Genomic DNA, 72,089 nt, shown 5'->3' on the forward strand with positions numbered 1-72,089 from the left:
CCCACCATGGGGAACATTACCGTATCAGCCTCCCCGAACAGGTGCTGGAAATTGGCGACTAGGGACTTTTCACAGTAACTATATTGAAGCCTACTTGTGAGAATAAGCGATTATTATTATTATCTTCCCTGCATCCACGCTGTCTAGTCCTGTTAGAATTTTATAAGTCTCTATGACCTTACTAATCAACCTGCTGCTTACTTCCCATCACACCAGCCTACATGGCTAAGACTACCATGCCAAGGAATAACAGCTGAGGCCCTGTGGCAGCAGGAATGGGACCAACATATCAACATTAAAAAACACTTTGTCATTGCAGATCCCACAACCTGCCTGCCCGGCTTCAACCTGCTGTGCCAAAATTGGGTGGTCCTCAACTGATTCTGCACCGACCAAAGCCTTTGTGCAGCAAATTGGAACGGTGGGGCTTGTGGTGATGTGCATCACTGTAAATACATGTAAGCTAGACACTAGAGGGAGCACCAGAAACATCACACACACACACACACTCAACCAATAGATAAGTTAGATGGGAGGCGACCAATGGACATTCACGATACACAAGGAGGTGACACGACCACAGGGGGGCATTACACCAACCCATACATAAAGGACACCACACACATGATCAGCCCCTTCGGCCAGTGGAGACAGTCAGTGAGGAGAGGCACAGGGTTGATTCATTAGCACACCCACCACGTGGAAGACAGCAGCTGGTTAGTCAGTTTAGGTAGCTACAATAGGATTAGCAGTAGTGTCGAACTCAAGTTATAAAAGTGTACATAGTGTAAATAAATGAGTTGAAGTTATTTACACGTCTCGACCTTCCTTGACAAATGCAACATAAGGAAGCCGCTTATGTTACAAAGGAAACATAACAAAACATGGTACCAGGAGTGAACTGCTTAAATCCAGATAGCCATACCTCAGCGTACAGTGACAACCGGCAATACCCAGGCAAGATGTACGAGCTCCTGGTTCCGCAGCCACTCCAGTGCCACGGCGATCTCCGCGAAAACTGGCAGCGATACCGGCAAACGTTTGAATTCTTCCTGGTGGCAGCCGAACTTAAAGACCTGGCCAATGATGAAAAAATAGAGTTTCCCCTCACCATCGCTGGAGCAAGAGCAGAAGTTCTCCAAGGGGCAAAACAGGTACGACTTCCAGGCAGTCCTGGACAAATTTGCCAAATACTGTGAGGAAAACACACTCCAATCGGCAAGGAAAGGTAAGAAAAGCGCCAGTACTCACCTCGAGGCCGAAATCCCAGACCAGAGAGCGATTTGTTGGGTCGAGGTCGGCGGCCATCTTGCTAAAGGGATTACACTAGCGCAGTTGCGCGAGAAGTGCGCAGAACCGGAAGGTTCGTTTGCGCATGCGCGAGACGCCGTGCATGCGCAATCAAGAAAACGGCCATCGGTAAAGGAACGGTGATCTGCGCATGTGCAATCGCTTCCTACGTGCTACGTCACACGCGTCATGACGTCAGAGGCCCCAGACCGCACCAATTTAAAGGGGAAACGTCCCAAATCCAATTTAAAGGGGAAACATCCCAAATCAAAGAAAAAATCTTTTAAAGCTGTAAAACAACCTTCCTTCACCTGGAATGACAGCACAATGCCTCAAATTGAACCAGGAAATGAATTTAACCTCCGAAGAACCCTGCAACAAGCAGTTACCTACGCACAAACCGATGATTCCGACCTTGAATACTTCGATACCGATCTTTACATTTTTTCTGGACCTCGCGAGCCCAATGACAGCTCCATGGTCCTAGACGACTATGACCCGGATGAACCTTTCGTGTTGCACATTGGCGACCCCCGCATTGAATCCGACGCAGATGCGGATTCATTTTTCGGATTTGAGGATCTTCAACCCAGCAGATATGACGTCCCAACTCATCAGTGCAGGATGATGCTGCAGCCTGAAATTAAGAGACAGAAAGTGGTACAAGCCTACAGAGAGCGGCCTGCTGCCACACAGAGCATGGTCCACGCCCCGCTCAGGGTTCCCGACTCTACGAAAGAAGACATGCAAGACTCCACACCGCAGTCCTTGCAGGAACAAGACGTGACTCCAGTGTCACAAGACTCCACAGCAAGCTCGTGGACAGACTCCACAATTGCAGAAACGCATGACTCCGATGCGCAGTCCTTGCAGGAACAAGACCATGAGGGTCTAGCAACCTCCTCTGACCAACTAGCGGCAGACGATGCAAGTCTGCCATGCTCACGTAAACAGCAAGAAGGCTATAACAGTCTACCACGCTCCAATGCACAGCAGGACGACCATGACGGTCTATCATGCCACAATGAAGGGCACAGCACTGATGACTGTTCAAGCCCAAATGAAGACAAGCCAAAGGAATCGCCTCTTCCAAGCCCGAAGAAAAAAAGATTATGCGCTGACCTTCAGGATCATTCTAGCCGAAGAGATATTAATATTGCTGCACAGTCACAGAAGGATGCTGAGGACTTGCTAAAGAAATTGCTTGTATGTCTAACTTGCAAGGAGCAGACTGAAAATTGCCATTGCTTTAGTACGGATCGAAAAAATGGACAAGACATTGATCCTCATTTAATTGAAATAACACAACCTGAATCATATCTACAGCAGGGACAACTGTCTCCTTTCAACACAAAACTGCAAAGTCCCAACTACAGACACCAGCAGTTAGTCAGTAATGACTCTTCAACCCCTGATGGGAATATTAATCGCATTGAACCTCTGCACACTCCACTGATAAATGAGCAGAACATTGGAGCAAGAATCCTGAGGACACCGACATCGAGTAGCCAGATAAAGCACTTAAAACCCGCAGCAGTTTCAAGTGAACCAATTGTGCTTTCCAGTGATGGTGAAGATGCAGATAAGGTCGACCCGATTATCCATTGTACCACATTAACTCCAGAGATTAAGCATTTATGTCTGGGGAGTAGAATGTGGGCAATTGAGAACAGTAAAAGAGAGACTGTGACTGTGCCAATCCCAGCAAAATCAGAGCCAGAGACTATGAAGGCATGTACATTAGAAAAGGATGCATATAAAGTAACTGAGAAGAAAATTGAAACGGACTGTTCTTTGGAAACTAGTACAATGACGAAAGAAACATTGGATCTAACATTTGATGCCCTACATATGGGAGAAATTGAGGGAAATGAACAAGGTTCTGTAATGTCTGGGGGAAGATTTAAAATTCCAAAGAAGAAAAGCCCAAATGAAGGACAACGGCAAGACAATGACAGTCCACCCACATTGTTTGCACCACCAGATGAAAATTCTGACAATTTACCCAACCCTAGTGAACAGCAAGCAGCTACTGAGGATCTACCCACGGTATGTGAAACGAGTGACGACAGCATCCCACTTCCTATGCAAAAGGTGCAAAGTGACAGACCTCAGCTAGTGCGTACAGAGGCACTCGACGATCACTGTGAGACCCCTGGTGACTCCGGTGACACCACACTACTTCCACCCTCAATTGCTCGAACCTCTCCACTAGTCAATGCATTCCTGCATGTTCCGACTCCAGACGTGCAGCTTCAAGAAATCTCAGCTGACTCCAGTGAACCTGCTAAGACTCCGGACGGGGAGCATCAACAAAAAACAGACCAGACGCCAGATGGGGAGCAACCAAATGCCGACTCTGATTCACGTAAGCCAGACTTTACTCCAGACAGGCAGTGTCGCAACCTCAGTGATGGCACGTTCAAGGTGACAGCAGATGCCACAACGACAGGAGATGAATCACGTGACAATCACACTGGCTCAGCAATAACAAGCAGCAGCTACAGTCCAAGAGGAATACACCAATTTTCACCACAGCTATGTCCACACATTTGTTCCACACCAACAGTGCGGCCAATGACAGCTCATGCTGGACAAACCCAGTATTCAAGCCTGCAGCAGCCAGCAGTCTATGCAGCATATTCTCAAACAGGCCAGCACTACGGATTGCCCACTAATGGAATCAAGACCGAAGGAGGACTACCGCCAGTGCAATCTGCACTACAGACTGGATGCCTTAGTTACTGCCCAGGATTTGCTGCACCACAGCCTGTCCAGACAGCATATTCCTATCAGATGCAAGGCTCTAGTTTCACACCATCACCAGACATTGATGCGAGCAGCAATTCTGTCTCCAAATCGACATGCTTCAACGCTTCTCAGCAGAATCACCCAGCACAGCATGTGGCCAGAACCAGTATGCACAGTCTTATCCGACTTCAACATCTGGCACATCCATGACCTTGAATGATACTGTTGATGGTACCTCTTCAATGTCAACGACCTATCAACTACAAGATGCCATCCGACAGCACCACCACAAACATAAAAAGAAAAAAAGAAAAAGACTCCAAAGCGGACAGCGATTCAACCACTTCTTGGTTCCGGTTGATGGCGTTCATAACCAAGAGAGACATTTGACCATGATGATTGATGGTTTATGGACTCACATGAATGATTTGGACTTATTGTTTAATCACCATTCCCATGACTTGTATATACCTTACCTTCTCTACCTGTTCTTTGTTCAGTTTTTCTTAAAGTGTACAGAAAATATGAAGATATAAAAAGGGGAGGATGTGGTGATGTGCATCACTGTAAGTACATGTTAACTAGACAGACACTAGAGGGAGCACCAGAAACATCACACACACACACTCGACCAATAGATAAGTTAGATGGGAGGCGACCAATGGACATTCACGATACACAAGGAGGTGACACGACCACAGGGGGGCATTACACCAACCCATACATAAAGGACACCACACACATGATCAGCCCCTTCGGCCAGTGGAGACAGTCAGTGAGGAGAGGCACAGGGTTGATTCATTATCACACCCACCACGTGGAAGACAGCAGCTGGTTAGTCAGTTTAGGTAGCTACAATAGGATTAGCAGTAGTGTCGAACTCAAGTTATAAAAGTGTACATAGTGTAAATAAATGAGTTGAAGTTATTTACACGTCTCGACCTTCCTTTACAAATGCAACGCAAGGAAGCCGCTTATGTTACAAAGGAAACATAACAAAACAGGGCTTTGCAGGGAACCCAGACTGCAGCTATGGTGCACCTCAGTCAATGACTCACATCATTGAAGACTGCCACCTGACAAAATCCAGCAGAGGGCTCAGAGAGCTCCATTTAGCCACTGTGGAAGCCATTGCCTGGCTAGGTGATTACTGCACATGCTAAAAGAAAGTGCAATGTGGATGCCATTTATTGCATCCCGGGGAAGGGAGCAAATCTCTAAAACTAGGACTTTGTCTCTGGTGCCTTGCTATGGTACCAAAACTTGTGAATTGGGGTGCACTGCTGCAAACTGCTTCAAATTATCTGATGTGCTCTCATATTGCCCCTGGCTAATGTTTGGTAAATTTGAGTTCCTCAGAGACATTCTGATAAGACCTGTGCTGCTCTATATTCTTTGTGGGAGGAGGTGGGTGGGGTAAATTCTTGGTGGGCTGCACTTTCCTTAAACATGTGCCTATCTCCTTAGTTCTATGGTATAAGGAGCATTTTTATCTGTTTCAAAGAAACAAAAATTGAGCAGGTTCTGCAGTGATGTACAATTCACAATTCAAAATGTCTAAATGGAGAAGAAAAAATCCAAAACCTGGGACTTGGCTCCTCCCTCTGCAACTGGATCCTCGACTTCCTGACCCATAGATCACAATCCGCAAGGATAAACAACAACACCTCCTCCACGATAGTCCTCAATACTGGGGCTCCGCAAGTCTGCGTACTTAGACCCCTACTGTATTCCCTATACACACATGAATGTGTGGCAAAATATGGCTCCAACTCTATCTACAAGTTTGTTGACGATATGACGGTAGTGGGTCGGATCTCAAACAACGATGAATCTGAGTACAAGAGGGAGATAGAGAACCTAGTGGCATGGTGCAACGACAATTACCCCGATATTCAGCAGGTAAATAACTTTTTTAAACCTTTTGTTTGGACCAAGGCTGTAATGAGGCCAAGAGCTGAGTGGCCCTTGTGGAACCCAAAATGAGTGCCAATGAGCAAACTATTGCTGAGCAGATGACACTTCATGGTCTCCACTACCAAGACTACCTTTTTAATTTGAAATTTATTAACTGAATTTAAATTCCACTAGCTGCAGTGATGGGATTCAGACCCATGTCCCCAGAGTGTTAGTCCGGGCCTTTAATGATTGGTGACATTACCACTACGCCACCGCCTATCCATTTGTCAGCTTGAACATTGAATGTTCAGGAGTATGAATAGGATTTGAGTGGGCAGGAAGAGATAGAAAATAAACAAATGAGCTGAATTAGTGAGGTGAGACTGATTGGTGGGCCAACTGACGGGTGTGTTCATGGACATCTTCAACCTCTTCCTACTCTGTTTCGTGGTTCCCACCTGCTTCAAGAAGACCACCATCAAACCGGTGCCAAAGAAGAACCACGCAGCGTGTCTCAATGACTACCATCCGGTAGCCTTGACATCTATCATTATAAAATGCTTCGCGAGATTTGTCATGAGACGCATCACTCCATACTCCCAGAATGTCTTGATCCACTTCAATTTGCATACCGCCACAACCGATCCACAGCAGACGCTATCTCCCTGGCCCTACGCTCATCCCTGGAGCATCTCGACAACAAAGACTTCTACATTAGGTTCCTATTCATTGACTACAGCTCCCCACCTTCAACACCATAATCCCAGCCAACTCTTATCAAAAATCCAAAACCTAGGATTTGGCTCCTCCCTCTGCAACGGATCCTTGACTTCCTGACCCATATAGCACAATCAGTAAGGATAAACAACAACACCTCCTCCACGATAGTCTTCAATACCGGGGCCCTGCAAATCTGCGTACTTAGCCACCTACTATATTCCCTATACACACATGACTGTGTGGCAAAATTTGGCTCCAACTCCAATACAAGTTTGCTGATGACACGACCGTAGTGGGTGGGATCTCAAACAACGATGAGTCAGAGTACAGGAGGGAGATAGCGAACCTAGTGGCATGGTGCAATGACAACAATCTCTCCCTCAACATCAGCAAAACTAAGGAGCTAGTCATTGACTTCAGGAAGCAAAGGACCGTACACACCTTTGTCTTCATCAATGGTGCTGGGGTGGAGATGGTCAACAGCTTAAAATTCCTAGGTGTGCACAAACAATCTGTCCTGGTGCCTTCGTCTCTCTGATTGCACAACAGCGAATTTTGCTGGAGTGGCGGTCGGCATTGCGACGGGCATGGTTGGGTGACCTGATCCGACTTCCTGCAGTTAGAGAAGATAAAGTATGAATTAAGGGGCTTAGCAGGGGAGTTTGAGAAAAGGTGGGGGATGTTTGTGACCGTGTTTGAGGAGCTGTTCATTGCAGGGGGGTGTGGGGTGGGTGGTGGGGCGAGGAGGGGGAGGGAGATAAAGGGAAACATATCTGTACAGACTGTATAGTTGTTTGTTGAGAAGTGTGTTTCCCGGGGTGTTTATTTGCTGTAACCTGCTTTGATACATGTTTGTAATAAAATACATTAAAAAAAACAATCTGTCCTGGTCCACCCACGTCAAGGCTACGATCAAGAAAGCACAACAGCGCTTATACTTCCAAAGGAAATAAGGCAAGTCCACATTGCCTCTCACCAATTTTTACAGATGCACCATAGAAAACATTCTATCTGGGTGCATCACAGCCTGGTATGGCAACTGCTCAGCCCAAGACCATAAGAAACTACAGAGAGTCGTGAACACCGCCCAGTCCATTGTGCGAAACCGCCTCCCATCCATTGACTCTGTCTACAACACCCGCTGTCTTGGAAAAGCGGGCAGCATGATCAAAGATACCTCCCATCTGGATTATTCTCTTTTTCAACCTCTTCCATCGTGCAGGAGTTACAAAAGTCTAACAGATTCAAAAACAGCATCTTCCCCGCTGTTACCAGACTCCTAAATTACCCTCTTATGAATTGAACTGATCTCTCCACACATCTTGTGATCTGCCTGGACTTTACTCAGAACAATCCTTTTCACTGTACCTCGGTACACATGACAATAAAACCCAAATCCAAATCCAAATTGCCCTTGATGTCAAGGCAGCATTTGACCAAGTGTAGCATATTGGAGCCCGAGCAAAACTGGAGTCAATGGTGTCATGATATTCAAACACACACATCATGATAGACACACCAACAGACAAATCAGAACACACAACACCACAACCAATCACAGAAAGATATAAAAGCACAAACACGACACCTGGTGGTCAGTATTAGCTGGAGAGGAGGACCAGGACAGACCTGCTACACGACACACTCAGGGAGACAGCACGTGCAGAGTATCCAGAACGAACTGTAGATAAGAGTTAAAATAAAATAGAGTTGTACCACATACAACTGTGTTGGCTCATCTGTGCACCAGAGAACCCAACACCACATGGTACAGGAGTGGATCGATACCTGCCGGCATACCTCAGTGTACACAGACAACCAGCAGTGCCCAGGCAAAATGATAGAGCTCCCGGTTCCGCAGCCGCTCCAGTGCCAATGCGATCTCCGCGAAAACTGGCGGCGATTCCGGCAAGTGTTTGAATTGTTCCTGGTGGCAGCTGAACTCCAAGACCTGGATGATAGCGAAAAAATTGAATTTCTCCTCACCATCGCCGGTGCAAGGGCAAGAGAAATATTCACAAGGTTCAGGTTCTTCAGGAGGCAGCAAAGGTACGATTACCAGGCAGTCCTGGACAAATTCTCCAAGTACTGTGAAGAAAACGCAATCCAATCGGCAAGTAAAGGTAAGAAAAGCGGCAGTACTCACCTCGTGGCCGGGATCCCGGAGCCCGAATTCCCAGAGGCCGAAATCCCGGGCCTTGCTAAATCTTGCTAAAGGTATCACGCTAGCACAGTTGCGCGAGCAGTGCGCAGAACCGGAAGTTTTGTTTGCGCATGCGCGAGATGCTGCGCATGCGCAGTCAAGAAAACGGCCATCGGTAAAGGAACAGCGATCTGAGCATGCGCAGTCGCTTCCTACGTGCTACATACCGATCGTCAGGATGTCAGAGGCCCCAGACCGCACCAATTTAAAGGGGAAACGTCCCAAATCCAATTTAAAAGGGAAACGTCCCAAGTCAAAAAAACAAAAATCTGTTAAAGCTGTAAAACAACCTTCCCTCACCTGGAATGACAGCACATTGCCGCAAATTGACCCAGGAGATGAATTTGACCTCCGAAGAACCCTCCGACAAGCAGTTACCTGCGCACAAGCCGATGATTCCGACCTCGAATACTTCGATGATGATCTTTAGAATGTTTCCGGACCTCGCGAGCCCAATGATAGCTCCGTGGTCCTATACGACTATGACTCGGACGAACCTTTCGTGTTGCACATTGGCGGCCCCCACATTGAATCCGACGCAGATGCGGATTCATTTTTCAGATTTCAGGATCTTCAACCCAGCAGATATGACGTCCCAACTTATCAGTACCGGATGATGCTGCAGCCTGACATTAACAGACAGGGAGTGGTGCAAGCACACGGAGAGCGCCCTGCTGCCACACAGAGCGTGGTCCACGTCCCGCTCAACGTTCCCGACTCTATGAAAGAAGACATGCAAGACTCCAGAGCGCAGTCCTCGCATGAACCAGAAGTGACTCCAGTGTTACAAGCCTCCACAGAGAGCTCGTGGACAGCCTCCACGATAGAAGCAACGCAAGACTCCAGAGCGCAGTCCTTGCATGAACAAGAAGTGACTCCAGAGTCACAAGCCTCCACTGAGAGCTCGTGGACAGCCTCCACGATAGAAGCAACGCAAGACTCCAGAGCGCAGTCCTTGCACGAACAAGAAGTGACTCCAGTGTCACAAGCCTCCACAGAGAGCTCGTGGACAGCCTCCACGATAGAAGCAACGCAAGACTCCAATGTGCGGTCCTTGCAGGAACAAGACCATGATGGTCTAGCAACCTCTCCTGACCAACCCGCGGCAGACGATGCAAGTCTGCCATGCTCACGTGAACAGCAAGAAGGCTATAACAGCCTACCATGCTCCACTATACAGCAGCATGACCATGACGGTCTCTCATGCTACAATGAAGGGCACAGCGCTGAAGACTGTTCCAGCCCAACTGAAGACAAGCCAAAGGAATCGCCTCTTCCAAGACCGAAGAAAAAAGGTTTATGCGCTGACCTTCAGGATCATTATAGCCGAACAGAGATTAATAATGCTGCACGGTCACAGAAGGATGCTGAGGATTTGCTAAAGAAATTAATTGAATGTTTAACTTGCAAGGAGCAGACTGAGAATTGCCAGTGTTTTAGTACGGATCGAAAAAATGGACAAGACATTGATCCTCAGGTAATGGAAATAACACAACCTGAATCATATCTACAGCAGGGACAAATGTCTCCCTTCAACACAACGCCGCAAAGTCCCAACTTCGGAGACCAGCAGTTAGTCAGTAATGACTCTTCAAACCTTGAGGGGAACATTAATTGCATTGAACCTATACACACTCCACTGATAAATGAGCAGAACATTGGAGCAAGAATCCTGAGGACACCGACATCGAGTAGCCAGATAACGAATTTAGAACCCGCAGCAGTTTCAAGTGAACCAAGTGTGCTTTCCACTAATGGTGAAGATGCAGATAAGGTCGACCCGATTATCCATTGTACCACACTAACCCCAGTGATTAAGCAGTTATGTATGGGGAGTATAATGTGGGCAATTGAGAACAGTAAAAGAGAGACTGTGACCATGCCAGTCCCAGCAAAATCAGACCCAGAGACCATGAAGGCATGTACATTAGACAAAAATACATATGAGGTACCTGAGAAGAAAAGTGAAACGGAATGTTCTTTGGAAAATAGTACAATGTCGATAGAAACGTTGGATCCTATATTCGAGACCATACATATGGGAGAATTTGGGGGTAATAAACAAGGTTCTGCAATGTCTGGGGGAAGATTTAAAATTCCAAAGAAGAAAAGCCCAAATGAAGGACAACGGCAAGACAATGACAGCCCACCGACATGGTGTGCATCACCAGATGAAAATTCTGACAATTTACCCAACCCTAGTGAACAGCAAGCTGCTAATGAGGATCTATCCACGGGATGTGAGACGAGTGACGACAGCATCCCACTTCCCATGCAAAAGGTGCAAGGTGACAGACCTCGCCTAGTGCGTATCAAGGCACTCGACGATCACGGTGGGACCACTGACGACTGCGGTGGCAGCGCACCGCTTCCACCCTCGATGGCTCGAGCCTCTCCACTGGTCGGTGCATTCCTGCATGTTCCGGCTCCAGAAGTGCAGCTTCAGGGAATCTCGGCTGCCTCCAGTGAACCTGTTGGGACTCCGGACGGGGAGCATCGACGGAAGGCAGACCGGACTCCGGATGGGGAGCAGCCAAGCGCCGACTCTGATTCGCGCACCCCAGACCTTGCTCCGGACGGGCGGTGTCGCGGCCTCGGTGATGGCATGCTCAGGGTGACGGCGGATGCCACGGCGACAGGGAATGGATCGCGTGGCAGTCCCACTGGGTCGGCAGTGGCGACCAGCACCGGCAGTCCAAGACGGACACACCAATTTGCGCCATCGCCAGACGTTGATGCAAGCAACAATTCTCTCTCCAAGGCGACATGCTTCGACGTTTCTCTGCGGAGTCGCCCTTCCGGCACAGCAGGTGGCCGGAACCAGCGTGCACGGTCTCGGCCAACTTCCACATCTGGCACAGTCATCGCCTTGCATGATATTAGTGATGGTGCTTCTTCGATGGCAACGACCCATCGGCTACAAGATGCCGTCCACCACAAACATAAAAAGAAAAAAGATTCCACCTTGTTCCTGGCATGCAGGGCGGATGGATTGGTGCGTAGGCGCAATCAGCGAGCTTTGCGCCGCCTTCCACGCTCGCAACTGAACCGTACGCACACGCCGGATCCTCCACTGGTTCCCAAGGATGACTTCGTGGAGATGCCATGGATCATGCCCCTTCCATCGCCACCAGAACCAAACCACAGCCAAGGCAACACTAACAAAGATGTTGAATGTTATATTTGCACGAATGAAAAACCAAGCACTGCACGAAGTACAACAAATGGAAAAGTAGAGACTTCGGCAGCAGCATCACCTCCAACAGTCCAAGGTGAACCAGTGTGAACCCAAATCTCCACAGCTGAACCGGCTTGAGGACCAGCCTATTCTTGAGGCGGTCACCCATTAGACTGGACTTATAACGCTGTTCATACGTTCAAAAAGTCAAACACTTCTGTATTATAACCTGTTGTTGTTTATCGTTCCAGATATCGTCTGACCGGACCACTGTTCAAGTTTTTTTTTTTTTCTCGCATTCATGTTTTGTTATGGTACAACCTTGTTAGTGTGACGCACCCGACATCGCCCCATGTAAATAGTTACGTCAATAACACACGCTGTACACAACACACAGACACACTCTTAGATGCACTCACGACACGATTATATTTATAACCACGTAGGCACATATCTTTGTAAAAAGGGGGGATGTCATGATATTCAAACACACACATCATGATAGACACACCAACAGACAAATCAGAACACACAACACCACAACCAATCACAGAAAGATATAAAAGCACAAACACGACACCTGGTGGTCAGTATTAGCTGGAGAGGAGGACCAGGACAGACCTGCTACACGACACACTCAGGGAGACAGCACGTGCAGAGTATCCAGAACGAACTGTAGATAAGAGTTAAAATAAAATAGAGTTGTACCACATACAACTGTGTTGGCTCATCTGTGCACCAGAGAACCCAACACCACAAATGGGAATCAGGTAGAAAACTGTCCACTGGTTGGAATCATACCTAGCACCAAAAGAAGATGGTTGTGGTAGTTGGAGATCAATCATCTCAATCCCAGAATATCATTGCAGAGTTCCTCAAGATAGTGTCCTAGGACCAACCATTTTCTTTTGTGTAAAAGTTTTTTAAAATTCCCCTCATTTTCCACATTTTCATCAAATACACCACAGAAGATAACCAACAATAACAAATACAGTATCAATCCCCCAACCAGCATCCCTTTCAACATACAAACTCAAATGTCACCCATAAATTCCAAATATAACAAAACAAAAAGACCAAAAGAGAATCAACGATCATCCCATAAACAATGTGCTCAACCCCCTCAATAGCACCCCCATTTCCCCCCCTAATGTCCGATGGCATCCAATTCTTGAAAGTGCATGATTAACAATGTCCATGAATTGTAGAACACTTCCATCCTCTCCCTCAGCTCAAACTTCACCATCTCGAGCCTCAGAAATTCCAGCAGGTCCCCCCGCCATGGCGAGGCACAGGGCGGAGAAGCTGACCTCCACCTCAGCAGGACCCGCCTCCAGGCAATCAGCGAGGAAACACCTGCCCCGCAACCGCCTGCAGCCTGGGCTTGCCCAACACCCTGAAAATGGCTTCTAGGGACATTCAAGGCTATGGGCCGTGCTGGCAAATGAGATTAAGTAAGAGGGTCCGGTGTTTTTCATGCGTCGGTGCAGACGTGATGGGTCGAAGGGCCTCTTCTCTGCTGTATTATTTTGTGATTCTATGAATAAAAATTCTAGCCTTGCCAGTGATGCCCATGTCCCGTGAAAGAATAAAAAAACATATTTTTCTCAATTTTTCTATTGAGCTACTATCCTTTCTCTCTCATATACAGGTCCCGGACCCCTTATCTGGTGTTGCAGAAATTGGAAGAACCCGAAAACCAGCTCCTGCCTTCCCCCAGACCCAAACCTTAAATCCAGAAAATTACTGTATCTGGTACACATCCGGTCCCGGGCTTCCAGACAACTGTGCCTGGAACCTATATTGCTAGCCAAATTTTTAATGCATCTCTGGTACAATTTAGAAAAATCTTTGCATTTTTTTATTTTGCTTAATTTTTGCAGGATCTAATTCGGGGCACAATGTACTGGCTGCGTCACCCCCCCCGCTCAGGTGAACGGGGATGCGACACAGCCAGTTAATTCTCAGGAGAGGCCTCTTCCAGGATTTACCGGGCTCACCATTCCCTTGCCAGATATAATGGGATCTCGCATGGGCGAGATCAGCATTTGGCAACTCAACATATTGTAGTGAGTAGCTAGTCTCACTCTAATATGCAGCCACCTGATCTACCCGGCTGGGGCTCTGGGGAGTCTGGGGGCTGCTTGGGAGGGGTTTAGAGATCGGGATGCCAGTTAAAAATCGCCACTGACAGCTTCTGGCGAGCGGAGTTCCTCAAGTGTGAAAATAGATAAGTCCCCTTGGCCGGATGGGATTTATCCTAGGATTCTCTGGGAAGCTAGGGAGGAGATTGCTGACCCTTTGGCTTTGATCTTTAAGTCATCTTTGTCTACAGGAATAGTGCCAGAAGACTGGAGGATAGCAAATGTTGTCCCCTTGTTCAAGAAGTGGAGTAGAGACAACCCCGGTAACTATAGACCAGTGAGCCTTACTTTTGTTGTGGGCAAAATATTGGAAAGGTTTAATAAGAGATAGGGTGTATAATCATCTGGAAAGGAATAATTTGATTAGAGATAGCCAACACGGTTTTGTGAAGGGTAGGTCGTGCCTCACAAACCTTATTGAGTTCTTTGAGTAGGTGACCAAACAGGTGGATGAGGGTAAAGCAGTTGATGTGGTGTATATGGATTTCAGTAAAGCATTTGATAAGGTTCCCCATGGTAGGCTACTGCAGAAAATACGGAGGCATGGGATTCAGGGAGATTTAGCAGTTTGGATCAGAAATTGGCTAGCTGGAAGAAGACAAAGGGTGGTGGTTGATGGGAAATGTTCAGACTGGAGTCCAGTTACTAGTGGTGTACCACAAGGATCTGTTTTGGGGCCACTGCTGTTTGTCATTTTTATAAATGACCTGGAGGAGGGCGTAGAAGGATGGGTGAGTAAATTTGCAGATGACACTAAAGTCGGTGGAGTTGTGAACAGTGCGAAAGGATGTTACAGAGGGACATAGATAAGCTGCAGCGCTGGGCTGAGAGTTGGCAAATGGAGTTTAATGCAGAAAAGTGTGAGGTGATTCATTTTGGAAGGAATAACAGGAAGACAGAGTACTGGGCTAATGGTAAGATTCTTGGCAGTGTGGATGAGCAGAGAGATCTCGGTATCCATGTACATAGATCCCTGAAAGTTGCCACCCAGGTTGAGAGGGTTGTTAAGAAGGCGTACGGTGTATTAGCTTTTATTGGTAGAGGGATTGCGTTTCGGAGCCATGAGGTCATGTTGCAGCTCTACAAAACTCTGGTGCGGCCGCATTTGGAGTATTGTGTGTAATTCTGGTCGCCGCATTATGGGGAGGATGTGGAAGCATTGGAAAGGGTGCAGAGGAGATTTACCAGAATGTTGCCTGGTATGGAGGGAAGATCTTATGAGGAAAGGCTGAGGGACTTGAGGCTGTTTTCGTTAGAGAGAAGAAGGTTAAGAGGTGACTTAATTGAGGCATACAAGATGATCAGAGGATTAGATAGGGTGGACAGTGAGAGCCTTTTTCCTCAGATGGTGATGTCTAGCACGAGGGGACATAGCTTTAAATTGAGGGGAGATAGATATAAGAAAGATGTCAGAGGTAGGTTCTTTACTCAGAGAGTAGTAAGGGCGTGGAATGCCCTGCCTGCAACAGTAGTGGACTCGCCAACACTAAGGGCATTCAAATGGTCATTGGATAGGCATATGGACGATAAGGGAATAGTGTAGATGAGCTTTAGAGTGGTTTCACAGGTCGGCGCAACATCGAGGGCCGAAGGGCCTGTACTGCACTGTAATGTTCTATGTTCTATGTTCTATATTCAGTGCAGGAAATGGGACTAAGTGTGGCCTTTGTGGGGCGTTCCCCAGGGTCCTGTTCGATAGCATGGTCTTTCTCGGCGCTACAAAACACCTGGCTAAAGGCGCTTGACGTGGGACTCTGTTGCAATTCGGTTAGATTGCACCCTACATGTTTTAGCTTCAACCACTTACAGTATATAATTGTTCCTCAGCAGATGGTTTATCAACTTCTACCATATCTCCCAAATCATTACCAATATCATAGGAGATCATTGCAATTAAATGTCTCTTTTGTGTGTAGAGTGATGCTGTGGTGCACTATTTTTTGCTTTAAAATTTTGAAGTTTACTTATCAGTAACAATGTGCTGTAACAGCTTGGCACTGTTATAAAAATATGACTGAATAAGTATACCTGTTGATATTCCTATTGTTGAAGAATAAGGTCGATCTAAATGTGCACAATCTTCTTTTATCCAGGTTAAATGTGAAACATAATTGGGATTTTACTTATTTCATGTGCTTTTATTCTTTCAAATTTCAGAATGTAGAGTCAGATGAAGGATGTCAATTTTTTACTTCAACTTTGGATGTGTCACCTGAATCAATGAGTCAAAAACATGAATTGGCACAACTTAAAGATGTACCTTCTGAATTTCATCTTGCCAATTTGGAGGTAACGAGAGGCCAGAATTTATAGAGGAAAAACCAGAAACGATAACGGTATAAAATTTTCATAGTTATTGTTAAACACTAGTGGCAGAATATAATGAGGAAATGGAGAAGAAGAAAATATGAGCACATTTGATAATGACTCTTTTACAGATCTCACAACCAATGTTTGTGTGTTTGGATTGGATTGGATTGGATTGGATTTGTTTATTGTCACGTGTACCGAGGTACAGTGAAAAGTATTTTTCTGCGAGCAGCTCAATAGATCATTAAGTACATGGGAAGAAAAGGAAATAAGAGAAAATACATAATAGGGTAACACAAGGTTTACAATGTAACTACATAAGCACAGGCATCGGGTAAAGCATACAGAGGTGTAGTGTTAATGAGGTCAGTCCATAAGAAGGTTGATTAGGAGTCTGTTTATTATTTTAAAAATAATATATATTTATTAAGTTACCAAATATGAACAGTAACAACAATATTAACAAAGAAATGCATTATTTTAAGCAACTATGATATTCAAACTAACTCCATTATACTCTAACCCCCTTAATTCTCGACCGTGTCCAGTTGTTTAAAGAATGAAATGAATGGCCGCCATCGCTTGGAAAACCTCCCCACCGAGCCTTTAATTTTATATTTAATCTTCTCCATATGTAAGAATAACATCATGTCTTCCATCCTTGCAGATGCTTTTGGAGGCATGGGAGACCCTCAATTAAGCAATATTCACTTCCTGGCTATTAAAGACGCAAAGGCAAGAACGTACGCCTCTACCCCGAATGGAATGCTGGAGAGTCTGAGACTCCAAATATTGCTACCAGTGGGCAAGGTTCTAGGGCCACCCGTAAAATCTTTGATATCGTATCAGAAAAGGAAACTCAGTATCCATCAAGCCTCGGACAAGACCAAAACACACGCGTGTAGTTAGTCGATATAAGTGAGCAGCGATCACACTTGTTCTCCACAACGCAAAGGAATCCACTCATCTTTGCTATGTTCTGTGTTGTGGCCATGGTAATGATGCACACAGAACATCTAGTTTTGGTCGATCCATGGTGCTTGCGCTCGAATGCTGAGCTGCATGCCCATCACCTGGTGAGGCATCCAATGTCAGAATACTTTGGGATGCTTTCGCAGTTGCAGGCACATCTGCACTATCAGGAATGATCTACATACCCTCACACTCCGGTATCTTAGCAGTATCAACATTAGGCATTACTTCTTCTTCACTTTATGTTTTAGTCTCAATTCGTGGCTCATCCTCATTTGATATAACGATACATGCTTTGCCTGTTGCTGTAGAACTGTACAAAATTGTATCCATCTGCTCTTGCTGCACATTTTTTAATGGACTAGCCTCGACTACCGGGGAATTCACTGCAGGAACTATTGATAAATCATTGTGCCTCTCTGGAGCCAATTTCTCCAAAATGGGGATTATTTCTTCAGTTACCAGTTGGCTGTTCGCAGTCGATTTGCTCTCAGCCAATTTGTTCGCTGTTACAATCCCGCTTTCAACCTCGGCACACTCTATTTTGGAACTTACACATGCATCGTTGTCCTGCGCAGATTGGAAGCTACTTGTTATCACCTCGTCATTAATGCCAAATAAAGCGAGTAAACCTTCATGATGTTCCTCTTCTGGCTCATCATCTGCTTCTTCACTTTTTTCATCGTAATCATTATCATCATAATGATCATCGGCATAATCATCATCATATTCATCATCATTGTAAATCTTCATCATCGTCTGCAATAACTCCTCCTGTGAAGTATCTGCTTGTGGAATTGTGTGTTCCTGCAAGAAGTGACCAATTTCAAAGTCAGCAGTGAGTCTTGCCGCAGAACCTTCATCCAGTTTCCTATCCTTTGGAACTGCAGGAGGACTAAAGAAATTGAAGAAAGTAATTTGGTACGGTTTTCGTAACTGTTCTACCAGTGCACCGACCCTTATGCTTTGTTTTAATGGTCTTGATTGTGATATTTTTTTCTTCCTTCCAGTCGATCTGGCATCCTGTGCATCCTATGATTTCTGGTTCATCAAAGAAGACCATAAGACATAGGAGCAGATTTGACCACTCGGCCCATCGAGTCTGCTCCGCCATTCAACCATGGCTGATATTTTCTCATCCCCATTCTCCTGCCTTCTCCCCATAAGCCCTGATCCCCTTATTAATCAAGAACCCATCTATCTCTGTCTTAAAGGCACTCAGTGATTTGACCTTCACAGTCTTCTGTGGCAAAGAGTTCCACAGATTCACCACCCTCTGGCTGAAGAAAATCCTCCTCATCTCTGTTTTAAAGGATCGTCCCTTTAGTCTGAGATGGTGTCCTCTGATTCTAGTTTTTCCTACAAGTGGACACATCTTCTCCACGTCCACTCTATCCAGGCCTCGCAGTATCCTGTAAGTTTCAATAAGATCCCCCCCCCCTCATCCTTCTAAACTCCAACGAGTACAGACCCAGATTCCTCAACCGTTCCTCATATGACAAGTTCTTCATTCCAAGGATCATTCTTGTGAACCTCCTCTGGACCCTTTCCAAGGCCAGCACATCCTTCCTTAGATATGGGGCCTAAAACTGCTCACAATGCTCCAAATGGGGTCTGACCAGAGCCTTATACAGCCTCAGAAGTACATCCCTGGTCTTGTATTCTAGCCCTATTGACACGAATGCTAACATTGCATTTGCCTTCTTAACTGCTGACTGAACCTGCACGATAACCTTAAGATAATCATGAACAAGGACTCCCAAGTCCCTTTGTACTTCTGATTTCCTAAGCATTTCCCCATTTAGAAAATAGTCTATGCCTAAATTCCTCTTTCCAAAGTGCATAAACTCCCACTCTTCCACATTGTATTTCATTTGCCACTTCATTGCCCACTCTCCTAGCTTGTCCAAATCCTTCTGCAGCCCCGTTGCTTCCTCAATACTACCTGTCCCTCTACAGATCTTTGTATCATCTGCAAACTTAGCAACAGTGCCTTCAGTTCCTTCTTCCAGATCATTAATGTATACTGTGAAAAGTTGTGGTCCCAGCACAGACCCCTGGGGCACACCACTAGTCACAGGCTGCCATCCTGAAAAAGACCCCTTTATCCCCACTCTCTGCCTTCTGCCAGTCAGCCAATCCTCTATCCATGCCAGGAACTTACCCTTAACACCATCAGCTTTTAACTTATTTAACAGGCTCTGTGCGGCACCTTGTCAAAGGCCTTCTGGAAATCTAAATAAATAAGGTCCACTGGTTCTCCTTTGTCTAACTTGCTTGTTACCTCCTCAAAGAACTCTAACAGATTTGGCAGGCACGACCTCCCTTTGACAAAGCCGTGCTAACTCAGTCCTATTTTACCATGCACTTCCAAGTACTTCGCGATCTCATCTTTAATAACAGACTCTAAAATCTTACCAATGACCGAAGTCAGGCTAACCGGCCTATAATTTCCCATCTTCTGCCTCCCTCCCTTCTTAAACAGTGGTGTTACATTAGTCACTTTCCAGTCCTCTGGGATCCTTTTGCCTCCAGCGATTCCTGAAAGATCATCACCAATGCCTCCACAATTTCCTCAGCTATCTCTATTAGAACCCTGGGGTGTAGTCCATCCCTTCCAGGTGACTTATCCACCGTCAGACCTTTCAGCTTCTCCTTAGTAATGATCACTGCACTCACCTCTGCCCCCTGGTTCTCCTGGAGCTCTGGCATCCCACTGGTGTCTTCCACTGTGAAGACTGATGGAAAGTAACTATTCAGTTCATTTGCCATTTCTTTGTTTCCTATTATTACTTCTCCCGCCACATTTTCTAGTAGTCCAATGTCTATTTTTGCCTCTCTCTTACCTTTTATATATTGAAAAAAACTCTTCCTATCTTCCTTTGATTACTAGATAGCTTTCACACATACTTCATCTTCTCCCCCCCTTATTGCTTTTCTAGTTGTCCTCTGCTCACTTTTAAAGGCTTCCCAATCCTCTGGCTTCCCACTAATTCTCGCCACCTTGTATTCTTTTTCTTTAGCTTTTATGTTGTCCTTGACATCCCTCGTCAGCCATGGATGCCTTGTCCTCCCCTCAGCATGTTTCTTCCTCCTTGGGATGAATTTCTTTTGTGCTTTCCTAATAACTCCCCAAAACTCCTACCATTGCTGTCCCACTGTCTTCCCTGCTAGGGTCCTTTTCCAATCAACCCTGGCCAGCTCCTCCATCATGTCTTTGTAGTTACCCTTATTTAATTGTAATACCGTTACATCTGGTTAAGCTTTTCCCTCTCAAACTGCAGGGAAAATTTTATCATATTGTGGTCACTGCTCCCTAAGGGTTCCTTCACCTTAAGTTCCCTAATCAGGTCTGCATCATTACACATCACCAAATCCAGAATTGCCTGTTCCCTAGTAGGCTCTGTCACAAGCTGCTCCAAAAAACCATCTCTTAGACATTCCACAAATTCATTTTCTTGGGATCCGCTGCCAACCTGATTTTTCCAGTCCACCTTCATACTGAAGTCCCCCATGATTATTGAAATATTGCCTTTTTTACATGCCTTTTCTATCTCCTGATTTATTTTCTGCCCCACATCCTGACTAGTGCTAGGGGGCCTGTACATAACTCCCATCAGAGTTTTTTTACCTTTGCGATTCCTCAACTCTACCCACAGAGATTCTATGCCTTCTGATCCTATATCGCTCCTTGCTATTGATTTGACTTCATTCCTTACTAACAATGCAATCCCGCCCCCTTTGCCCATCTGCCTGTCCTTTTGATCGGACATATATCCTTGGATATTTAGATCCCAGCCCTGATCCCCTTGCAGCCACGTCTCTGCCCACAACATTGTACCGACCAATTTCAATGTGCGCAACAAGCTCATTTACCTTGTTCCGTATACGGCGCGCATTTAGGTACAACACCCTAAATCCTGCATTGATCACCTCCCTTTTCACATTCTCCTCAGTCACTGTACCCTGTACTGTGGCCCTTTTAAATTTTTGACTATGTCTTCTCTGCCTTACGCTTTCCCCCTTACTGCTTTTTGTTTCTGGCCCCGTTTTACTTCCCTCCGACTTCCTGCATCGGTTCCCAGCCCCCTGCCACATTAGTTTAAACCCTCCCCAACAGCACTAGCAAACACCCCCCTCCTCCTCCTCCCCCCCGGGACATCGGTACCAGTCCTGCCCAGGTGCAGTCAATCCGGTTTGTACTGGTCCCACCTCCCCCAGAACCAGTTCCAATGCCCCAGGAATTTGAATCCCTCTCTTTTGCACCATCTCTTGAGCCACGTTCATCTTATCTATCCTCACATTCCTACTCTGACTAGCTCGTGGCACTAGTAGCAATCCTGAGATTACTACGTTTGGGATCCTACCTTCTACTTTTTCTCCTAACTCCCTGAATTCAGCTTGTAGGACCTCATCCCGTTTTTTACATATATCGTTGGTGCCTATGTGCACCAGGACAGCTGGCTGTTCACCCTCTCCCCCAGACTGTCCTGCAGCTTCTCTGAGAAGAAACAATCTAACTCATTGGGCGGTGACTCCATCTTGTATGCTTTAGTCAGTGCTTAATTTGTGGAATACTCATTTGGCTCAAACTTAAACTCCAGAGTAAAACTCATTAGCTGCCCTGGACCTGAAAGTTTCACCTCTAAGTCTTGTAAATGCTTTAAGATGGACTAACCGTGCTCCTGTATCATGTCATTGAGCATATCCACATTCTTGAAGACGGTTAACCAGAAGTCTGGAACTCCTATTGGCTCCTCCATCTCTTCATCTGGTGTATCTTCCTCCGCCTTGACTTTTGCTTTTTTCTCATTGGATAGCTGCTTCACTTCATCTCATTGCCATTTGCAATCATCCTCTGATGTAGCGCTGTCTGGAATGTATAGATGCTCAACTAGATTCAGTGCCTCACACGCTTTTGCTCCTATGATGGACTCCGTTCCGTGTCCACAATGTAAAATGTTATGGTGTGACTTTTATTGTGTATCCATGCTTCGAGATCACACGCACCTAATGTGGCAATCGCCTTCCCATTGTAGTCTCTCAGCAGTCTTGTTTGATTGACGACTGTCGGGTTTACTGTTCAAATCTGACAAACCAATAAGGTTGGTCTCACCCCCGTGTCGAGCTTGCATTTAATTAAAGTGCCATTGATCATCAATGGAATCGTCCATCTGTCTTCCGTGGAGTCAACATTTTTTATTTTTATTTAGAGTACCCAATTATTTCTTTTCCAATTAAGGGGCAATTTAGCATAGACAATCCACCTAACCTGCACATCTTTGGGTTGTGGCGGTGAACCCCATGCAAACATGGTGAGAATGTGCAAACTCCACACGGACAGTGACCCAGGGCCCGGATTCGAACCCGGGTCCTCAGCGCCGCAATCCAGTGCTAACCACTGCGCCACATGCCGCCCCACCGCCGAGTCAACAACACCATGGCTATTGCTGCAACTGGTATGTAGGACTTCTTCACTTTGCACATTCCGAGTCATCATGCCCTCAGTCAAAATCAGATCAACAAAAAATAGGTCTTTAATGCACATCTGAACAACCACGTTAATCAATCCTGTTTGGTACCCAGTCGGACATGAAAAACATTGCCTCACAAAATGATTTGATCTGCCACACTTGGAACACACCTTCCCAAATGCTGGACATTGTCATTTAAAACGGCCACCCCCACTGGGAGCACATTTCTTATTGGAATACGTTACCAAGCTTATGGCGCTGGCATCTTCTTCCACAACAAAACGTTTCGGGTTCAGAGTACGAATCTGCTGTGCAGCTAGCTCGTTTGCATGACAAATCTTGATAGCATTTTGTAATTGAAGGTCTTCTTCCCTCAATAGACTATCGCAAACCTTATCATTCGATGTCCGAAACACTATCTGATCGCGGATCATTGACGACTTTAAAGTACTGAAATTGCACGATGAGCCTTCAACTGCAAATTGGTCAGAAGACTATCGAAAGATTCTCCTGCCCTTGAGTGCGCGTGTGAAAGATATAAAGCTTGTATGTTTCATTTTTCTTCGGGGAGCAATGGTGATCAAAGTATTTAATTACTTCAGCAAAGCTCTTGCTTTCTGCTTTGCTCTTGACCACAAAGGTATTATAAATTTTGATAGCTTGAAGATCTGCTTTCGTGAGCAGCAACACAATAAGCCTCTCATCAGGCTGTGTGTGCAGGTCAAGGGCTACAACAAAGAGGTCGAATTGCTGTTTAAAAACATGTAAATTTTTGTCTACGTTACTGGTGACTTGAAGCTTGGTGGGGTGCCTTCAAACCTTCCATCTCTAACTTCACAGTCTTTCTCTGTATTGTGTTCCAGCTGCCAGTAGCTTACCGGGTAGGTGGAAGAATTTTATTTTCCTTTCTCCGGGCTGTTCCATCCCGTCTTGTCCATAGATATCTTCAATTGTTCTACACGCTCGGTACCATGTTATGTTGTGTTGTGGCCGTGGTAATGATGCACACAGAACATCTAGTTCTTTGACGAGTAATATAGTTTATTGACAAAAAGATAATTAACAAACTATAATACAAATGGTAACAAATAATTGAACTCGACTGTCCTCTAGTACGACTTACTACCAATTGCCGAATCTCTGGCGCCACATGGCTCATCTCTATCGCTAACTGCTGGTCGGAGGTTGTATGGATGACTGCGTACATTAATGTGTAAATGCATATCACCACAATCTTCACCTTAGTCCAATGTATTCTATGTAATACTTTGAACTGAATCAAACTCAGTTTCGTGCAAGATGAAGTGGAATTCACCCATGTAGAATTATTCCCCCCAAGCCTCCTCAGTAAGTCCAGGGCCTAACTCCTCAACCCATTCCTCCTTTACTCCATCCAAAGGGGCAGTATCCAAAGAAAGAGAAGTCTATTCAAGTTTGAGATAAACCGTCTGTTTTGTTGTGCCAAGGACAGGATCTTATCCAACAAGGCAGAGGATTTGGTCAGGGGGAAGGAAAAAAAACACTTGGGTTAATAATCTCAAATTTGAAATAAACAAAAAAGGTTGGAGCCAGTAAACTAAATGTGTTCATGAGTCTCTCAAGGCTGGCAGTACTTTCTTTTAAAAGCAAGTCCCCGAAGTGCACAAGGCGTCCTGCCCCCAAGACCTGAACGGTGGGTCCAAGCCCAAAGGCACAAAAAGGTGATTGTCACAGATCGGCGAAAGCAAAGACAGCGAGAGAAGGTTGAAGTACTGCTGGAACTGTTTCCAAATCCTGTGGGAGGAGATCACCTCTGGATTTGAGGAAAGACCTGCAAGGGAGAAGGGGAGCGATGCAGTAATTATGGCACCTGGGGAAGAGGTTGTGATGCAAGACTGAGCCTGCATTTTACCCCAATTTGAGCCTGGATCATTCATCTTGATAGTTTGGATCCTGCTTGCAAGAGTCAAAGAAAGATTGGTCCAGCTCTGTAAGTCCACTTTAACATTACCGATGAGACTTGAACAGTTTGTGAAGAAAAGTCCATGAATGGACTACGCGGATCCCCAGGTATTGGAAATTAAAGGGCGAGAGATGAAATGGCAGTGAACTAAGTTGAGCCATTCTGACTAATGGATTCACCGGAAATCACTCATTTTTATCCACATTAATTTGTATCCTGAGAAGATGCCAAATGTTGTGAGTATCCTCATTAAGTTGTCCACCGAGGAGGCCAGGACTGTAATATATAAAAGTAGATCATCAGCGTAAAGTGCGATCTGGTGCTCCACTCCCTTCCAGTGTATATCCTTCCACCCATCTGATGCCCTTAACGCTATTGAAAGGAGCTCAATAGCTAGTTCAAAGAACAATGGGGAAGGTGGGCAACCTGGCCAATGCCCCTGCCTAACAGACAATACTTTGAAGAAACTGTACGGATGTTGGCTTTAGGGGTATCAGATGAATCCAGGAGGAAGATTTGGGCTGAAACCAAATCTCCCTAAAATCTCAAAGAGATAGATCCATTCCACCCTATCAAATGCTTTTTCAGCATCCAAGGATACTATGACTTGAGGTTCCCGAGCAGTAGGGGGGAAAAGGACAATGTTTAAGAGGCATTGGCCATTGGCCGACAATGTCTGCCTTTAATAAAGCCTGTCTGGTCTTCTGACACTAAACTTGGTGATAGGGCTCCATTTGGGATGCCAGGACTTCACCAGTAGTTTAGCGCCTGTGTTAAGAAGTGAAATGGGTTGGTATGACTGTTATGGACGAGGTGTTTTCAGAACTCCAAAATGTATCATGGAGTTCAACCAACCTACCCCTTTAATGGATTGTTGCTTTTCCAGCACACGGTTTGTTCCCCAGATGTGATATTACAATTATGGACACGTGGTTTTTTGTTTTTTTTAAATATATTTTATTCAAAATTTTGTGGCCAAACATAACAGTACATAGTTTTTCCTTTGAACAACAGCAAAGCAATATAAATAACCGCGGCCAATTTTAAACAAATAAATAAATAATATATAAACAAAAACAAAACCAAGTGGCAACTGCTGTTGTCTTCTTCTTTTCCATTCCCTCTATCTTTCTGTGAGGTAGTCGACGAACGGTTGCCACCGCCTGGTGAACCCTTGAGCCGAACCTCTTAATACGAACTTGATCCGTTCTAACTTTATAAACCCTGCCATGTCGTTTATCCAGGTCTCCACACCCGGGGGTTTGGCTTCCTTCCACATTAACAATATCCTGCGCCGGGCTACTAGGGACGCAAAGGCCAAAACATCAGCCTCTCTCGCCTCCTGCAGTCCCGGCTCTTCTGCAACCCCGAATATAGCCAACCCCCAGCTTGGTTCGACCCGGACCCCCACCACCTTCAAAAGCACCTTTGCCACCCCCACCCAGAACCCCTGTAGTGCCGAGCATGACCAGAACATGTGGGTGTGATTCGCTGGGCTTCTCGAGCATCTCCCACACCTATCCTCTACCCCCAAAAATTTACTGAGCCGTGCTCCAGTCATATGCGCCCTGTGTAGAACCTTGAATTGTATCAGGCTTAGCCTGGCACACGAGGACGATGAGTTTACCCTACGTAAGGCGTCAGCCCACAGCCCCTCCTCAATCTCCTCCCCCAGCTCTTCTTCCCATTTCCCTTTCAGCTCATCTACCATGATCTCCCCCTCGTCCCTCATTTCCCTATATATGTCCGACACCTTGCCATCCCCCACCCATGTCTCTGAGATCACTCTATCCTGCACCTCCTGCGTCGGGAGCTGCGGAAATTCCCTCACCTGTTGCCTCGCGAAAGCCCTCAGTTGCATATACCGAAATGCATTCCCTTGGGGCAACCCATATTTTTCCGTCAGCGCACCCAGACTCGCAAACGTCCCATCTACGAACAGATCTCTCAATTGTACTACCCCAGCTCTTTGCCATGCTCCAAATCCCCCATCCATTCTCCCCGGAACAAACCTATGGTTATTTCTTATCGGGGACCGCACCGAGGCTCCCGTCTTTCCCCTATGCCGTCTCCACTGCCCCCAAATTTTCAATGTAGCCACCACCACCGGGCTTGTGGTGTATTTCTTCGGTGAGAACGGCAACGGTGCCGTCACCATTGCTTGTAGGCTAGTCCCCCTGCAGGACGCCCTCTCCAATCTCTTCCACGCCGCTCCCTCCCCTTCTCCCATCCACTTACACACCATTGAAACATTGGCGGCCCAGTAATAGTCGTTTAGGCTCGGTAGTGCCAACCCCCCGCTGTCCCTACTACGCTGCAAAAATCCCCTCCTCACTCTCGGGGTCTTCCCGGCCCACACAAAACTCATAACACTCTTCTCGATTCTCTTGAAAAAAGCCTTCGTGACCACCACCGGGAGGCACTGAAACACGAAAAGGAATCTCGGGAGGACCACCATTTTAACCGCCTGCACCCTACCTGCCAGTGACAGGGACACCATGTCCCATCTCTTAATGTCCTCCTCCATCTGTTCCACCAACCGCGTTAAATTAAGCCTGTGTAATGTACCCCAATTCTTGGCTATCTGGATCCCCAAGTACCAGAAGTCCCTTGTTACCTTCCTCAACGGTAAATCCTCTATTTCCCTGCTCTGCTCCCCTGGATGCACCACGAACAACTCACTTTTCCCCATGTTCAATTTATACCCTGAAAAATCCCCAAACTCCCCAAGTATCCGCATTATCTCTGGCATCCCTCCGCCGGGTCCGCCACATACAACAACAAATCATCCGCATACAGAGATACCCGGTGTTCTTCTCCTCCCCTGAGTACTTCCCTCCACTTCCTGGAACCCCTCAATGCTATGGCCAGGGGCTCAATCGCCAGTGCAAACAATAATGGGGACAGAGGACATCCCTGCCTCGTCCCTCTATGGAGCCGAAAATAGTCAGACCCCCGTCCATTCGTGACCACGCTCGCCATCGGGGCCCTATACAGCAACTGTACCCACCTGATATACCCATCTCCAAAGCCAAATCTCCTCAGCACCTCCCACAAATAATCCCACTCCATTCTATCAAATGCTTTCTCGGCATCCATCGCCACCACTATCTCCGCTTCCCCCTCTGGTGGGGGCATCATCATTACCCCTAGCAGCCTCCGTATATTTGTGTTCAGCTGTCTCCCCTTCACAAACCCAGTTTGGTCCTCATGAACCACCCCCGGGACACAATCCTCTATCCTCGTTGCCATTACCTTGCCAGAATCTTAGCATCCACATTCAGGAGGGAAATGGGCCTATCTTCCTTCTTTAGGAGGAGCGATATCGTTGCCTCTGACATAGTCGGGGGCAGCTGCCCCCTTTCCCTAGCCTCATTAAAGGTTCTCATCAGTAGCGGGGCCAGCAAGTCCATATATTTCCTATAAAATTCCACTGGGAATCCGTCTGGTCCCGGGGCTTTCCCCTCCTGCATGCTTCCAATCCCTTTCACCAATTCCTCCGTCTCAATCTGTGCTCCCAGTCCCGCCCTCTCCTGCTCCTCCACCTTAGGAAATTCCAGCTGATCCAGAAAGCACATCATTCTCTCCTTCCCTTCCAGGGGCTGAGCTTCATATAATCTTTCATAAAATGCCTTGAACACTCCATTCACTCTCTCCGCTCCCCGCTCCATCTCTCCCTCCTCATCTCTCACCCCCCCTATCTCCCTCGCTGCTCCCCTTTTCCTCGGTTGGTGGGCCAGCAACCTGCTCGCCTTCTCCCCATATTCGTACTGTACACCCTGTGCCTTCCTCCATTGTGCCTCTGCATTACCCGTAGTCAACAAGTCAAATTCTACATGTAGCCTTTGCCTTTCCCTGTACAGTCCCTCCTCCGGTGCCTCCGCATATTGTCTGTCCACCCTCAAAAGTTCTTTCAACAACCGCTCCCTTTCCCTACCCTCCTGCTTTCCTTTATGTGCCCTGATAGATATCAGCTCCCCTCTAACCATAGCCTTCAACACCTCCCAGACCATTCCCACCTGAACCTCCCCATTGTCATTGAGTTCCAAGTACCTTTCAATACACCCCCTCACCCTTAAACACACCCCCTCATCTGCCAATAATCCCATGTCCATTCTCCAGGGTGGGTGCTGTTCTTTTTCCTCCCCTATCTCCAGGTCCACCCAATGTGGAGCGTGGTCCGAAATAGCTATAGCCGTGTACTCCGTCCCCGTCACCTTCGGGATCAGTGCCCTTCCCAAAACAAAAAAGTCTATCCGTGAATAGACTTCGTGGACATAGGGGAAAAACGAAAACTCCTTACTCCTAGGTCTACTAAATCTCCAGGGGTCTACTCCTCCCATCTGCTCCATAAAGTCCTTGAGCACCCTAGCTGCAGCCGGCCTCCTTCCGGTCCTGGACCTCGATCTGTCCAGCCCTGGGTCCAGCACCGTATTAAAATCTCCACCCATTACCAACTTTCCCGCCTCTAGGTCCGGGATGCGTCCCAACATACGCCTCATAAAATTTGCATCATCCCAGTTCGGGGCATATACGTTCACTAAAACCACCACCTCCCCTTGCAATCTGCCACTCACCATCACGTATCTGCCCCCACGATCCGCCACTATGGTCTTTGCCTCAAACATTACCCGCTTCCCCACTAATATAGCCACCCCCCTGTTTTTTGCGTCTAGCCCCGAATGAAACAGCTGCCCCACCCATCCTTTGCGAAGTCTGACCTGGTCTATCAGTTTCAGATGCGTCTCCTGCAGCATAACCACATCTGCCTTAAGTTTTTTTAGGTGTGCGAGTACCCGTGCCCTCTTAATCGGCCCGTTCAGCCCTCTCACATTCCACGTGATCAGCCGGGTTGGGGGGCTCTTTACCCCCCCCCCCTTGTCGACTAGCCATCTCCTTTTTCAATCCAGCTCCTCACCCGGTTCCCACGTAGCCGTATCTCCCCCCAACGGCGCTCTCCCGCCCCGACCACCCCACCCCATACCAGCTCCCCCTTCTCCCCAGCAGCAGCAACCCAGTTAACCCCCCCCCGCTAGATCCCTTTCTAGCGTAATTGCACCCCCCATGTTGCTCCCAGAAGTCAGCAAACTCTGGCCGACCTCGCCTTCCCCCCGTGACCCCGGCCCCCACTGTGCGAGGCCCCCTCCTTCCTGCTTCCCTGTTCCCGCCATGATTACCATAGCGCGGGAACAAAGCCTGCGCTTCCCATTTGGCCCCGCCCCCAATGGCCGGCGCCCCCAGCTCCTCATCCTCCCTCCCCCCCCTCCCCCACGACATGGGGAAGAGAGAAAAGTTACAGGGTCGCAGGATTAACAACTTGGGAAATCATCTCTTCCCCCATTTCCCCCCCCTTCACCCCACGTAGTCACCCCACCACTTTGTCCCAAACGTTCTTTTTCTAGCCCGCTTATTATAGTTTCTCCTCGACAATAAATGTCCACGCCTCTTCTGCCGTTTCAAAGTAGTGGTGTTTCCCTTGATGTGTGACCCACAGTCTTGCCGGCTGCAGCATTCCAAATTTAACCTTCCTTTTGTGCAGCACCGCCTTGGCCCGATTAAAGCTTGCCCTCCTTCTCGCCACCTCCGCACTCCAATCTTGATATACGCGGATCACCACGTTCTCCCACCTACTGCTCCGGGTTTTCTTTGCCCATCTGAGGACCATCTCTCTGTCCTTATATCGGAGAAATCTCACCACTATGGCTCGAGGAATTTCTCCAGCCCTCGGTCTTCGCGCCATAACTCGATAAGCTCCCTCCACCTCCAACGGGCCCGTCGGGGCCTCCGATCCCATTAACGGGTGAAGCATCGTGCTCACATATGCCCCGATGTCCGCCCCTTCTGCACCTTTGGGAAGACCAAGAATCCTTAAATTCTTCCTCCTCGCATTACTCTCCAGCACCTCCAGCCTTTCCACACACCTTTTGTGTTGTGCCTCGTGCATCTCTGTCTTCACCACCAGGCCCTGTATTTCATCCTCATTCTCAGCAGCCTTTGCCTTCACGACCCGAAGCTCCTGCTCCTGGGTCTTTTGCTCCTCCTTTAGCCCTTCAATCGCCTGTAATATCGGGGCCAACAACTCCTTCTTCATCTCCTTTTTAAGTTCTTCCACGCAGCGCCGCAGGAACTCTTGTTGGTCAGGGCCCCATATTAAACTGCCACCTTCCGACGCCATCTTGCTTTGTGCTTGCCTTCCTGGCCGCTGCTCTAGAGGATCCACCGCAATCCGGCCACATTCCTCTCCTTTTTCCATCCGTGTCCAGGGGGGATTCCCTTCTGGTTTACCGCACAGTGTTTTTAGCCGTTAAAATTGCCGTTGGGGCTCCTATTAAGAGCCCAAAAGTCCGTTCCACTGGGAGTTGCCGAAACGTGCGACCTAGCTGGTCATCGCCGCACCCGGAAGTCGACACGTGGATTTTTAACACATAACACTGTTTATTCCATGAACTCAAATTAACCTATTAAATAAACATTGGATCTCTTAATACCCCTTACTTCAAAGATAACCCCGAACATAATACAACACTAAATAATCCCTCAAAATGTTCCTTCAAACATCCAAAAGGCTTCAAACCTTCAAAACAGTAACACACCAGGTCACAGTTAATATATATTTTCTGTTTTATGGCAGAGATATATCAGCTTGGTTGACTTCAGCTCCAGCACCTTGCTTTTCTTCCTGCAGCTCTCTGGAAACACACGGACACACCCAAGCTGCTTTTTCAAACTGGCTTTCTCCCTTCAAGCAACTCACAGCAAACCAGAACTTCTCAAGCTGCTGTCTCAAACTGGATTTCTCCTTTTAAGCAGCTCACAGCAAAACAGCCAGGCACTTTTAAACTGCTCTCAGCAAAATCAGCCAGGCACTTTTCAGCTGCTGTCAGCAAAACCAGCCAGGTACTTTTCAGCTGCTCTCAGCAAAACTGAAACCAAAAGCAGAAGTGAGCTCAGCTCCCCCTCAACCTCTGACATCACTTCAGTAATATGATCAACTCCATTCCTTAAAGGTACATTGCTTAAACATCCATTTCTTAAAGGTACTCTCACATGACACCTCCCCCCAAGAAACCCCCCCCCATCAACTTCAAGATGGTTTCATTTTTCACTTTTGCACCATCGACTAAATGCACACAGTAAAATACTTTTACGTTTCACAAAAAAAAACAACACACGCAAACAGGCATAATAATATAGTCCATTTTTCTTTGCTCTTCTTCCTCCAACCGAAATCCTTTTTGATTGACAGTCTCTTTGAACAAAGTCTCTGCACGATCCATCCATTCCTCTACTTCTCAGCATTTCTCTTTACAATCAGATACTTTAGTTCAATCTGACCACAGAATCCCTTGCAATTCTCCAATACAGGAGCATGTGTTACCACAGCTTTCGGGCAGTCAATTGCCTGTTGAAAGTCCACTGTCCATTTACATTTTTGACGTTTCATTAGCAAGTCCATCAGTGGAGTAATCACGCTACGAAACCTTTGCACAAAGGTTCGATCAAATTCATTCATGCTAAGAGATCGCATTATTTCCCTTGAGGGTATCGAAACTCCGCAAGGAAAGTGATTCGAGCTTCTCCGAATTCACTTTTGGCTAGGTTCATCACCAAACTGAAGTGGATCGAAGAACTCCATACGATGTTTTGAATGTTCTTTCCATGTCTTGCAGTTGGAAATAAAAGCAGATTGTCCCACTTTCTCAATGCAATCCTTCAAACGCGGGATAGGATAAGAGTCCGTTCTTGTAACTGCATTCACCTTTCGATAGTCCACACACAACCGTTGGGTACCGTCTGGTTTAGGTACCATCACTATGGGTGAGCTCCATTGGCTGCAACCCACTTCAATTATGCCATTTTTAAGTATACTCTCAACCTCTTTGTTAACCTGTGCCAATTTTAAAGGATTAAGCCTATATGGATGTTGTTTGATAGGAACAGCATTTCCCACATCTACATCATGTACAACCATTTGAGTACTTCCCAATTTATCTCTACAAACCTGCCCATGTGATATCAATAACTCTTTCAGGTCAGTTCGTTCATCCCAATTTTTAAGAACATCCTCATTTTCCAATTTAATTTGAGGTATGTCAAATTCACAATCATCTGGATTCGGCTCGTCACTCTGAGTTAGAATCATTATAACCTCCTTTTTCTCTCCTTCCCTTTCAACGTACCTTTTAAGCATATTCACATGACACACTCGGTGAGTTTTCCTTCTATCTAGTGTTTTTACCACATAATTCACCTCACTTAATTCCCTTTCAATTTGATACGGTCCACAAAACCTAGCTTTTAAAGGCTCACATACCACGGGTAACAACACTAAAACTTTATCCCCACTGACAAAACTATGAACTTTGGATTTCCTGTCCGCTACCTGTTTCATCACATTTTGGGCAACTTTCAAATGTTGTCTAGCCAATTCACCTGCTCTATTTAATCATTCCCTAAAATTTGACACGTAATCCAACAGTGTAACTTCCGATTTCTCACCCAACAATTTTTCCTTAATCAATTTAAGTGGTCCTCTTACCTCATGACCAAAAATTAGTTCAAAAGGGCTAAATTTGGTAGACTCATTAGGTGCATCCCTAATTGCAAACAATACGAATGGGATTCCTTTATCCCAATCCTCTGGATAATCTTGACAATACGCCCTCAACATTGTTTTTAATGTCTGATGCCACCTTTCTAATGCTCCCTGCGATTCTGGATGGTACGCAGTTGATTTAAATTGTTTTATTCCTAAGCTATCCGTAACTTCCTTGAATAACTTTGAAGTAAAATTTGAACCTTGATCCGATTGAATTTCTGTGGGTAGTCCATATCTAGTAAAGAATTTAAGTAATTTCTCCACAATCCTTTTAGTTGTAATATTATGTACTGGAATGGCCTCTGGAAACCTAGTCGACACATCCATTATAGTCAAAAGATATTGATTCCCACTTTTTGTTTTAGGAAGCAGTCCTACACAATCGATTAGGACCCTTGTAAAAGGTTCCTCAAATGCTGGAATGGATATTAAGGGTGCTGATTTTATTACATGACCTGATTGACAAACTTTTACGACATCTCTACTTAGTCCAGGCCAATACATTTTTTTCTGGATTTTAGCTTGAGTTTTCCTTATTCCCAAATGACCTCCCACTGGTACCTCATGTGCAACTCGCAACACCTCCTTTCTATACCCTACCGGCAATACTACTTGATGAACTTCTGCCCACTTTTCATCCACCTGCATATGTACAGGTCTCCATTTTCTCATCAAGACGTCACTTTTACGGTAATAACACTCTGGTATACTCTCAGATTCCTCTTCCGTATATGCTTTCTGATATATCCATTTTATTTCTACATTTTTCTGTTGTAACTCCGCCAATTTTCCTGAACTAAGAATATCCGCCTCATCCTCCACCTGCTCTTGTTCTTTTTCAACCATCTGATCAAAAAACGTTTCTGATAATTTCACTTCAACTTCATATTCACTCTTTAATTTCTCCTCTTGTCTTAACCTGTGACTTTACGACCTTGTTAGTACACAGTCCGGAAAAATCCCAGGATATTCGTCCTTCAACCCTTCAGTTGTCTGATTTTCCACTGGCTTATCAACCACAGTAGGCATAACTCCCATCTGCGATCCAGCTATATCATTCCCCAAGATAAACTGTATTCCTGGACAAGATAGTTTATCAATTACTCCTACTACCACTTCACCACTCTTCACTGGACTTTCCAACCTTACCTTATGGAACACTACTCCTCTCACCCTGAATTCCACATATTACCACCTTTTCTGGCAACATTCTTCCCAAACTACATAATTCCTCATCTCTTACCATTAAAGATTGACTAGCCCCTGTATCTCTTAAAATTGTTACTTCTTTACCTGATCCTCCCGATACACATGAGTAAACTTTATCCACACAAGTAAATTCCATAAAGAGATCTGGCACCTTCTTAACAATTACTTCTTGAACAGGCTGTACAATCGTTTGCACCTCCTTCGCTTCCCTTGGGCTTTCCTTTACCACTCTAACAAATCCCACTGTCTTATCCTATTTTACCACATCGGCCTTCCCATTGCTTTCCTTCAACCACCAACACTGTGACTTTAGATGGCCTAGTTTATTGCAGTGAAAACATTTGAAACTTTTCATCTCTCTTCCACCCTCCTGGATTTCTTTTTTAATCTGAGGTACACTCTCTTTATTGTCTCCCATCAGATCACCTTTACCTTTACCACTTGAGTATTTCTCATGTCCCCAGTTTCTATCCCTCACCGGCTGAAACTGATGTCGGAAACCAATCTTTGATTTATAAACTTATTCACAATCATCTGCCATTTCTGCTGCTAATCTTGCAGTTTTAACCCTCTGTTCTTCCACATGAGTTCTCACTACATCAGGAATTGAATTTTTAAATAATTTCTCTGAGAGCTTCATACGTTTGGTCTATTTTCAAAGCCCTTGTCCACCTATCAAAATTACTCTGTTTGAGCCTTTCAAACTCCAAGTATGTTTGACCAAATTCTTTCCTTAAATTTCTAAACCTTTGTCTGTAAGCTTCAGGCAATAGCTCATATGCACTTAAGATGGATTTCTTCACCTCCTCATACGTTCCAGATACCTCCTCCGGTAGTGATGCAAACACTTCACTAGCTCTACCTACCAGCTTTGTTTGAATCAGTAATACCTACATGTCCTGTGGCCATTGCATTTGTTTAGCTACCTTCTCAAATGAAATGAAAAAGGCGTCTACCTCCTTCTCGTCAAACCTTGGCAATGCTTGGACATATTTAAATAGATCCCCACCACGTCTTCGACTACGGCGCTGTCTCATTATCCCCATCCATCTCCTCCAACTGTACGTGTCCCTTTGCGTCTGCCAATTTTAACTGATTTTCATGTTTCAGAGCCATTTTCCGAAGTTCAAACTCTCTCTCTTTGTCCCTTTCCTCTGTATCTCTTTCTTTGTTTCTTTCTTCTCTCTCCTTTCCTTTTTCCTCTCTATCTCTATCTCTTTCTTTTTATTTCATTGCATATTCAAGCCGCTTTAATTCTTTTTCATGTTCAAGTTGCTTTAATTCTTTTTCATGTTCAAATTGCTTAATCTGCAACTGGAGCTTTGCCATATCTAATGAGTCAGAATGTATCACAGGCAAACGTAAATGCCCAGATACCGCGTTAAGCACATCATCTTTTCATATTTTGCAGTGTTAACTCAGTGAGTGAGTGAGCTCAGCTCCCCCCCCCCCCCCCCCCCAACCTCTGACATCGCTTCAGTAATATTATCAACTCCATTCCTTAAAGGTACATTGCTTAAACATCCATTTCTTAAAGGTACTCTCATGTGACAATGACCTACATTCTACTGGGTCCTTACCCCCTTTATTTTATTTTATTTTTTAATTAAGGGAAATTTAACGTGGCCAATCCACCTACCCTGTACATCTTTGTGTTGTGGGGGTGAGAACCATGCCGACATAGGGAGAATGTGCAACCTCCACACGGACAGTGACCTGGGGCCGGGATCGAACTGGGTCCTCATCACAGTGAGGCATCAGTACTAACCACTGCGCCACCGTGCCGCCCCGATACCCCTTCAAGGAGCATGATATTGATGCCTGAGTGAGGGTCGGAGTAGTGACCCCCTAGACAGTGAATCATTAAACATGTCCATTAATAGAGGTGTGAGCTGCTCTGAGATCCTTTTATAAAATTCAGTTGGGAAGCTGTCAGGACTGGGGGCTTTACCAGATTGCAGCCGCCCAATACATTTCAATATTTCTTCTGGACTTAAGGAGGATTCCACTTCCTGTCTCCTGCCTCCCTCAATGGCCGGGATGTGTAGACCATCGAGAAAACTCTTCACACCTGAAGAGTTTGGAGGAAGCTCTGACTCCTATATCTCATGATAATACAAACTGAAAGCCGCATTAACCTGGCGAGGAGCTGACACTAAATTACCTTCCGTGTGGAGTTTGCACATTCTCCCCGTGGAGAGTTAGCGGGAATCAGGGGGAAAGCTCTCCACTGGCTGGAATCATACCTGGCACAAAGGAAGATGGTTGTGGTGGTTGGAGGTCAATCATCTCAGCTCCAGGACATCATTGCAGGATTTCCTCAGGATAGTGTCCTAGGCCCAACCAACTTCAGCTGCTTCATCAATGACCTCCCTTCCATCATAAGGTCAGAAGTGGGGGTGTTTGCGGATGACTCCACAATGTTCAGCACTATTCACGACTCCTCAGATAATGAAGCAGTCCATGTCCAAATGCAGCAAGACCTCGACAATATCCAGGCATGCGCTGACAAGTGCCAAGTTACATTCACGTCACAGCCAGGCGATGACCATCTCCTACAAGAGAGGATCTAACCACTGCCCCTTGACATTCATGGTATTACCATCACTTAATCCTCACAATCAACATCCTGGGAATTACCATTGATCAGACATTGAACTGGACGAACCACATTAATATTGTGGCTACCAGGGCAGGTCAAAAGCTAGGAATCCTACGCCGAGTAACTTATCTCCTGATTCCCCAAAGCCTGTCCACTATCTACAAGGCACAAGTCAGGAGTGTAATGGTATACTCTCCACTTGCCTGGATGAGCGGCACGGTAACACAGTGGTTAGCACTTTTGCTTCACAGCACCAGGGTCTCAGGTTCAATTCCCGGCTTGGGTCACTGTTTATGCGGAGTCTGCACATTCCCCCTGTGTCTGCGTGCGTTTCCTCTCGGTGCTCCATTTTTTCCCCACAAGTCCCGAATGACGTGCTATTAGGTAATTTGAACATTCTGAATTCTCCCTCGGTGTCCCCGAACAAGTGCCAGAATGTGGCGACTAGGGGATTTTCACAGTAACTTCATTACAGTGTTCACGTAAGCCTACTTGTACAATAAAGATTATTATTATTATAGAGTGCAACTGCAACAATACTCAAGAAGCTTGACGCCATCCAGGACAGAGCAGCCCACTTGATTGCTTTCCCCCTTCCACAAACATTCAAACCATCCATCACCGACGAACAGTGGCAGCCGTGCGTAACATCTGCAAGATGCACTGCAGTAACTCACCAAGGTTCCTTAGACAACACCTTCCAAACTCATGGCCACCACCATCCAGATGCACAAGAGCATCAGATATCTGGGAACCCCACCACGTGGAGCTTCCCCTCCAAGTCACTCACCACCCCGACATGGAAACATATCGGCACTCCTTCACTGTTGTTGAGGCAACATCCTGGAACTCCCTCCCTAACAGTAAATGGGTGTACCTACACCTCAAGCACTGCAACGGTTCAAGAAGTCAACTCACAACCACCTTCTGAATGGCAACGAGGGACGGGCAATAAATGCTGGCTTTACCAGCAACGTCCACATTAAAAAAGAAGCACAACCCCCGACCCACACACCGGTTACCGCTACCCCCCCACAACCCGGAGTACATCCGAAACCCTGTCCTACACGATATGCCGGCATCCATATCGACCACCATGGCTGGGTTCTCTGGCTACTGAAGGCATCAGCTACCCATCCCCCTGGGCTGCATGCGTTGGACTGTCTAACATTGTGCATTGGAAAAGGCTGCTCATTACCGCAGGAAGCGGGAGAAGCCTGGAGTGGGACCCCGGCAGAGCAGCGGGCCCTGGACGTAGTCGGTAGACCCGAGGAAAGGGCAGTCGCCAGGGTGGAGGTCGGCCTCGGGCGGGACCCCGCTGAGTTGCGGTTCCTCGTGATAAGTGTATCAACCGCCCCCAACACCACCCTCGCCTCCACACCACCACACCACCCTCAACCCCACAAAACCTTCACACCACCCTCACCCCCAGAGCACCCTCAACCCTACACCGCCCTCACACCAGTCCCACTATCCCCCCCCCCCCATCCAAGGCCCGTGCGCCGTCTAATCATGCGTTGTGTCTTGCAGGACCTAGGGCGGGACCTTCTGGTGCCCCCGCCATCAGCCACATCTAGAGCCATGAAGACACCGATTTCCCGTCACAGCTGTCTCCAACACCTTCCACCATCCCAGAGACACTCATCTCGGTTGGGCACTTAGTGATGAGGTTCCTGGAACACCATCTGGTGCACACCACACACATGCTCTGGTACAGCAGGTGGAGGTAGCAACTCCCGAGAGGACAGACAATCAGAGGGTGGGCCGGCCCCAGAGACTAGCTGCCATCCAGATGGGTTTTGGGCTTCTGGAACGGACAGTCCCATCAATCGTGGAGATGCAGTCATAGAGCCAGGAACAACATGAGAGGTTGTTGGCAAGCATCCAGCACCTGCAGGCGCAGGTGGAGAAGTCCAACCACATGCAGAAGCAGGAGGTGGTTGGCCATGCGTGCCACCCAGGCCAATACCGCACAGGTGGCGCCCGCGATGGAGGTCTTGGGGGTGAGGGTTTCGGCCATGGATCAGCATGTCCAAGGCCTGGAGCATTCTGTGCAGGTGGTGGATGAGTCCCAGGACAGGGCTGCCCTTTCCAGAGCCTCCTGGACATTGCAGCGGCATTCTTATGTGTGGCCCAGTCACAGCTGGCCATGGCTGAGAGCATCGGCGGCATTGCCCAGACTCTGGCCAACATGGTACAGACGCAGGGGTAGGTGGCCCAGTCCCAGAGAGAGATCGCGCAGTCACTGGCTGATGTGGCAAATACCCAGAAGGTTGTGGCACAGTCACAGCATGATGTGGCGCAGTCCTTGACGGAAGTGGTCAACTTCCTGTGCTCCATGGCCGTGGAAACGCAGACCTTGGGTGTGATGGCAACGGGACTCTGGGACTGGCAGCGCCAGGAGGTAGGGGAGCCTCCGGGTTAGCTCCACTCGCACCACCATCCGATGGAGTAGCCCGCGAGTCATCGGGCACCCCAAGGGAGGAGGATGTGATGGCGCCCGTGCCGGTGACTCCCGCAGGTGATGTGCCGGAACACCGCAGCACTTCAGACTCCCCCCTCCTGTCCCTGGCACATCTGGTGGGCAGCGGGAAGAACACCAGCAAGCCGCCTACATTCCGGATGCACAGTCTGGGGATCCACCTGGACGTAGCGTTAAGATCCATAAGGCCAGAAAAGTAGGCACTAGTTAAGTTGGCACTGTGCAGGGCACAGTTTAGCAATAGGGGCTAGCGCACGTATCTGTATATATGTTTTCACATTAAATACCTGCTCACAATGTTACAACGCCCCTCCCCCCTCCCGCTCCCCCGACGTCTCCAACTCCGGTACCCCAGGGATTCGTTAGGACCATGTGTTGGAATGACCAGCTCGCATGCAGGGATCACCCAGGTAGACGGTGTTGAATGATGCGGAGCACCAGAGTTCATCGCAGAGCGGGTTGTCATCATCCTCCATCCCATGGACCATACCCACTGTTGCTGCCAACCCAGGCCTGCACACTGTAGTGCGGCAGGTATGTATCATGAAGGGGGTTGCAGGCGGGTGTGTGGCTGGGAGGGGGGTGTGGACAGTGTCTGTGCCCCTGGCCAGTCCACCCACCAGTCGGTGAACCTGGACGTGATCAGAGCATCCCGTGTGCCTTGGCCCTGGCACACATGTTGTGTGGCCTCCTGTGCCTCCCCGGGCCCCATGTCCTGTCCATCATCGCCCTCCCCCCGTATCCTTCTCATCAGAGGAGGCCTAGTGTTCATCCTCCTCCTCCAGCACATTGCCCCTCTGCTGTGGAATGTTGTGGAGTACACAGCGGGCGGTCTTCCCAGTGCTATACTGGAGGGCCCCTCCAGAGTGGTCCAGGCACCTGAAACGCATGTTCAGGATGCCGAAGTACTGCTTGATCACGCCCCTGGTCACTGCATTGGTGTCGTTGCAGCGAGTCTCCGCTTCAGTCTGTGGCTTTTGGATAGGCATCATCAGCCATGACCGCAGCAGATAGCCCCTGTTGCGCAGGAGCCAACCCCACAGTTGGGGGTGCGCCTCAAAGAGCCTGGGAATCGTCAAGTGTGCCAGGATGAAGACATTGGGCATACAGCCCGGGTATCGGCTGCAGATGTGCATGTCACACATCAACTGCATGTTCATCGAGTGGAAACCCTTTTGGTTCGTGTAGAGCGGCCTGTCATCTAGGGCGTCTTGTATCCTGTCAATTAGTTAATTATCCCCTGGACCCGGGGCATATTGGCGATGGCAACGAACCCTGCTGTCTGGGTATCCTGGTAAGTTCGGTGCACATTGAAATGATGTATTGTGCTGACTGGGCATATAGGGCCACCATGAAGGCACGGATGCAGTTATGTTCCGAGCTCTGTGAGATCCCGGATAGGTCCCCACTCGACGCCTGGAAGGACCCCATGCCACAATGTTTAGGGCGACCATCACCTTGATGGCCACTGGGAGCCATACCCCTGTGGTGCCAGGTGTACCATGATCTGGCAGATATTTCGCACCGTCACCCTGCTCAGCCGGAGTCTTCGACAGCATGTCCGGTTTGGCAGGTTCTTGATTGGTAGGCGCAGCCGGTACACACGAGGCCTCATGCGGCGCCTACTTTTGCACCTCCTCCTCTTCGGCCTGTTGGGCGGCTGGCTCTCCATCCTCAGCAGCTGCCTCCTCTTCCTCTGGGACATGCTCCGCTCCAACACCCTCCGTTGCTGCAGTTCCCTCCTCCTCCTCGAGCAGCTCCAGCTCATACAGCCGCAGTGCATTCCTCAGGCCTGCAACGACTAGGGGGAATGCCACCATTGCTGGTTGAATTCCAATATCCATTATCTGGAGGAGGTGAAAGGACGACATGTTGGCATGGTGTGTATCCCCATGCCAAACAGGTCCATTGGGCTACACAGTGGCCCCGGTTGGCACAGTGGTCTCTGTCCCTGCATGTCTCGAACCCTCCCCTATCCCAGCATCATGGGGTCCTTTGGCCCTGGTAGCGCCAGCCAACGGTACCCCTGCTGCTAGGGGTACCGTTGGATGGCACTACCGATGCCAGTGGCACGCTCCATGCCCCACTGTCTGCCACCCCCCTGTAGGGGCTACTGTGGGCATTGCCCTTGGGCAGGCCGGGTGATGTCTGCTGACGGGTGAGTGGGTTACGGGAGAGGGTGGGATGCGGGGCAAGGGGCTGTGATGCGGGGAGGGTGAGTAGGGCTGGGGTCCGGAGCTGGTGGATGGGTGAATGGGAGCTGAGATTCGGGGGTGGTGGGGTGGGGGCTGGGATGTAGGGGTGGTGTGGGCTGGAGTGCGGGGGTGGTGGGGTGTGTAGCCATCTGGGATGGCCACTTCCCGATTACAAAATGGACACTTTGCAAAGATTGCATGGAAAATGGACAATGCTGAGAAAACAAGCAGGTTCAGAGCTTGTCTGTATATTGGAGTCGCAGCTCCCAGACAAGACCAAAACTGTAGGCCCATTAGCATACTAATGGCCCATCTCCAGGAACAAGAGTAACATTTGAGTAACTGATACTAATTATGCAGGCACCCCGGCGCCAGAGGAGACCAAAAAAAAGCAGGCCAACGGCCACCTAGGACACGCCCAGCCATCAGGACACCCACCCCTTTATTGGATGAAATGAATAGGAATGATCGAGAGACGACCCAATTGATTGGGGCCAAGTTCAAGGCCCGCCCAAAAGAGCGCAAAGTCCCTTTGGGTATAAGAAGGAGCCCCCAAGAGAGAATTGTTCTCTTGGACCCGGCTCTCACCAAGGAAAGACCTGTCCACCAGCTGCACCAGAAGCAAGTAAGTCCAAGGTCAACGCACACTACCAGACAGACGACTTTAGCTGTTCCCCTTTACCAGTTCGACCCCAGCAGCCTCAGAACCGAACAACAGCCATTGTTCCTCTGACTGAGTGGGCGCTCGAAGCTAAGTAAGGCTTTAGCAGTAGTGATAGTTTAGTCTGCAGAGTTTCATGCATGAGTATATTTATCTGTGTGTGTAAATAAATAAGCATTGACTTTGAACTAACTCACTGTTGTATCGAGTCTTTGATCAGTATTCGTGGTTTGAACCTTGTGGCGGTATCGAAAGATACCTGGCGACTCTAGAGCAAACGTAATTAGAATTAAAGAAAGCGACCATATTGACTGCCATATCCAGAGCCAACCAAAGAGAGCAACAGGTGGGTGACTGTGGGCTGGAATGCAGCGGTGGTGGGGTGGAGGTTGGGGGCTGGGGTGCAGGGGAATGGTGGGTTGGGAGAGTAGGGGCTGGGGTGCAGAGTGGGGGGCACCCATACGGCCGGTGGCACTCTGCTGAACAAGGAGCCAAGGTGGGTGGTCAGTGGGGTGCGCAGCAAGTTGGCTGCCTTGCAGGCCGTGGCAATTGGGGTCTGTGCCTGGACACTGCTCCAGTCCCGTGGGGGGGTCGCCTGGCCCCATGGCCCTTCCCCTGACACCCACCCGGCCAAGACAGGGGCCCCCCACCCAAGCCTACCTTGGCAGTGTCAGGACCGGCAGCCTACGGTCGCGCCTCTCTGTGTCTTACCTCCTCTCTCTGCCTCATCAGCCACCGTTCCTCTTTCTCGATTTTTAAAAGTATAGGTGAACCTCGCCGTCAGGAATTCACTTCTGTGGAGAATTGCGGAGGTCCTGGAGAATACCGGGTCAGACGGAGAATAATTGTATGCCAATGGTGTATACTGCACTTGCAGAGTGGAAAGCATTGACGGCGCTGTCGAGGCACCAGAGATTGGAATTTGGTGTGAAACTGGCTCCCGCCACGATTATGGTGTCGAAACCGTTTCTCCAGCCAATCGCGTTTTCCGTTTCCGGCATCAGCCGATGGAGAATCCCGGCCATAGACTCTGTTTTGTTAAGCTTAATAAAGTCTTCTATGGCAGCAGACAAATGCCTATATAATTTGTCATCAGACAGCAAAGTGGTGCCTAGTCTCCAAGGTGGGCATTTGAGAGGGTCAAAATCAAAACGAAAATCAACAAAATGAGGAGCATGGTCCGAGATGACAAGAGCTCAGTATTCAGTTGCCATCACTGAAGGGAGGAGGGACTTGTGAACAATAAAAAAAATCAATTCGGGAATAGGCATGGTGAACCTGTGAGAAAAAGGAAATTTCTTGACTGTTTGGATGCTGAAAACACCAAGGATGGGCTGCCCCAATTCATTCCATAAATGAGATCAGTGCCCTGGATATCCCAAATGGCATCAGAAATTTTGGCATGGTACAGTCCAATTTAGGGTCCAAGACACAATTTAGGTCACCTCCTAGAATCATCCAATGTGACTTAAGTCAGGGAGAAGGTTCATCAGGGAGTTTATATAATTTGTATCGTCCCATTTGGGGGCATAAATATTAACTAAAATAACCGGAATGTTTTCAGCGAACCACAGACAACAATATTTCGACCATTGTGGTCATCCATAATGCGAGAGGGAGTAAATTGGATTTTTTTAATAGATTAGTATTACCATGCCTCTGCTCTAGCCCTACCGTTGAAGCCTGAAAGAAAGAATTATTCCACCCAATCTTGCGAAGCCTTATCTGGTCTTCCACCACTGAAAAAAGGCCATTTTCTACTGAGGAAATCTGATTGCTGTGTTCAGAAAGGGCTACTTCCATATTTTTCACATTTGGCCCACATGCTTTCATAACTTTACTCATATTTTCTATTTTAATTGATACCTGGGCCAGGGCTTCATCTTCAGTTCCTTCCACCTCTTCTGCCAGGCTCTTTTGATTTTTAAAAATTCAGCCACCACGATGCAGCTGATATCGGCGGCATTGTCAACATGGTCACCTGGGAGGAGGGGGAGCCCGCCGCCGCCTTTTTGCCATCCTCCGATTCGATTCCTGCAAGGCCTGAGTCCGAGGAGTATGTGCGTCCCGTTTCATTTTTGCTCCTGTCCTTTCTGGGCATTTTTTGTAAATTAGGCAATTATTCGTCGATTTTGTGATTTAAAAAAAACTGTTACTGCAGTCGGAATGAATTCAGTGCGGAAAGCCTCCTGGTATTTCTTCCTCCACTACATAGATCACTGCTTTGTCATATTTATTATCTTTCAAGGCTGTTAGTACAATAGCACTATTTATTACATTTTAAGAACATAGGGTGCAATCTACCGACCACTTCACACCCCAATGGGAGGGCATCGGAGGCCCCTAGGTGGCCAGGGATAGTGCAGGGTGGCCCCCGGTCCTCCCCCTGAAACACTGGCACTGCCAAGGTGCCCAGATGGCACTGATAAGCTGGCAGGAGCACTGCCAGGGTGACAGTACAAGTGTGCCAGGGTGGCATTGCCAAGGGTCAGGGCCCAAGGGGGCCATATCCATCAGGAAGATGGAGGGGTTGAAGGGTGGGAAGTTGAAGGGCAGGTAAGAAGGGGCCTCTAGGAGGTTGAGGGGTGATGGATGGAGTCCTGGAAGGGGTGGGCCTGTATGGGGGTTTGGGGGGGGCATCTGGGAGGGGAGTCCCAGGGACCACATAGCGGGGTGTCCTCATTTGGGGGGGGGATGCTGTTGGGAAATGCCCATGAGTGTGGGGGGTGACATTGTCCATGGGTGGAGCTCAAGCTCACTTCGAGATCGGGGCACCCTTTCAAAATCGTGGCCCGATATTTGAGTTTTTAAAGTCACAATTTAATGGTCATGTTACGCTTAAGCGAGAGTGCGACGAGGCTTTTAAATCGCAGGCGAGGCCAAAATCGAGAACCGCGTCGGGCGCCGATCTGTTTGCAATCTAACCGGCCCGCCCCCATTGGCGAAGTCAGGATCCTGCCGTAACATGGCGAGAAATCAATAATCACCACTTAAGGCTGGCCTCCATACAATTAACAGGTGCGACCCCCTATCAAATGGCCCCATGATCTAATGACCTCCCCAGCAAGTGGTCCCGCAGGCACTGATTAATACTCCTTTTTAAAAACTTGAAGCTGACGGAAGGGTTACTGTGGGGACCCGAGGAGGTGAGTATCTATCTTCACTCACAGGCAAAGAGCCAGGGGCACTGGGGTTGCTGCCCCGCAGCTCTGAGTGAGGTGGGTGAGCCCCCAGGGGGGCCAGCCCCTTCGTTGGGGTGGGCCGCCAGCGGACCCCTGGACCGTGTGATCCTGCCCTGGAGGCAGCTCCAACACTAATCCATCTGCCCCACCGATCACCCATAACTCCCACTTACCATGGAGGCCTCTGGCCACGTGGCTTAAGGCTTTGCTAATTGGGAGTTGACAATCGTAGTTAAATGAGCACTTCACACATCCCAAGTGGATCCCCGTTGGTAGACGTACCATGTAGCATGTGGGTTTAGTGCCTAGCACCCCAATCAGACCGTGATACCTGGATACTTTGCCTGAACACTGCGTGAGGGAACACCCAGGACGCAGTGGCCAACATCCGAACACCCAGGGGCTGGTGTCAGCACCGGGACATTTTGCCGAAGAGAGGGTAAGTGCGTGCACGAGCCCCGCCCCCTGAGGACCCAGCCGCCCCCAAAAAACAGGAAGGGACCCAGAGGGGGTGGCCCGCGACGACCCAAGGTGTACAGATGTTGCTGATCTTTCGAACAAATGACAGACAGCGTGTGCCGCGGAGGCTCAGCCTCAACCAGAGGGCATTGCGGCACCTGTGCCACGTCCAGGTGGACGTGGTACCACGTGGAGGAGGATGATACCTGCTCCCGGTGACCGTCAAGGTCATCGCAGTCCTGGACTTCTATACCTCATGATCATTCTAGGGCTCGAGCGGGGACTTGTGAGGCACCTCACAAGCTACAGTCCACAAGTACATCCGTGAAGTCGTGGATGCCCTATTTGCCGTGGCAGCGGACCATATGAACTTTGATATGGACCAAACCCAACAAGATATCCGGGCAACAGGATTCTCTGCCATCAATGCGATATCCAAGGGCTAATAGATTGCACGTTGCCTTGTGCTCACCGGGCCATCTTGGAGTGTCCTACGTGAACAGGAAGGGCTTCCACTCCCTGAATATCCAGCTTGTGTGTGGCCACCACATGAAGATCATGCACGTAGTTGCACGCTTCTCAGGGAGTGTGCACAACAGCTATATCCTGAGGCAGTCAGACATCCCTGCTCTCTTCAAGGACCACCCCAGGATGGCTAGTTGGTTCTTGGGGGTAACGGGTGCCCGCGGAGGACCTGGCTAATAACGCCGGTACGGAGGCCAATTGACAACACGGAGACCCGTACAACGAGGCCCATGCGGCCACCAGGGCTGTTATTGAGCGGTGCATCAGACTCCTCAAGATGTGGTTCTGATGGCTCGACCACTCTGATGGTGCACCACAGTATACAGCTCTCCCCTCCCCCAGAGAGTGGCCCAGTTTGTGGTGGTTTGCTTTGTCCTCCTCTGTGGGGTGGCATGATAGGGGGAGGGGGCTGACCAAGAGGGGTTGGAGGATGAACCTGAGGAGGACCCACAAGACCAACCAGATAATGGAGGACAGGCAGCAGCATGAGAGTCCAGCAAGCCCAGAGGACCAAGGAGGCCCTCATCCTCGTCCGATTCATATAGGACGTGGCCTTGTCCGTCAGTGGGGGTGAGTCTTGGGGGAGCGGGTGGTTGTCATCACCACTCCATTAGGTGGCTCCCAGAGCCCATCCACTCCCGGTCGATGTCCATAGGGACCTGGGGCTCACCTCGGGATGGAGCAACAGCTGGATTGAGCCCCGGTTGACCCTGCGTCATCTGACTCTGAAAGCCCTGGCGGCTCCTCAAGGTCTGCAGCACAGTGCTGACGTCCTCAGCGATGCTCCTCAGTGACTAGCACATACTCTGGACTGCACTGGCAATGCCCACCTGCAATTGGGACATGCCCCCCAGCGACCGGAACATGCTCTGCAGCGCCTTGGCTATGCCCACCTGAGACTGGGACATGTCCTGTAACGCCTCGTATATGCCCACCTGGGACTGGGAGACCATCCCTAGTGACCGGGACGTGCTTTGGAGGGCCTCGGCAATGCCCACTTGAGAATCGGCATGCCCCACAGCACCTCATCAAAGTCTGCCTGTTACTAGGTCACGTCCCCCAGCGACTGAAATATTTTGTCAAGGCGCTCAGCCTTGGCTGTCACCGACTGAGCCACCTGAGCCTTGGACACCTCCATTCATGCTGCTGACGTTGTGCACCAGGCTTTCCACTGCGGTAGCCACTTTAGCATTGATGTTAATATCTCCTGTGCCCTTAACCTCTGGGACTCCACCAAGTGGCTATGGATCTGCTGAAGGGTCGGTGACATCCCACTCTGCCTCTCACGGCTGCATCATAGCATCTGCATCAGCTCCAGGTAAATCTGGTCCAGAGGCTCAGCAGCTGACTGGGACCCAGTTGAGTCCTGGGATCAGGCATACCTCCGACTGCTGTCTCACTTAACCACGATTGCCAATTCCCCATTAGGAATAGCGTCAGATGCATGGCTAGAGGCCTCGGCAATCGATGGGGGTTATGGATGGTCAGTGGGGCAGATGGGCAGGGACAGGAGTTGCCCCTGGAATGGGTACACACGTTCCAGGATTTGGTATGGTGGTGCCATGAGTGGTTGTGTGGTAAACACCACTGGTAATACACTACGCGTATTACGGTACTGCCACTGTATTACAGATACCACAGTAATCCCAGCCTGCTGGCTCCTCCCAGCAGACGCCGTATAAAAGTATATGCTCACCTGCGCTGTTGCCATTCTGGTTCCAGCTGCAGGAGGCTCAACATCTTGTGCAATAAAGCCTCAATTGTTTCACCAATCTCGTCTTGTGGTCATTGATGGTACATCAATTTATTGCACAAGATTTTACGAGATGAACGTCTTAATCAAGCCTGATCGCCTGGAGCTGAACCCTCAAGCAGCCGAAGCCACTGCCACCTTCGAGCACTGGCTAGCCTGCTTTGAAGGATACCTCGGAGCAGCCACTGAAGAACTCTCAGACCCGCAGAAGCTCCAGATCCTCTGCTCACGGGTGAGCCCACAAGTTTTTCCCCTCATCCGGGACGCGCCCACCTACTCAAAAGCAATGGCGCTACTAAAGGGACAGTACATCAAGTCACTGAATCAAGTGTACGCCAGGCACCTCCTGGCCACAAGACGGCAGCTCCCGGGGGAGTCTCAGGATGATTTCTTGCGGGCTCTATGGATACTCGGTAGGAACTGTAACTGCCAGGCAGTTTCGGCAGTCCAACACACCGAACTATTAATCAGAGACACTTATGTCACGGGCATTAAGTCCACTTACGTTCCCCAGCTGCTATTGGAAGGGGGTACGTTTGACCTTGCAGAGACTGTGCAGCTTGCTAACTCCCTAGAAGTGGCCTCCCATAATCTGGAGGCCTACACCTCCGACCGCGTGGAACCCTCGTGGGCATCGTGGGCCCCACCAGCGGCCGACTCGAGTACACCGCAAGCCTGCGCCGCGCGGCAGCTGACCAACTCCGGAGGGCCCAAAGGTTACTTTTGTGGCCAGAGCAAACATCCTAGGCAGTGCTGCCCGGCGCGGAGCGCGACCTGCAACGGGTGTGGGAAGAAGAGCCACTTTGTTTCCGTTTGCCAGGCCCGGTTGGTCGCCGCTGTTTAAGGCCCAGCATTGCTACACCCCCCATGAGTGATCCAGGGGCGCCGCCATCTTCTCCACCACAAGCCACGTGCGGCCCGTGGGTGCCGCCATCTTTGATGTCGCCCGCCATGGGCGCCGCCATCTTGGACCGCGCCTCAGGACCTCTGCTCGCCTGGCCGTTCGCGGCCCGCTGATACCTCCGCAACCGCTGATCAGCCCGGGACCTCCCAACATCTTCCGCAGCTCGCTTCCATCACCCTTGATCAGTCTCGGCCCCGCAACCACGCGACCGCTACGTCAACGGTAAAGATCAACCGGCACGAGGCGACCTGCCTCTTTGACTCCGGGAGCACAGAGAGTTTCATCCACCCTGCTACGGTAAGGCGCTGCTCCCTCCCGATACTCCCCGTCACCTAGAAAATCTCCCTGGCCTCCGGATCCCATTCCGTGCAAATCCGGGCGTACTGCGTCGCGACGCTCACCGTTCAGGGCGTAGAGTATAGCAAGTTCAAGCTTTACGTCCTTCCCCATCTCTGCGCTGCCCTGTTACTAGGTCTTGATTTTCAATATCACCTCCAAAGCCTTACTCTGAAATTCGGCGGACCCCTGCCCCCCCTCACCATTTGTGGCCTCACGACCCTTAAGGTCGAGCCACCTATACGGTTTGCAAACCTCAGCCCGGACTGTAAGCCCGTTGCCACGAGAAGCAGACGGTACAGTGCGCAGGACAGGACCTTCAACAAGTCAGAAGTCCAACGGCTTCTGTGGGAGGGGATCATTGAGGCCAGTAACAGCCCCTGGAGAGCTCAAGTGGTGATAGTCAAGACGGGAGAAACACAGGATGGTCATCGACTACAGTCAGACCATCAATTGGTACACACAGCTCGATGCGTACCCTCTCCCACGCATATCTGACATGGTCAATCAGATTGCGTAGTATCGAGTCTTCTCCACAGTTGACTTGAAGTCCGCCTACCACCAGCTCCCCATCCGCCCCAAGGACCGCCAATACACTGCATTCGAAGCAGATTGCCGTCTCTATCACTTCCTTAGAGTTCCTTTCGGCGTCACCAATGGGGTCTCGGTCTTACAGCGAGAGATCGACCGAATGGTTGACCAGTACGGGCTGCGGGCCACGTTCCCGTACCTAGATAATGTCACCATCTGCGGTCACGATGAGCAGGGCCATGGCACAAACCTCCAAAAATTCCTCTATACCGCCAAACTCCTTAACCTCATCTACAATAAGGAGAAATGCGTTTTCCGCACCAACCGCTTAGCCGTCCTTGGCTACTTTGTGGAAAATGGAGTCCTAGGGCCAGACCCCGACCGCATGCGTCCCCTCCTGAACTCCCCCTCCCCCACTGCCCCAAGGCCCTGAAACGATGCCTGGGGTTTTTCTCATATTATGCCCAGTGGGTCCCCAAATATGCGGACAAGGCCCGCCCACTCATCAAGTCCACAGTTTTTCCCCTGACGGCTGCGGCCCACCGGGCCTTCAACCACATGAAGGCGGATATCACCAAAGCCACGATGCACGCAGTTGACGAGTCCCTCCCCTTCCAGGTGGGGAGCGATACATCGGACGTGGCTCTGGCCGCCACCCTCAACCAGGCGGGCAGGCCCGTGGCTTTCTTTTCCCGCACCCTTCATGCTTCCGAAATTCGGCACTCTGTCGAAAAGGAGGCCCAAGCCATTGTGGAAGCTGTGCGACATTGGCGGCATTACTAGGCCGGCATGAGATTCACTCTCCTCACTGACCAATGGTCGGTTGCTTTCATGTTTAGCAATACACAGTGCGGCAAGATCAAGAATGACAAGATCTTGAGGCGGAGGATTGAGCTCTCCACTTACAACTATGAGATCTTGTATCGCCCGGGGAAGCTCAATGAGCCCCCAGATGCCCTATCCCGTGGTACATGGTGGAGGTCGGGAGATTCCTAGACCTGGGCCAGCGCACAAGTGGACCGACTCCGGGCTCTCCATAATGACCTCTGCCACCCGGGGGTCACCCGGTTCTTCCATTTTATCAATGCCCGCAACCTGCCCTACTCCATCGAGGAGGTCAGGACCGCGACCAGGGACTGCCCAGTCCGCGCGGAGTGCAAACTGCACTTCTATCGGCCAGATAGAGCGCACCTGGTGAAGGCCTCCCGTCCCTTTGAGCGCCTCAGCATGGACTTCAAAGGGCCCCTCCCCTCCACCGACCACAACGTGTACTTTCTCAATGTTATTGATGAGTACACCCGTTTCCCATTCGCCATCCCATGCCCCGACATGACGTCTGCCACGGTCATCAAGACCCTGCACAGCATCTTCACCCTGTTCGGTTTCCCCACCTACATCCACAGCGATCGGGGAACCTCCTTCATGAGTGATGAGCTGCGTCAGCAAGGGCATCCCCTCGAGCAGGACGTCATCCCCTCGAGCAGGACTACAACCCCCGGGGAAACGGGCAGGTGGAGAGGGAGAACGGGACGGTCTGGAAGGCCGTCCTGCTGGCCCTTCGGTCTCAGAATCTCCCGGTCTCCCGCTGGCAGGAGGTCCTCCCCGACGCGCTCCACTCCATACGGTCGCTCCTGTGCACCGCTACTAATGAGACCCCTCACGAACGTGTGTTTGCCTTCCCTGGGAAGTCCACCTCCGGGGTCTCGCTCCCAACATGGCTGACAGTTCCTGGGCCCGTCCTCCTCTGGAAGCATGTGAGGAGCCATAAATCGGATCCCTTGGTTGAGAAAGTCCACTTCCTCCCTGCGAACCCACAGTATGCCTACGTGGTGATGTGTTATCTGAGTTGGTTTAACATTGACTGCAACTGGATGCAGTGAGACTAGAAACAGGCTTCCGACACAGGAGATGGTCCAACATTGTTTTATTGTCCAACCTGCTGGTTGCTATACATAATCTGCTGTGGGTTGACACTCTATTAATCTAAACTGATAACCTCTGATTGTTTTGACCAGACTAGCTCTCTGTCACATGGAGACGGCGCTCACAGCCTTGTGGCCTCTAACTACCTCTGTAGCTGTATCCTGTGAGAAGAGAGAGAGAGTCTTAATGCCTTGTGTGTTTTATAGTGGTAGTGTCCTGTCTGGTGATTGGTTGTTCTGTGTCGTTTGTGTTCATTGGTTATCCTATGTGTCAATCACTGCCTGTCTGCATCTCATTATATACATGAGTGGTTATTATGACACGCGGCACACCCCGACGGGCGACAGGACACAGTCTCCCTCCGGGACCTGGCACCCGCTGGGTCCCCACCCACAACCCCCGACTTGGTACTGCTTCTCCCCCCTCTGGTTGCTTCCCTCACCCCTATGCTGCCCGCCCTCCCGCCAGCGAACCTCACCGCAGCCCCCACCCCAGCAGTATCCGTCCCCTCACTGGATCCACTACGGGGTGACGATGGAGAGGCCAACACGCTCCCGGAGTCGCTGGTGACCACATCGGCGGCCACACCACCACCAGGACTGAGGCGATCGCAGCGGAGAGTCAAAGTCCCCGACAGACTAAATCTGTAGTGCTGTTCTTCACCCCCGCCGGACTCTTTTTTAAACAGGGGCGAATGTGGTAAACACCACTGGTAACACACTATGCATATTATGGTACTGCCACTGTATTACAGGTACCACAGTAATCCCAGCCTGCTGGCTCCTCCCAGCAGGCGCCGTATAACAGTGTATGCTCTCCTGCGCTACCCCCATTCTGGTTCCAGCTGCAGGAGGTTCAACATCTTGTGCAATAAAGCCTCAATTGTTTCACCAATCTTATCTCGTGGTCATTGATGGTACATCAGGTTGCCCCCTGGTTTCTGCATGGATGCTGCTAGACAGGCTTAGTATTTCCATTTTCTGAACATGTAAATGTTAGGTCATGCCTGAAGAACCTAATTTGAATTTTTTGAAGAAGTAATTAAAGTAGTTATAGGGAATGCATAACTATGCATGTTATTTATATACTTCCAAAAAACATTTAATAAATACCTCATAAGAGACTCAGCTAAAATTGAAGCTTGTAGAATCAAAGGCAAGTCATTGACCAGGTTAGGAAATTAGCTGAGTGCTAGAAGGTGGAGAAAAATAATAATTCATGGGTATGCTTATAAACTTAATGCATTCTCAACTGAATGTATACCATTAGTATGGGAGCCAAGTTAATTTGTTATGCATTAGACGTTTGAGTCCTGCACTCAGCCATACTTTCCATGGTTTGAGCAGTACAGTTATAAGTTGCCCCATCAGTTTGCCAAGAATTGCTGTGCTGAACTTCTCTCACATGCTCAGAGGTTGCTTCCCAGTCGATTTTTTTCGAACTTGTTTTTCGAACTTCGTCGTTGTACGGTGAGCTCGAAAATGGTGCTGCTGAACTTGGTCTGGGAGACCAGCTTCCAACCTTCCCCTATCACCTGCAACGTTACTTACATTCTCCTCCACTATTTGACCTCCATGTTACCTTTGAACAATCGGTGGCACAGTGGTTAGCACTGTTGCCTCACAGCACCAGGGACCAAGCTTCAATTTCTGCCCTGGGTGACTGTTTGGAGCTTGCACATTCTCCCCGTGTCAGCGGGAGATTTCTTCGGGTGCTCCGGTTTCCTCTTACAGTCCAAAGATGTGCAGGTTAAGTGGATCGATCATGCTAAATTTCCTGTAATGCCCGAAAAGGTTAGGTGGGGTTACCGGGATAGAGTGGGGGAGTGGGCCATAAAGGTGGTGCTCGTTTAGAGAGTCAGTGTAGACTCGATGGGCTGAATGGCCTCCTTCAGCACTGTAGGGATTCTATGATTATTAATAAGGGAATTCCTGATCTCTCCTCTGAACCCTTTAATGTTGATATCCACATCCCGTTGTCGACCTGGCCCCTCCCCATTTCGGGACCACTGTCATGTGAGAGTACCTTTAAGAAATGGTTGTTTATAAATGGGTATGTATATAAATATCTGGAGTGAGAGTACCTTTAAAAAATGGGTGTTTACTACTGCAGTGATGTCAGAGAGTGGGTGGAGCTGATCTGCCTGTCAGCTTTTTACTTTTGTTTTAGGCTGTAAAAGGTTCCTCAAATGCTGGAATGGGTATGAAGGACGCTGGTTTTATCACTGCTTGAGGTTTCCCTATCACTTGACATGTGTGACATTATCGACAAAATTTAACTACACCTTTATGTAGTCCAGGCCAATAAAAATATATTTGTATTTTAGCTTGAGTTTTCCTTACTCCAAAATGACCTCCCACTGGTACCTCATGTGCAGCTCGCAACACCTCCTTTCTATGCACTATCGGCAATACTACTTGATGAACTTCTGCCCACATTTCATCCGTCTGGATATATAGAGGACTCCATTTTCTCATCAAGACATCATCTTTACGGTAATAATACTCCAGTATACACTCAGATTCCTCTGCCCTGTATGCTTTCTGATACATCCGTTTTATTTCTACATCTTCGCCAATTTTCCTGAACTGAAAATATCCGCCTCATCCTCCACCTGTTCTTGTTCTTTTTCAACCATCTGATCAAAAATCGTTTCTGATAATGGCACTTCACCTTTGTCGTCACTCTCTGATTTTTCCTCCTGTGACTTTGCGACCTTGTTACTACACAATCTGGAAAAATTCCAGGATACACGTCCTTCAACACTTCAGTTGTCTGATTTCCACTGGCTTATCAACCACAGTGGGCATCACTCCCACCTGCGATCCAGCTATATCATTACCCAAGATAAACTGTATTCCTGGACAAGATAGTTTCTCTATTACTCCTACTACCACTTCACCACTCTTCACTGACTTTCCAACCTTACCTTATATATAATGGAACACTACTCTTCTCTCCCTGAATTCCACATATTACCACCTTTTCTGGCAACATTCTTCCCAAACTACATAACTCCTCATCTCTTACCATTAAAGATTGACTAGCTCCCGCATCTCTTAAAATTGTCACTGCTTTACCTGCTCCTCCTGATACACATGAGTAAACGTTACCCACACAAGTAAATTCTTTAAAGAGATCTGGCACCGTCTTATCAATCACCTCTTGATCAGGTTGTACAATCTTTTGCACCTCCTTCGGTTCACTTGGGCTTGCCTTTGCCACTTTAACAAACCCCACTGTCTTCTCCTGTTTTACCATATCAGCCTTCCCAGTGCTTTTCTTCAACCACCAACACTTTGACTTTACATGGCCTAGTTTAGTTCAGTGAAAACATTTGAAACTTTTCATTTCATTTCCACCCTCCTGGATTTCTTTTTTAATCTGAGGTACACTCTCCTTATTATCTCCCATCAGATCACCTTTACCGTTACCATTTGAGTATTTCTCATGTCCCCAGTTTCTATCCCTCACAGGCTGGAGTGGTTGGTGCCGCACCAAGGGCCTCCGCCGGCCGGCACGAGTTGGCACATGTGCAGGAGCGCCAGCGTGTTCTGGCAGTGAACCGCTGGCGTGATTCCTGCGCATGTGCAGGGGGTTTCTTCTCCGCGCTGGCCATCGCGGAGCCTTACACAGGCCAGCGCGGAGGGAAAGAGTGCCCCCACGGCACAGGCCCACCCGCAGATCGGTGGGCCCCGATCTCGGGCCAGGCCACCGTGCCCCCCCCCCGGGCCGGATCCCCCCCCCCCCCCGAGGATTCACCTGCCTGGCCTACAAGCCAGGTCCCACCACCGAAAAAGGGCAGCCGCTCGGGCCATCAGGGACCGGTGAATCACTGGGGGGGGGGGCACTGCCAATGGCCCCCGACTGACGCGACGCGATCCCCGCCTCCGCCGAAAAACCAGCGCCGGAGAAATCGGCAGCCGGCGTCGGAGTGGCGGGGTGGGATTCACGCCGTCCGTCCCCCCGTTCGATTCTCCAACCTGGTGGGGGGTCGGAGAATCCCGCCCATAATTTCTCTGAGAGCTTCATACGTTTGGTCTATTTTCAAAGCCCTTAGCCACCTATCAAAATTACTCTGTTTGATCCTTTCAAATTCCATGTCTGTTTGACCAAATTCTTTCCTTATATTTCTAAACCTTTGTCTGTAGGCTTCAGGCACTAGTTCATATGCACCTAAGATGGACTTTTTCACCTCCTCATACGTCCCAGATCCCTCCTCCGATAGTGATGCAAACACTTCACTAGCCCTACCTTCCAGCTTTGTTTGAATCAGTAATACCCACATCTCCTGTGGCCATTTCATTTGTTTAGCTACCTTCTCAAATGAAATGAAAAAGGCTTATACCTCCTTTTCATCAAACCTTGGCATTGTGTGGACATATTTAAATAGATCCCCACCAAGCTTTCGCCTATGACGCTCTTTCTCACTATCCTCATCACTATCCTCCAACTGAACGTTTCCCTTTACGTCTGCCAATTTTAACTGACTGCCATGTTTCATGGCCATTTTCTGAAGTTCAAACTCTCTCTCTCTTTCTTATTCCTCGCTCTCTCTCTCTTTCTTTTTCCTCTCTATCTCTTTCTCGCTCTCTTTCTTTTTCCTTGAACTGTATCTCCCTTTCTCTTTCTTTTTGTTCTGCGAAGACTATTCTTTCTGTGTTCCTTTCTTCTCTCTCTTTTTCCTCTCGCTCTTTCTCTTTCGTATTCAAGCTGCTTTAATTCTTTCTCATGTTCCATTTGTTTAATCTTTAACTGAATTTTTGCCATTTCCAATGAGTCAAACTGTATCTCAGGCAATTTTAAATGCTTAGCCACCGCCATAATTACCTCATCTTTTGTTGTTTTGTCAGGTAATGTTAACTGCAATGTTTTTGCCAAATCTAACAGTCTGTTTTTAGTCTCTGTCCCTAAGGTACTGCATGTGACCATCTCCACCCACCAATACTTCAGAGCCTCTAAAAGAGCCATTGTCCACAACACACTCCCTACTTAAACTGAAATACCACACCTGAAAAGCATCCACAATATGCTCACTCCTCACTGTCTTTAAGTTCACAAAGCCAATCCAATAGATAGACTTTTATCCCCCTCGAGCCCCCAATTTATTATGGGCCAGGGTTTAGAGAACCCCAAAGTGTATCATGCAGTTCACCTGACCCACAACTTTTAATAGATTGTGGTATGGAGAGCACATGGCCCACTCTACAGGTATGGTGCAGCAGAAATTTGAAAGTAATTTTTAAAGCAAAACAATGTTTATTCTATGAACTCAGTTAACCTTTTTAAAACATACAGTGAACATCTTAGCAACCATCAATTCAAATACAACCCCCAAAGAATACAACATTCTAAGTAATACTTAAACTTTCCTTTTAACATCCATAAGACAACAAAAACCTTTTAACAGAAGCACATTGGGTTTAAATTCGCTACTGAGAACAGTTATCACTCTGAATTCACCTAATGATCACTAGATAGTCTTTAGATTGCAGAGAGATCGAAATTACACCTTCTGTGGCTGGCTTCAGCTCCAGCACTAAAACGAAACCAAAAAACACAGACACACCCAAGCTTTTCTCAAAGTGAAACTAAAAGCTGACAGACAGCCCAGCTCCACCCACACTCTGACATCACTGATAAACACCCATTTCTTAAAGGTACATCCACTATTCGATAAACACCCATTTCTTAAAGGTACTCTCACATGACACCACTATAATTTCCCTATCAGGCTGTACCTGCCCCCAATGATTCCCCGCGCCACTTCCAGGTCCTCAAGCTGGTTTCTGATGGTACAGTGTAGCCCTGCCTGTGACCTGCAGCACACACTGGACAGTCCTCCTGGACAGGGGAACACCCACCAGTAGTAGCCACATACCCGAGGAAGCCCCTGTGAGCAACCTCGCTAGGCACCACCACTAGTCCTGCCTTACACAGCAAGGTATCATTGGTATAATTGAGAACTTGGAGTAGTGCTGTTGAAGATAGCACTCACCTGAAAGTCACGAGTGAAGTGGAGTTGGACGGCTGTACGACACACATCCAATTGTGATTCAAGCTGGTCTAATTTCCTACTGGTGTGGCACGTAATTGGGAGAGAGCACATGATTCTGGCGACTTGTGTATTTAAGGAGTATTCATGTCATGTTAATGCATGCAAATAGAGTTCCCAACATGGATTAGCCGGAAAGCCAACCTGCCATCAGCCCACCATGAAGATGTTGAGGGGAAAATTCAGACTTGTTTTCCATCTGGCGGAATTCAAACTTTGAGCCTCATTCTGAATTTTCTGTACCTACCTGCTATGAAAAACACAGATAGCGGGACTGGGAAATTCCGCCCAAATATTTTTTAGTTTCTCTGCCATTTCTTTATTCCCCACTATAAGATGTTCTGTCACTGCGTACCACGATTGGCTGGAGAATTGGACGTCCAGCCAAAATCGAGGTCTGTGCCCGGAGCTGATTCGGGCGCCATGCTCCTCGCTGGTGCCGATAACAAGATTTGTGCCTTGCGCTGGTGGTGGCATGCAAAACAGGCATTCGTATGCATTTAAATGTGTTTAGCAGGTTGGCCACAGTATCCTCAGCCCTTTTGTGATGCGCCGCTCCTCTCAGGCGGAAGTTTTGTGGGCGTGAATTATGACATGTATTTACACCCGTGGTTTGGGGTGCCATGGCTGTGGAGGGGACAGGGAGGGTTAGGAAACACTGAAAAAAACGTTCAAAACTGTTGGGGTTGCTGGGGATGGTTGCCCGGGCCGGGGGCAGTAACATAATGACTTGGTGCCAGATCTATGGACTTAGGGTGTTCCCCTTGGGATCAGGGTCATCTGGCTCAGACCACCATTGCTGCAGTCTGTCTTTTAAATGCACCCCGTTGGTGCCACTTACAGGCTCCTGGCTGCTCACACTGTTGAGTGCTGTCTATGTCCTTTAAATGCTCAGAAATCTGGGAGCCCACTCAGGCCGCCCCTCTGGAAACCCTCATACCCCAGCCACATTATCAAGGGCCAAGCACCCACCAGGTGTTGGCACTCCTCACAAGCACTGCCCCATTGCAGAGGAAGCAGGGGATCAGCAAAGCTCACCAAGCCAGAGGGTACCTGTGCCATGGTGTACAGAACCCTTCCTATTGGTCTGTCCCTCTCAAGGCAGAGGACTCACCAGTGACCCCCACCCCTCGAGAGCACCAGCTGTTTCCTGCTGGTCACACTTGCAGCACTGACTGCCTCTGCCACCACCTGCCAGGCAGTGTTCAGGAGGACAGGCTGGGGAAGAGGTTGTCCCTCTGCTCCTCATTGGCATGAAGCCGTGGGCCCACCTCGGACTCCCGGCCTTGGTGGGGCAGGTCTTTTCTGAGCCATCCTCATGGCTGCAGTGAGTGTGTGGTAAGTGGAGTGTCTAAAAACAGGCTCTTTGGCGCTAACTCCGGCCCTAGAGTTAGAACGTCTGGATAGGCTGTGAATTGCTTGTAATTCATGCCAGCAGAGTGCTGGCCTATTAACATGTCCTGAATTGCTCCAGAAATAGCGTCTCCAACGGGAATGCGAACCACATGCAATTCAGTCCCGGCGGCAACACTTAGCAGTGCTACCAAACGACACTCAGGTAGATCGGGGGCCTTAGTGCGGAACGCATGGCGGAGGCCGCACATTGATTTGTTTTCTGCACTGAGGAGATTTGCTCGCCGGAACTCCTCAGTGTAACGAGACGATCTCTGGAGCTCCGGATGGAACCCCCCCCCCACCCAACCCTCCTCCCCCAAGCCCCAGCTCATTATGAGGGGTCCCTGATCCCACCCCCGCACTCTCTCCAAAATCCACTCAGGGCATCCTAAGCCTGGCACCTTGGCCTGATTGCTGCCGTGTGAAAAATGCCAGCTTGGCATCTTGGCAGTGCCAATGTGGTGCCCTGGTAGTGCCACCTGGGCACTAGCGATGCCAGGTTAGGCAGCCAGGCGGCAGTGCCAGGCTGGCAGTGCCAAGGGTGCCACCCTGCCCAAAGGGCATCACCTGGGGGCCTCTGATCTCCTGGGAGACCCCCAAGAGTGCTGTTCCATCTGATCCCCCCCTCCCACCATTTGTGGAGACTAGTACTGAATGGCGCTTGCCAACGTCTCTGAGGCAAAGGGGATGGATCCCAAAGTTTTGGGCACCTCCCAAAACTCCATATTAGAGTGAGACTAGCTGTCTTGCTCTATTATGCAGAATTGTCGAAAAGTGTGGATTTACATCTCAACGTCTCGTGAGATCAAACTAGATCTTGTGAGGCAGGGTAATTCCACATTGTGCTGCGACACGCTGCTTCTGGAGTGCAGCGTGGCCATTCGATCGCACCCACGGTCTCCCAAACATGGAATTTCACCCAATATTTTTAAGGTAGAGTTAGATAGATTATTGACTGATAAGGGAGTCAATGTGTATAGGGGTAGACAGGAAAGTAGACCACAATCATGATCTTATCAAATGGCCGAGTAGACTCGAGGGGCCGAATGGCTTGCTCCAATTCCTAATTTGTGTATATGTTTGCATGTATGCACTGACCATATTGGCTCATGCTCCATCAGTGCTTAAAATTTAAAAATATTATCCTTGTGTTCTAATCCCTCCATGGGCCTCCTTATTGATGTGTTAGGCAGGTTGGTTCGATGTGGACTGCACTCGATGCAGGGAAGTTAGAAACAGACGTCTAACACAGGATAAGATCCAACACTGTTTTATTCAACTAGATGAACTGCTGTACATATTCAGCTGTGGGTCGACACGATACTGATCTGACTAGTGACATTGTAGTAGCCTGACCAGACTTACTAGCTACCGCATGGGGTTTGTGCTTGCTAGCTCGTGGACTCTGACTGTCTCAGTAGCTGGGTCCCGAGAGAGCGGGAAACTTAGTGCCCTCTGGCTTTATAGTAGTAGTGTCCTGTCTGGTGATTGGCTGTGCTGTGCTGTATGCTTACTGGTCATCCTATGTGTCAATCACTGCCTGTCTGCATCTCATTATATACATGAGTGGATATTATGACACCTATATCTGTAATCGCCTTCATCTTCCAACTGCCTGGGACTTCTAGGTGTACGTCACTCTCTTCATTCCACCACTGACCGCCAGCTTTCTAGGCCTTAAGGTATGGATTTCTTTCGATAAACCTTTCTCTTGCTGTAAGACCTTCCTCAAAATCTTTTCTAAGCTTTTAGACATCATCCTTTGACTTATTGTCAATTTTTGTCTGATAATGTACCAGTGAAATATCTTGGAATGTTTTCCAATGTTAAGTGTGCCACGTAATCGCAAGGTGTCCTTGAACGATCTTGTGGATGTGCACTCAATGGCAGGGCACCACTGAGTGTACACTTATTGCATATCAGCAAAAACTGAAAATGTGAGCATACTGGGATAAATCTAGGTGGAGTATATTTCCGCTGTGCCCCAACAACTTTGTGCTGAGATAGAGGCCACAGAGGAAAATAATCCCTTTTACCCGTGGGAGCTACCGGAGTTACTCCTACAGTGTCTATGCATGCTTTCTACACACCGAATGTGCCACAAATTGTTAAGTTCTGGTGTAAATTATTACTTTGAATTCAATTACAAGTAATTTTACTATATTTTGGCAATAGTGTCTAATTTACTTTTCCTGAATAAAGAATTGATTTTAGTTTTAATATTTTTTAGGAAAGAGAAGAAAGCGAAATTCAAATTGCTGGTAGTATGTCAGAAGAAAAGGCCAAATTTGACCTTTACCTAACTGCACATATGATTGAAAGGGTACCTGCTGAATATCACAATCGTCAATTCCAAAGAGAAAAGGAAATAAACCTATTCATCCCCAGTACATCACCAGGTACCACAAAAAAACTGGAAATATTAAGAAGGACTGCCAGCATCTGTTGAGGGAAGAACAGAGTTAACATCAACTCTGTTTTTCTCTCTCCACAAATGCTATAAGATCTGCCTAATTGTTCCAATAGCATTTTGTTTTTGCAGCATTAAAAAATGAATTGTTTATGGTATTATCATCATAATCTACAATGGGTATTGTTTAATTGTAACATTTTTACATGCTATGAAAATCAATTATTACCACTGCTTCTTGAAATGGGTATACTTTGAGAGATGGCAAGGTGTGTCAAGCTTTCTTTGTATTTTTTAGTGGCCCTAAATAGTAAACTTCCAAGAAACATTGCACCTCGCGTCTTGGAGGAAGAAGGCTTCCACATCATTCGTAAACCGGATGTGTTGGAAAAAAATATCAACAAAATGGAGAATCGCTTTCTTGTGCAAGAAGAGGTAGTTTCATGGAGAAAATGTCAATATCTATTTCTGGAAATTGATTGCAGGGAAAGGCCAAGAGAAACTGCCAGGTTGAGTTGTAATGGTTCTTCTTCAGAAGAAGGAAAAAAATATTGCACAAATTGCCATTGTCAATCTTGTACAACAACTTATGACTAATTAGGAGATAAAACTGGCAAAGTGTCAGAGTAACAGGATTAAGCCATTCACCCTTTGAGCTTGTTTCACTGTTCAGTTAGATCATGGTTGATTAGTATTGTAACTCTATTTACCCACTTATGTTCCATATCCCTTACATAATAAAAACACATCGTTCTCTTTCTAAAAATAAAAATAAAACATTTTTTCCAATTGAGGGGCAATTTTAGCATGGTCAATCCACCTACCCTACACACCTTTTTAAAATTTGTTCATGGGATGTGGGTGCCGCTGGCTGTGCCAGCATTTATTGTCCATCCCTAATTACCCTTGAGGGGGCAGTTAAGAGTCAACCACATTGCTGTAGGTCTGGAGTCACATGTAGGCCAGACCGGGTAAGGCCAGCAGATGGGTTTTTATAACAACCGACAAGGGTTTCATGGTCATCATTAGATTTTTAATTCCAGATTTGTTTATTGAATTCAAATTTCACCATCTGCAGTGGCGGGATTTGAACCTGGGTTCCCAGAGCATTACTCTGCGTCTCTGGTTAACTAGTCCAGTGACAATACCCCTATGCCACCGCCTCCTCACGAGTTTCATGATGGGAGAGATCTTAGTCTTATAGGCTCTGGTACAGAAGTTCCAGTGGAAAGGAGTGTAGGTGGGGAGCCAGTTATTCAAAAACCTTGGTAGAACCCTTTTCCTGTTTCTACGTGCTAGATAGATAATGGCAGTCTGCTTCTTTCAGCTCCATAAGGCAATGTTGCAGAATCTAGCAGCTTGAAGGGGGGTGCTAGGGGGATGCTTGGGTGGGGGGGAGAGTCATGTGACATGACTCCTACTTCTTCAAGAAATTTTCTTTTGTTAATGTTTTGATTTAATATTTAACATCTCAAAGTGTTACTGGTATTTGGGGTTCCTGACTTCAATCCACGTATTTCACCTGGTAAAAAACAAATTGAAAACAGTTGTGATCACTTGTCAAGTGTCCCATTTTGGGGATTTGGCTTGAATGGCACTTAACACCTGCTGAATCATAACACAAGTCCAATATAACCTGCTTTCTGGCTCATTCCAGAATGTGCTGCTGTAAGAAATTATCTCAAAAGCATTGGTTACAATGGCCAATCTGATTTTCCAGCTTTGTATGTGGATTAAAATTACCCATGATTTTCAATATCACAAGCATCCAATATATCTTTTTGTATATTTTTGTCCTAGATTGTGTCACTTTGAGAGGCCCTGTAGACCACTCCCACTAGTGACATATTTCCCACATACATCCCCATCTCCACCCAAACCAGTTCTACATCCTGATGTTCTGAACCAAGGTCATCTCTAAATATTGCACCAATGCCATCCTTGTTTGACAGTGCTAACCCTCCACCTTTACCTAGCTTCCTATTCTTCTTGAATGTATATACCTCTCAATATTGAGGACCCAGTCCTTGTCATCCTGCAGCCTCTGTAAGGGCTATCAGATCATATTTACTTCACTATCAGTTTATTTACTTTGTTATTTTTATTACATTTCTTGTGGCAATTGAGTCTCATAAATCTTTATAATAGGCATTTTAAATTTTCACTGAATTTGCAAGTGAGCTATTGGATTCTACCAAATTGTCAAAGTTCTTAAGATTTTTCATTGATTTAAAAAAGAATCAACAACTGAAATTACAGATGTTTAAAATATGTTATTTGGCATTGTTAGAGCAAACTGTTGTGGATGTATAAAATTACACTAAAATGTTTTGTCTTACAACTGTAATGCTGTGACAGAGAAAATACTGGTTTGGCGAAGATGGAAATATGATTTCATTACCAGACCCAGTGAAGTTATCCTGGAAGTGTAGATTACCATCACCAGATACTGTCATGGAGGATCCGAAGCCAGGTCTAGAAACTGTATACAGGAAGGTATGTGACCATATCCTTCTTTAATACTGTCATTTTACAGAGTAAAACGAAACTGAATAATTCTTTGAAAGTTAATTTTAAAATTAGTACTTGAAAACCTTTCAAACGGTTACTTGAAAGTATTTTTGGATTTTGAAGAAATATGGTCAAATAAAACGAATATTTGGTAGTATTTTACATTTTTTTATTGTACATTCAAGAAATGCATTTCTGGAGCTATTATGTTAAGGTATAAATCCACATACTTTCTATGGAGGTATTATATACACAGTATACATTCACATGTATCTTCTGAAGCCACTGTATGAGTAAAGATAGATTCACTTATATATTGAGATTTTTATTTATTCTAGGATAAAATCACACATATAGAAATGGACATTCCTCATGGATCTTGTAGGATAAACCTAATCATAAGACATAGGAGCAGTAGTAGGCTGCTCAATGAGATCATGACTGATCTGGTGATAATCCTCAACTCAACTTTCTTGCCTTATCTGCGTACCCTTGATTCCCTTCCTGATTTAAAAATTTGTCTATCTCAGCCTTGAACATACTTAATAATAACAATAATCTTTATTATTGTCACAAGTAGGCTTAAATTAACACTGCAATGAAGTTACTGTGAAACCTCCCTAGTCGCCACACTCTGGCGCCTGCTCGGGTACACAGAGGGAGAATTCAGAATGTCCAATTCACCTCCCAACCACGTCTTTCAGGACTTGTTGGAGGAAACCGGAGCACCCGGAGGAAACCCATGCAGACAGGGGGAGAACGTGCAGACTCCACACAGACATTGACCCAAGCGGGAATCGAACCTGGGACTCTGGTGCTGTGGAGCAACAGTGCTAACCATTGTGCTACTGTGCTGCCCTATATGTGACTCAACCTCGACAGCTCTTGCGATAAAAAATTTCAGAGATTCACTATCCTCTGAGAGAAGAAATTTACCCTCATCTCTGTCTTACATGGGCAACCCCTGAATGAAATTATTCCTTCAACGTTATCGCTGAGATGATAATGGGATCATCACAGCAGGCTGTCTGCAATGGGATCATTGCCAGTTATGTGTTGAGGCAGTTTACTTGTCACTGGGTTTTCGCAGATCGTTAAGCTTACATGCTGACAGTATTTTGACTTGGGCTGGTGCTCCTCATTGTTAGTGGATGAGTTGGGCTGAGTAATTAGTTTGTGTTCAGTTGGAAATGTGGAATGTTTCAGGAAGAAGGAGTCTATGCTTGAGTATGCCTTGGGTTCTATGGAGTGTAGGTACTACCAAAATTCAGCAAACCCAAACAAATACAATGCTCTTCAATTGCTCTGTATCTTATGCTGAGAATTAGTCCCATTGAGGGGAGAAATACATGATTTAGGTTCCTATCCTCAAAAATGCTTGAGGCATGTTAATTGTGGAAATTTGGATTAGTTCCCATTCAGGAGTTATGCGCTAAGCGTAAAAAAGAACAAAGAACAAAAAAATATACAGCACAGGAACAGGCCCTTCGACCCTCCAAGCCTGCGCCGATCATGCTGCCCGTCGAACCTAAAACCTTCTACACTTCCGGGGTCCGTATCCCTCCATTCCTATCCTATTCATATATTTGCCAAGACGCCCCTTAAACATCACTATCGTCCCTGCTTCCACCACCCACTACCCTCTGTGTAAAAAAACTTCCCTCACATCTTCTCTAAACTTTGCCCCTCACACCTTAAACCTATATCCCCGAGTAATTAACTCTTCCACCCTGGGAAAAAGCTTTTTACTATCCACTTTGTCCATGCCCCTCATCATTTTGTAGACTTCTATCAAGTCCATAAGACCATAAGACATAGGAACGGAAGTAAGGCCATTCGGCCCATCGAGTCCACTCCATCATTCAATCATGGCTGATTTCAACTCCATTTACCCGCTCTCTCTCCATAGCCCTTAATTCCTCGAGAAATCAAGAATTTATCAACTTCTGTCATAAAGACACTCAATGTCCCGGCCTCCACCGCCCTCTGTGGCAATGAATTCCACAGACTTATCATTCTCTAGCTGAAGAAATTTCTCCTCATCTCTGTTCTAAAGTGACTCCCTTTTATTCTAAGGCTGTGCCCCCGGGTCCTAGTTCTCCCCTGCTAATGGAAACAACTTCCCTACGTCCACCCTATCTAAGCCATTCATTATCTTGTAAGTTTCTATTAGACCTCCCCTCAACCTCCTAAACTCCAATGAATATAATCCCAGGATCCTCAGACCTTCATCGTATGTTAGGCCTACCATTCCTGGGATCATCCGTGTGAATCTCCGCTGGACCCGCTCCAGTGCCAGTATGTCCTTCCTGAGATGTGGGGCCCAAAATTGCTCACAGTATTCTAAATGGGGCCTAACTAGTTCTTTATAAAGCTTCAGGAGTACATCCCTGCTTTTATATTCCAAGCCTCTTGAGATAAATGACAACATTGCATTTGCTTTCTTAATTACGGACTCAACCTGCAAGTTTACCTTTAGAGAATCCTGGACTAGGACTCCCAAGTCCCTTTGCACTTCAGCATTATGGATTTTGTCACCGTTTAGAAAATAGTCCATGCCTCTATTCTTTTTTCCAAAGTGCAAGACCTCGCACTTGCCCACGTTGAATTTCATCAGCCATTTCTTGGACCACTCTCCTAAACTGTCTATATCTTTCTGCAGTCTCCCCACCTCCTCAATACTACCTGCCCCTCCACCTATCTTTGTATCATCGGCAAACCTAGCCAGAATTCCCCCAGTCCCGTCATCTAGATCGTTAATATATAAAGAGAACAGCTGTGGCCCCAACACTGAACCCTGCGGGACACCACTCGTTACCTGTTGCCATTCCGAAAAAGAACCTTTTATCCCAACTCTCTGCCTTCTGCCTGACAGCCAATCGTCAATCCATGTTAGTACCTTGCCTCGAATACCATGGGCCCTTATTTTACTCAGCAGTTTCCCGTGAGGCACCTTATCAAAGGCCTTTTGGAAGTCAAGATAGATAACGTCCATTGGCTCTCCTTGGTCTAACCTATTTGTTATCTCTTCAAAGAACTCTAACAGTTTGTCAAGCATGACCTCCCCTTACTAAATCCATGCTGATTTGTCCTAATCCGACCCTGCACTTCCAAGAATTTAGAAATTTCATCCTTAACGATGGATTCTAGAATCTTGCCAACAACCGAGGTTAGGCTAATTGGCCTATAATTTTCCATCTTTTTTCTTGTTCCCTTCTTGAACAGAGGGGTTACAACAGCGATTTTTCAATCCTCTGGGACTTTCCCTGACTCCAGTGACTTTTGAAAGATCATAACTAACGCCTCCACTATTTCTTCAGCTATCTCCTTTAGAACTCTAGGATGTAGCCCATCTGGGCCCGGAGATTTATCAATTTTTAGACTTCTTAATTTCTCTAGCACTCCTTTGTGATGGCTACCATATTCAACTCTGCCCCCTGACTCTCCTGAATTGTTGGGATATTACTCGTGTCTTCTACTGTGAAGACTGACGCAAAGTACTTATTTAGTTCCTCAGCTATTTCCTTGTCTCCCATCACTAGATTACCAGCATCATTTTGGAGCGGCCCAATGTCTACTTTTGCCTCCCGTTTGTTTTTAATGTATTTAAAGACACTTTTACTGTCATTATAATGTTACTGGCTAGCCTACCTTCATATTTGATCCTCTCTTTCCTTATTTCTCTCTTTGTTATCCCCTGTTTGTTTTTGTAGCCTTCTCAATCTTCTGACTACCCACTACTCTTTGCCACATTATAGACTTTCTCTTTTGCTTTGATGCATTCCCTGACTTCCTGTGTCAGCCATGGCTGCCTAATCCCCCGTCTGATAACCTTTCTTTTCTTTGGGATGAACTCTGTACTGTGTCCTCAATTACTCCCAGAAACTCCTGCCATTGCTGTTCTACTGTCTTTCCCACTAGGCTCTGCTCCCAGTCGATTTACGTCAGTTCCTCCCTCATGCCTCTGTAGTTACCTTTATTTAACCGTAGCACCTTTACATCTGATTCTACCTTCTTTCTTTCAAATTGCAGACTGAATTCTACCATATTATGATCACTGCCTCCTAAGTTTTCCCTTACTTGAAGATCTTTTATCAAGTCTGGCTCATTACATAACACTAAGTCCAGAATGGCCTGTTCCCTCGTGGGCTCCATCACAAGCTGTTCCAAAAAGCCCTCCTGTCAACATTCAATGAATTCCCTTTCTTTGGGTCCACTGGCAACATTATTTACCCAGTCCACCTGCATATTGAAGTTCCCCATGATCACTGTGACCTTGCCTTTCTGACATGCCCTTTCTATTTCGTGGTGCATTTTGTGCCTCTGGTCCTGACCACTGTTAGGAGGCCTGTACATAACACCCATTATGGTTTTTTTGCCTTTGTGGTTCCTCAACTCTACCCACACAGACTCTACATCATCTGACACTATGTCGTTTAGTGTTATTGATTTAATTTCATTCCTAATTAACAAGGGAACCCCGCCCCCTCTGCCCACCTCTCTGTCTTTTCGATAGGTTGTGAATCCCTGGATGTTTAAATGCCAGTCCTGAACCCCCTGCAACCACGTCTCTGTGATGCCTACCACATCATACCTGCCAGTCACAATCTGGGCCATAAGCTCATCTACCTTGTTCCGTACACTGCGCGCATTTAAATATAGCACCTTTAATTCTCTATTGACCGTCCCTTTTTGTTTTCTTAGTGTAGTGGACCTTGGTTTACTGAGCCTTTCCATACACTGTGTCATATTTTGTGAGATGGGGACTATCGTAACCTCTCCTGAGTTCTGTCTTTTCGTGCTTTTTTGTATTCCTAAGCAGCTACGCTTCCCACTGATTACTTCACCTCTTGGTTCCCTGACTTTCCCTTCCCCCCCCAATCTCTAGTTTAAAGACCTATCGACCACCCTATTTACTCTTTTCGCCAGAACACTGGTCCCAGCTCGGTTCAGGTGGAGACCATCCCAAAGGTATAGGTCCCCCCTGTCCCAAAACTGATGCCAGTGTCCCATGAAAAGGAACCCCTCTTTCCCACACCACTCTTTCAGCCATGTGTTAACTTCCCTTATTCTTGCCTCCCTATGCCAATTTGCACGTGGCTCGGGCAGTAATCCGGAGATTATGACCCTTGAGGACCTGTTTTTTAATTTGAATCCTAGCTCTTTATAATCTCTAAACAGGTCCTCTTTCCTAGACTTGCCTATGTTGTTGGTACCGACATGGACCACAACAACTGGATCCTCCCCCTCCCTCTCCAGTATCCTTTCAAGGCGGTCAGAGATGTCCCGCACCCTAGCACCGGGCAGGCAACATACCATGCGGGACTCTTTATCCTGCTCACAAAGGATACTACCTATCCCCCTGATAATAGAATCCCCTACAACTGCAACTTGCCTATTTACTCCCTCCCCTTGAATGGCCTGCTGAACCATGGTGCCTTGGTCAGCTGACTCATCCTTCCTGCAGCCCTGTTCGCCATCCACACAGGGAGCAAGTGCCTCGTACCTGTTGGACAGGGTCAAGGGCTGAGGCTCCTGAGTTCCTGACTGCTGGTTCCCTTTACCTGCCTGACTTGTAGTCACACCCTGCTGTCCCTGGCCACTGGCAGGATTTAAACTACTTACTCTGACAGGTGTGGCTGCCTCCTGAAACACAGTGTCCAGGTAAGTCTCCCCCTCCCAGATGTGCCTCAGTGTTTGAAGCTCATACTCCAGCCCAACAACTCTGAGCCGGAGCTCTTTGAGCAGCCAACACTTACTCGCAATGGGATCTGCCCGCTCCCACATCAAGCAGCTCAAGCACATCACCTGACTAGCCATCTCTAATTAATTAATTAGTTTAATTTAAGTTTACGAGTTTAGCTGTGGTTTTAAAAAAAATTTGGGGCAGATTTGCTATCAATCAATCGGATCACAGCTTCCCTCTGACGTCACTTTTGAAAAAAAAAGTGGAAAACAGGAAGTTACCGTTAGGTTTTTATACTCACACAGAGACTGCTCCTCCTCCTCCAAACGGCTCCCGAAACTAGGCCCGAAGAAAGAGAGAGAACAAAACAATAGGGAAAAAGCACCTGCTCCCAGTCTGCACCGAATTACCTCACTGCACCAAATTACCAAGTTTCAAATTCCCACTCTGGATGTGTCTCACTCATTCAGGCTGTGTCTCTTTGACCTGCGCAATGCTTACTGAGTGCGCTTTCTGTCTTTTATACAGGCCTCAGGATGACTCACACTAAAACTTCAAAGAGAAGAATACAATGTGTACCTTTGTGCCCCTAAACAGGCCTCAGGTGACTGCCAGATAACTGCCTCTCAGCAATTAGGGTGGGGGCAGCTTCAGCCAATCAGACACTAATCTACACTGCACTTTTAACTGAAAAACAGCAGAATTAGATTAACCACTTACCTTTCCTGGTTACCTCACTGCACCAAATTACCAAGTTTCAAATTCCCACTCTGGATGTGTCTTCCTGTGTCTCTTTCACCTGCGCAACGCTTCCTAAACCTCCGTCGTTGCAGTGAGAACAAACTGAGTTCATCCAACCTCTCCTCATAGCTAATTCCCTCCATACAAGGCAACATCCTGGTAAACCTCTTCTGTATTCTCTCCAAAGCCTTCACATCCTTCTGGTGGTGTGGCAACCATAATTGAACACTATATCCAAGTGGCCTAACTAAGGTTCTATACAGCTGCAGCATGACTTGGCAATTTTTATACTCAATGCCTGACCGATGAAGGCAAGTATGCCGTATGCTTTTTTGACTACCTTCTCCACCTGCTTTGCCACTTTCAGTGACCTGTGGACCTATACATCCAGATCCCTCTGCCTGTCAATACTCTTAAGGGTGACTTCCGGTTGCGGCGATGCACTGCTAAGCCGCACGGTTCGGCAGCTCCCGTTCTAACGGACTTTTGGGCTCTTTTCGGGAGCCCCAACGGAAATTTTTTCACCAAACCCAGTGTGGAGTGACGAAGCAAGGTGCCCCCCCCAAGTGTGAATGGAAAAGACCAGTGGCAGTGGCCAGATTGCGAAGGATCCTTTGGAGCAGCGGCAGAGAAGAGAAGGAAGAAGCAAGATGGCGGCGGATGGAGCCCAGACGACATGGGGCCCGGACCAGCAGGAATTCCTCCGACGGTGTGTGGAGGAACTAAAGAAGGAGGTGCTGGCGCCGATGTTATTGGCAATCGATGGGCTGAAGGAAACACAAAAGGTCCAGGCGATAGAGCTCCGTGTAGTGAAGGCAAAGGCAGCCGAAAACGAGGATGAGATACAGGGCCTGGTGGTAAAAACGGAGACACATGAGGCACTACATAAGAGATGTATCGAAAGGCTGGAAGCCCTGGAGAACAGCTCGAGGAGGAAGAACCTCCGGATTCTAGGTCTCCCCGAAGGAACGGAGGGAGCTGACGTTGAGGCTTATGTGAGCACGATGCTCCATACGCTAATGGGAGCTGAGGCCCCACTGGGCTCCC

At 47.7% G+C, this 72,089-nt stretch overlaps 1 pseudogene; it reads right to left on the reverse strand.

Annotated features, from left to right (window-relative positions):
- Window positions 1–17,707: 17,707 nt before the first annotated feature.
- On the reverse strand, window positions 17,708–49,904 carry LOC140392300 (nucleosome assembly protein 1-like 1 pseudogene; annotated as a pseudogene).
- Between the last annotated feature and the right edge of the window lie 22,185 nt (window positions 49,905–72,089).

Source organism: Scyliorhinus torazame, chromosome 16, assembly GCF_047496885.1.
Source record: "Scyliorhinus torazame isolate Kashiwa2021f chromosome 16, sScyTor2.1, whole genome shotgun sequence".
Classification (NCBI taxonomy): Eukaryota; Metazoa; Chordata; class Chondrichthyes; order Carcharhiniformes; family Scyliorhinidae; genus Scyliorhinus; species Scyliorhinus torazame.